This window comes from Rutidosis leptorrhynchoides, chromosome 2 (assembly GCF_046630445.1).
Source record: "Rutidosis leptorrhynchoides isolate AG116_Rl617_1_P2 chromosome 2, CSIRO_AGI_Rlap_v1, whole genome shotgun sequence".
In the NCBI taxonomy this organism is placed as follows: Eukaryota; Viridiplantae; Streptophyta; class Magnoliopsida; order Asterales; family Asteraceae; genus Rutidosis; species Rutidosis leptorrhynchoides.
Window position 1 is genome coordinate 625562544 of NC_092334.1, and position 72089 is coordinate 625634632.

General features: G+C 34.4%; 1 protein-coding gene and 1 pseudogene across 1 annotated transcript; both read left to right on the top strand.

The window, feature by feature from the left end:
* The first annotated feature begins 31931 nt into the window (after positions 1–31931).
* Positions 31932–34003, top strand: LOC139890073 (probable phospholipid hydroperoxide glutathione peroxidase; annotated as a pseudogene).
* A 4434-nt stretch (positions 34004–38437) lies between these two features.
* On the top strand, positions 38438–39379 carry LOC139890074 (uncharacterized). The gene has a single exon (XM_071872976.1). It carries the CDS (start codon positions 38438–38440, stop codon positions 39377–39379), a length of 942 nt encoding a protein of 313 aa, XP_071729077.1.
* Positions 39380–72089: the final 32710 nt, after the last annotated feature.

Below are 72089 nucleotides of genomic sequence, written 5' to 3' on the forward strand. Positions count from 1 at the left end.
TCCATGAGTAATTGTTGATTATTCAAAATCTCCATAATCGATCATGTTATGGGAATAACATGAATTAAGATTAATATGAAGTTTTGGTTTATATTTATTGATGATAAATAGTTAACTTGTAGAGACCAAAATTCATATGTATTCATTGATGATGAATATTGGAATGACCCAACCGAGATATCACTACATGGATGGTTGTCAGTAGTGAATCTTTTAGTGATTATGTTTTTATGTCCTTAGACTTGAGATGCACGCCGGTTTTGATGTGTGAAATATTGTACTTTGATATGGTTAAATGATGTCCTGAATAAGGCTGTAATAAAGGCCATTATTGGGTATAATGTAAAGCTCGTGAGAGACACGTGTATGCAATATAGGATTTGTTCCTCCAAAATGTTTGGAGTTAGATACTTTTGAGCTCCTCGATGAATGAATAAGATATTTGTGTGGCCGCACCCAGATGTAATTAAGATGATACTTAATTAATTTGGTGATCTAATTTATTTCTAAGATCGAGAAATAAAATTGTTAAACAAGTGAGAATGACCGATGATCCATATCTCAAGTTTAACTAAAGTATCTGAAACAAAAGGACGAATGACATTTAACACTTACTATAAGCAGTTCTGAGAAACTACCCTTACGTAAATTTAGGGACAATGACCTGTTGCTAGACGGTATTCATTGTTTGTATAGTTACTTGGTGTTGTGCCATGCACAAGTGGGAGTCTGTAAGATTAATGTGCAAGGTACAACATATAACTATATGGCTAAATTTATTTGAGCATTCGGAGTCACACACATATACACCTAGACGTCAAATGAAATATATATATGATGTATATATATAATCAAGTAACAAAATAAATGCAATTTTGTTTGTCAAAATAAATGTCAATTCGTTGGTGGCAAACAAAAGTTAATGCAAAAGTGAAAAGCAAAAAGGAAAAGCTAAAGATAAGATATGAAATTGTTAGTGACAATTTCTTTTCAACTAATTTTAAAGTTGATTACTTACTCCATAATATAGAAATTAATAATGTTATTTTGCTCCATCAGTTGATTATCAACTGACTAAAAGTATACCACTTTATTACATATATATAGATATATGTGGCCTTTGGTTTTAAAAGAGAGTGTCAAGGAAAGAAAATAATAGGGTGATCTATTTTATGTTGTCTTTGTTCAACGTAAACAAACACAAATAAAACTTCAAGTTTCTTTTGATTCATTTTGAGAAGTCTTAATATATATACGGAGTATCATTATATTAATTGTCTCACACAATTAATCAAGGGTTGATTAATTTATTACTTGAGTTTGGACTAGCATCCATTGGCGATTGTTTGAAGTGTAGTGTGGACTATCCAAAGAGACGGTCATACTATTGATCGTAAGTTTCTCTCCTACAATCCGTTTCTTCAGGAAAGGTATATCGTTTACTCACTTTGTGAATTTATATATTTTGGTAATTATTAGTGGTGTAATTGGATCTAATGGAACCGTTAATCGTGTGTATGTTTTGTAATGTAAAATAAGTTTATTTTAACTATCCGCTGCGTTAATCTCCGTTAATCTTATTGAAAAGTACACACGGTTGTTCATCAGTTTCTTCAAGGGAGTTTTCTTTAGATTGTGCATTCTACGCGGTTAATCTACGATTTCATCTGACACACAATTTGAATGTGATCCGGTGCGTGACTTTTAGTCCCATATGTAATTTAACATGTTGTAAAACAAAAAGGTATACATGTGGTAGAGAATACTAAGGCCCAGAATGCAATAATTAATTAAATTTCCTACCGTCCACTAGACACTCATGCATCATGTATGTATTTTTTTATATGAAAATATTAACCCCACTTGATAAATGGTTCCCGTCGAAACCTTTTGCCACCATTCAAACGTTTATACTTTATTTGTTTGGCATCACACTCATAATTTATTTTGTCTTGTTTTTATCACCAACGTGATATTTGCAACACACTTGACATCTTTACTTCAATATACATTACATTTACCTTTAATTTCCAATCATCATTATTAATAATAAATAATATAATGCATACACTAGAAATATTCTACCATTATGATTTTCATAAAATGTAACTCTTGACTTATAGTGACAGAGTTTGAACGGAATGTTTGAAACATACAGAATTGTTTAATGGGTAAATTGCAAATTAACGTAAAAACATGCATATTTTAATGTAAATATTGATTATAATTGTACTAATAATGCATATTTTTTACATATTTTCAATGACAATATTTGTATATTTGTATATATATACAATAGTCAATGCATGATGAATAGTAAATTATGGCATCTATGTAAATACGTCAATCTTGAATTGTAATAGTTTAATTTTTTATTTTTTTAAACGCATGTAGCATTTGGTAATAGTAGTTCCGTAAATTAGTAGAAGTTTGATATCAGTCCTTTCTTTAACTTTTTTCAAATACAATATACGATAAATTCATAAACGAAATAATATTAGTTTTATACCAAATACGTTGAAATTATTAGAAAGCATTTATTTTATTGACAATCAATTTGTGTATATTGTAATTGTAAACAAATAAATAATGTTTAATTTTACTGCTCCAAACAATTTTTTCCGCCACAACAAGCGGGCAAAACCCGCTCGTTGATTTTAATCGTACATTATCTAAGTTAATATCTTGATCTAGAGAACTCAATCTTGAACTGTAATAGTTTAAAGTTTTTTTTTTTTTTAAACACATGTAGCATTTGGTAATAGTAGTTTGGTAAATTAGTAGAAGTTTGTAGCTCTTTCTTTAACTTTTTTCAAATACAATATACGATAAATTCATAAACTAAATAATATTAGTTTTATACCAAATACGTTGAAATTACTAGAAAGCATTTATTTTATTGATAATCAATTTGTGTATATTGTAATTATAAACAATTAAATAATGTTTAATTTTACTACTTAAAACGATTTTTCCCATCACAACACGTGGGCAAAACCCGCTCGTTGATTTTAATCGTACATTATCTGTTAGAAACCGGGGTTGTAAAACCTTCGTGCCTGAAACGGTAATGACTCCGGATTGATCTTTGAATCGTGTGAACACTTTTCTAATCGAATATTTCGACCCTATTAGCCACGGGTTACACGAAGTTTCGATTGAGATAAGACAAAGACAAGATTGTCGTCTTGGCTAAAAGATAACAATCAAACAATTACAGAGATGTATCTTCTAATTGTTTGAAATTGAAAGTGTGTAAAAGGATCAAAATTCTGGAACTTTTTTCAAATACACAAAGAGTGTATTTATAATGGGTCAAAAGGTTTGATGAAGAGTCACAACCTTTGATTCATACTCACTAATGACTTGGAAGTTAATATTAATGTATTTAGACTTAAAATAGTCTAAAAACACAGAAAAACCGCAAATAAATGCCCTGGAACAACCCCAAAACGTTTGAGGTTCAAATGTGCCTTTTGGGTTGAAAAGGCATTTTCAGCGAATTCAGTGTTAAGCCGCGCCGCGGGTCCAGGAGCCGCGCCGCGGGCTAACAAAGCAAAACACTTCCAAATATGCAAAAACTCTCGACCTTGAAATCATGCCTTAAGTCGTGCCGCGGGTCCAGGAGCCGCGCCGCGGCTTAAAGCTACTACACACCAAAATTTTGTTTAAGCTTATTTTCAAGTGTGTTTAGCCTTTCAAGTCGCGTTTCGCATTCTTTCAAGTTGTGTTTCGCATTCCTTAAGTTCCAATTCGCACTCCTTAAGTTCCAAACATTATTTCCAAGTCCAAAATAATACCTCAAACCACCTCACGTTTTACGAACGTGTACTCCACACTCTCCGAATTCGTGTAACGTATCAATGGTTCAAAAACACTTTCAACTTAGTAATCCAATCAACTAAAATGACGTTGGATCATGCTAAAATCACCAACAATTCCCCCCCCCCCCCATTTTAGTATGATCCTTGATTACTAAAATACCAACAATTAGAAACTAATGCATAAGTGTAAATGTCACATGGATTGAATTTACACATAGTATATTACACGTGCAAGAATTCAAAAATTAGGGTGCTCTAAATGTTTGAACTCATCAATTCATTTGAAAACCTGTCGATAATATACACACTAGTTCCATACTTTCTACAATTACCCCGACACTATTATAAGCCTTGTGTCCCAATCCTCTCATGAACATATCAAAAGCTAAGTCCCAAGCTTTCTTGAGGCGGCTTAACCTCATGTTCACGTAGGTAGTTTCTTATAATCTTGCTCCCGCGATAAAATTTTTCAAGACAACTATTAAGAAGTATTTAACTATAACCTTCTTTATCTCACAGGTCCGAACACATACTTTGGGATCATATATTAAATGTGTTCCAAACTTCAGATAGTAGGCTTTCCTCATTGAATTCAGCTCCTAGCGTTGTACTAGAAGGGAATTGGGTATCCCACTATGGAATATCTAAATGGACTTCAATCCCACAATATTAGCCAACTTTTGCGCGCATCCGGCTAATGCTTTTATCAAGTGATTTAGTCAAACTTTTGTTGTAACACAACAAAATTCACATACATCACTTCATTCGTGATCAACCCACGAAACACAATTTGTCTAAGGCATAAATGTCTAGACTTTTACTTGTATAAGTACATGCCTTAGTCACAAGTCATCCCATCACTATGGGTCACCATGAATATTAATCTCATTCATTATGTCTTCAATCAATTTCCTAAACCAAGGATTTACCAAGTTCTTATTATACCATAAGTAACTTGTGAGATCTCAAATCAATTGATTTATTAGTCCTTGCATATGTCCACCTCTACAAGTCATCAATGTAAACATATAATTTATACACCCTTGATAATGTATCCCCATTATCCTTGTGTACAAATATTACCAATACAATAGAGGTGAGATTATAATTATAAATATACCTTTGTCAAGCCACTTCTAGAACCAAGAAGTAATGACAATAAGTTTATAATTTCCATAATCTCAACATCAACCTTTTTGATCCAAGATACCTCATCTATATCAAGTGTAAATCCGACAACTTGTTGATGCATTATCTCATTAATAAATGATAAACTCAATATAATTTTAATAGGCCTTAGGATCACCATTGTGAACTAAACCATAAACCATGGTTGACCTATACATGTATCAAAACACTTAAGTCCCATCACAATAAATTTCACTAGACCATGCTTAATCTCTCTAACACCATGCTATATTGGTCACTTGATGTAGTCACATACACCATACCACCAATTTACATAGCATATCGGTACTTGAAAACAATTAAGCAACATCTAATCCTTATCCTTATTCGATATTAAAATATACTTGCTTCACTAACCTATACCATTTGAATAGATCATCAAATGGTTATGAACATACCTCACCAATGAATAAAGATTTCATGATTATTTATTGTTACTTCAGAACCATATAATGTTGTCTTGTAACTTCTTCAACGGATTATTACCACCAGTTAAATGGGATAGCAATTGTCATCAATTAATTCATTATCTTACCAACAATCACAATTGTTAATAATAGGGAGTGTTCATATTAATATTCAAAGAATATAACAATATTCTTGTCTTGACATCACAGATTCAACATAATTGTACCAATATATACCAACACTCATGTTCACACTCTTTTTCGAAAGTAAAGGTTTCCTTTATGTCAAGATTTTGAAAAAACGAACACTTAACACAAAACATGTTTCTAACGCAATTTGGATTACTACCAAAATCAGTGTTTTATTGTTGTTAATTGACAACATGAACACAAATGGTATAACCACCCAAAGCATGCGTATTAAACACCTTTAAAAATTTATTTTAATTATTGGTACTATAAATTAACCCAATACACAAGATCTTTTAATAAAATCATAAACATGAAAATAGTACTTCACCATGCAACCAAAAGGACTGGTATTATTTCTTGACCCGTGTGAAAAGTCAAATGCATAATTGTACTTGTTAACTGACAAAACCATAATAACCGTTTTCACTTCTTTGAAATATAGAATCAATTTATTTTGTATTGAAACATGGATAATTCATGTAAACCGACAATTATCAATAAAATACCAACAGTTGATTGCATGAGACATGCCTTGACAAATGATCCATGTCATACATGTCCCTATCATTACTCACTGTGATTAAAATCCATATAAATTACCATGTAAGCAATAATTATTACGAAATCATGATCGTAATAGTATCACACATATCGTACTAGTTTCTATCATAGATCATTAAAGAAGAGAAATAGAAATTGTGTACTTGTTATGAAGATTCAATCAATGTGTAGATCCACCATTAAAATCTTCAACCCATCAACTTGATGATCATGATCTCTTATGCACATCCAAATTTGAATCCCATAAGACCATAAAATTCTTTTCATAAACACAAATCAATTCCTTCACACTTCACACCAAATTGGAAGTCATTTCTCCCACCGTTTCTTCGGGCATAGAAATCACAATATTCGATTAGATTGTTAGAAACCGGGGTTGTAAAACCTTCGTGCCTGAAACGGTAATGACTCCGGATTGATCTTTGAATCGTGTGAACACTTTCCAAATCGAATATTTCGACCCTATTAGCCACGTGTTACACGAAGTTTCGATTGAGATAAGACAAAGACAAGATTGTCGTCTTGGCTAAAAGATAACAATCAAACAATTGCAGAGATGTATCTTCTAATTGTTTGAAATTGAAAGTGTGTAAAAAGATCAAAATTCTGGAGCCTTTTTCAAATACACGAAGAGTATATATATAATGGGTCAAAAGGTTTGATGAAGAGTCACAACCTTTGATTCATACCCACTAATGACTTGGAAGTTAATATTAATGTATTTAGACTTAAAATAGTCTAAAAACACAGAAAAACCGCAAATAAATGCCCTGGAACAACCCCAAAACGTTTGGGGTTTAAATGTGCCTTTTGGGTTGAAAAGACACATTTTCAGCGAATTCAGTGTTAAGCCGCGCCGCGGGTCCAGGAGCCGCGCCGCGGGCTAACAAAGCAAAACACTTCCAAATATGCAAAAACTCTCGACCTTGAAATCATGCCTTAAGCCGCGCCGCTGGTCCAGGAGCCGCGCCGCGGCTTAAAGCTACTGCACACCAAAATTTTGTTTAAGCTTATTTTCAAGTTTGTTTAGCCTTTCAAGCCGCGTTTCGCATTCTTTCAAGTCGCGTTTCGCATTCCTTAAGTTCCAATTCGCATTCCTTAAGTTCTAAACATTATTTCCAAGTCCAAAATAATACCTCAAACCACCTCACGTTTTACGAACGTGTATTCCACACTCTCCGAATTCGTGTAACGTATCAATGGTTCGAAAACATTTTCAACTTAGTAATCCAATCAACTAAAATGACGTTGGATCATGCTAAAATCACCAACATTATCTAAGTTAATATCTTGATCTAGAAAACTTATTTAGTTTGAAAGTGATTTTAGGTCTCGTGAATTGATACGAAAAAGTTAAAGTAAATTGTTGGCATGTAGAAGCATTCATCATTTGATTATATATTTATAAATCCTTCGTCCATGACTAACAGTCTTGTGAACGGACATAAAAGATAACGTATAGTGATTATTTATTAATTGTAAAGTTACGATTTTTAGATAGGCCGGTCTAGAAAACCGTATTTTTATTCGGATTTTAAAATTAGGAGATAGTTAGACTTTTGATCCAGTAACATTCTGCCACGTCAGTCAAAAGCTTTCCAAAACTGTAGCGGATAAGGTGCAGTTTGAATATTAAAAGTACGCTAGCACCTTTCCTTTTAAAGCACATATAGTCACTCACGTGCTTCTCTCCACTTTTAACGTTGTACCGTAAACGAAAATTGTTTAACTTAATGCTTACAATCTTGGTTTATTTCAATTTTAATTTAATTTTTGGATATTTATATCTAAGTTTATCATCATTAATTAACTATTATCTTAATCTAAACATCTAAAGCTTTCTTTGTGTTAGAAAATAGGATTGTGATCTGTGAATGATAATTCGATTGTTTTCTCGATTAAATATTTCGACCCTACAAGCCTCGAGTATCACGAAATTCTAATTCGGGATAAGACAAGAAAAAGATTTGATACCAGTCAAGAAGATTCAAATCCAAGTGTATGTGAGAAATGTGTTTTCTGTATATTTTCGTATATGAAAGCAAGTATGCCAAAAAAAACATATATATTAATTCGGTAGTTAAAATTGAAGGGATACAACCCTTCAATTTGGCGAGAAAAATTGTTATAAAACAGTCATGCCTTTTGGCGGGAAAACCGGTTAGAAGGCAACTTTTAATATAGACTATAGTGCCTTTTCAGTTGAGGTTTCGAGCCCCTGCTAGGGATGGCAATGGACCGGATATGGATCGGGTGATGCCGTATCCATATCCATATCCATTTAGTTTTTGATCATCCATATCCATTTCCATATCCATTTAGATTTAGGTCATCCATCCATATCCATATTCAGTGGATTAAACGGGTTGATGGATATCCAATGGATATTAAAAAAATGTTATAATAATTTCTAATACGCGATTAAAATAAAAACGTACTATAGCAAAAATAAATATAACATGATATAATTAAAATATATTCATAAGAATGTGTAATCTTTGTCGAAAATACTATAAAACGTAGATTATGAAAAATTAAATATGAGATCTGTAAGTTTATTTTGTTAGATATTCGTGTTTTATTGTAATATATTATAGTTATAGTTATTTCATTATATGGTTGAAAACAAAACGTAAATCTAACGGTAAATGAACATGTAATAGTAAATATGTAAGCATATATTTATATTTATATATTCGTATAAGTATTTCGGGTGGTAATGGATATAACCATGGATGAAACTTTTCATCCATGTCCATATCCATATCCATTTAAGTTCATCCATATCTGTATCCATATCCATTTAAGTTCATCCATATCCATCACGAAGCGGGTGGATGTCCGGGTGACCATTGCCATCCCTAGGCCCTGCCCCTTGGACCTCGCAAGGTGGCGCAACCCCCTGGACCCCCCGCTATATTCGCGACAGTGTCTAGCCAACTATTACGGACGTGTACTCCACACTATCCGAGAGTATAACTAGCTCACTCTTGCTTTCAAGTAAATCCCAATTAACCAAAATGATGTTCGATGACATTAAAATCACTAACATTTCAGATGCGGTGAAAAAAAAGTCTATTTCCGCCACTGCTACGTAACGTAATATTTATTTTTTATATATAAAGAAGTTTGTTACAATACCATAAAAATGGTTCATGTACAACACATGGTATACTATGAAATGATTTTGTTTATACCGTAGGGTTTTTTTTTTTTTTTTAAAAAAAATGGGTATTGTGTTGAATTGACATAAAGATTGATAATTTCTTATTTCCACATCTTTGAATTGAACCACTCAGGATCCAAGGACCAACTATGATTCAAGTGGACGGGCTAAAAGGACCATAAACGATAAATTCTGAATAATTGGAGGTGAAATTGAAAGTTTAAAGACAAGAATAACACCAAATCCACAATGTCATCTCCGCCAAACATTATAATCATTAAACTTAACAAATATAGGCCATTCGAGGCTTATCCCTCCACCCATGGAGACACATGTTATAAACCTTTAAACAATCCAATTATTGGTGGGCCCCCAATCTCGTATACATTTGTTTATTGCAACATACGACACTTGTGTTCATTTTTAATTGCAAAAAATTTATGAACTCTTTTTCTATAAAGTACCGTAACATATATGTATATGATAGATCTATATCACTAACATATTTGTTTTTTTAAAGAGAATCACATGTTAAATTAAATATGGTTTTACAATTTGTTTTGATAAATTATTTGTTTACTAGCTAGAGATTTTCAGTGGCGATTCCAAAACTAGAACTCAATGGAGTTTCGAAATTTTTTCCAATATTAATTATATTTGAATGCTATTTTAGATGTAGTTTTTTTTAAAAGAACTACAAATTCAAAAAATGTATGGGTCCGAGTAGTGAAATTTAATAGTATTCTGTACAATTTAAAAGAAAAACTATAAATTTGTAAAATATATGAGATCCTCCAGTTAAATTTAGTGGTGTCCTATACAATTTAACGGGTATTTTCTACTTTGAATTTTAAAACTAGTGATGTCCCGTGACCCTACGTACTTACCACTAGAGTCGCCCTTGAAGATTTTATAGTAATTAATTGGTAATTTTAATTGATACTAACTCTGGAGCTTAAGAATATAAATGGCATAGACCAAAGTTTTTAACAATCAAATCCCGTGCATATTTTGACTCATTCATCACAACAATCAAAACGTATTTTGACTCATTCATCACACCAATCAAAACGTCTTTGATTTAACGGTATTAAAGTAACACAATAACTTTAAAATTTTAAATCGAGTTTCATGATAAACTATTTTTAATTGAATGTATGTGTTTAATCTTAAAGAAAAATGAACTACAACGATGACCTTTAGGATTTACTTCTCAAAAAAGATTAAAGTTTTTACACATTAAAGATTTCTTAATAAATTGTCCTTGTAACAATACTAATCTTAAACCATCTCCATTAAGGTGAGTAATTACCGCCATCCTGAGTGTCTGTGAAGTCTCAAGTTCGAGTCACACCTGAGAATTGCAATTTGTTTTGCAGTTGGTTATAGAGTTCTCTAGAGACATCGATGTCTGGGCATTTTTATGGCAGTTGTTCAGGGGGTGCTTTCTAATAGTGACTACATACAGAGCACGTCCTATGACAATTGTTCGTTAGAACATCATTGACACATAGAACAGATATGATCAGGTGGTGGGAACTCCTTTGATGATCCTCCGTCAGCAACTTCAATCTCGTTGTTCAAAAAAATAATAATAATAAACAATACTAATCTGAAACTCAAAGTTGTGTCACTACAAATTACGACCTTATCTAACAAGACATAAAAAACCTTCAATGTATATAGTCAAGTATCACAATCAACAAAGAAAAGCATCATATTCTTATTTTTATGGTTTATAAATGTTGCGTTTGTATTCCATTTACATATGATGACAAACTATGTGAAAAACAGTTCGAAACAATTCTATTAATGCCTAAACTATAAATATTTAATGAATTCTCTCTCTCACCTTCCCAACAATCACCGATAACGTTTCTTCTCCGGCAATAATCACCGGAAACTGCTTTCACAATCGATTCTTCAAACATGCATCCAATCCTTACATCTCCGTTCACCCCTAAACTTTCTTTTAAACATAAATCACAACACCAGGCTCACAATTCTCACTTTATTAACAACATAAAGTACCAACCCGAAAACGTCGGAGTTCGGATTAACGTAAATCGCAGCAGAAACAAACATCACGGCAACTCACCCAACTACCCCCCAACCGCCGGCAACGCTTCAAATCCAGAAGTTAATGGTTCACACCCAAACCCTATATTCGATGGCCCTCTTTTGTCTGATTTCCCACCTTTAAACCACAATCCACCCAAGAATTACATACCTACTGTTAACCCTCTAAAAGACGCAAACCAAATGATTTACAACCGTTTCAAATATCAAGAGCACGCTAAAAGCCTAATAAAAAATTACGGAATCCACAACCTTTCATCTTCAAACAAACTGCCAGAATCCAAAGCTATCACCTCTTTCTTGTTTTTCAATTTTCCTGACTCATGGAATGCTGTAAATCTTTGGGGTTTATTCAAAAAACACGGCGAAATATCTGAGGTATACATCCCCAAAAAAACCCTAAAAAGTGGTAAGCGTTATGGCTTCGTTCGATTCAAAAACATCCTGCCACACAACATAGATCAGTTTACTAGAAGACTCAATTTAATCGCAATTGACGGTCAGACTCTAACGGTTTACAAGGCTCACGATCGAAACGGTTCATCTCCTGCTGGCAATAAACCAACTACAGGCAGCACCAACGTCACCAACAACTCATCTACCGGTCAACCATTTGATCCCAACAAGCAAACCGATGGAAGGAAATTCACAGAAGCACTTCGCAACGAACCTCCTAATTACCACTGTAAGTCGTTTATTGACCCTTCAAAAGAATTTTCTATTCGTATTCCTAAAGACGATAACGTCACTGAACTTCTTGGACATGCCCTTATCGGCTCTATTAAAAATATTGACCACCTTGAATACCTAGACGAAATATGTAAATCGGAAAACCTAACTGGCTTCGAAACCAAATACCTTGGTGGCAAGGATGTACTGTTAATTTTCGAGGATATCAAGCTCGGTTTTGATGTACTCAACCCTCAAAGCTTCGGTAAAAAACATCCGTTGTGGAACTGGTTCGATAACATAAGACCATGGGAACCGGACATATACACACCTCCGGGTCGCCTAGTCTGGTTAGACATCCGGGGGGTCCCCATATCTTGTTGGTTCGAAACTACCTTTCGTAAAATTGCAAGTTGTTGGGGCGAAATCATCGACATGAAAAACTGTTGTATTGAGGCAAATGGCTCCCAAGATCTATCGATCGGCAAAGTCCTCATATTAACACAATGTTATCCTAACATTTACGGACACGCCCATATTCACTACGATTCAAAACTATTCTCTGCATTTGTAATCGAGAATTCGGTCCAACCTATCGATTTTAACGTTAAAGACAATGTGTCCTCGACTTGGGATGACGATGATCTGTTGTCCGATGAATACTACTCGGATAAAGATAGTTACAAAGACGATGATAATGTTTCACAATCTTCCGAAAATTGCAAACATAACTCACCCGTCACCACACCAAAAGTCTCAGACAATCCAAGTCATCTCCAATCTTCCGAACATTCAAAAAAAGTTGAAACAATCCCCTTCTCGATTAGCAGCCAACACCAATCTCCTTTTAACAACAACGACAAATCGGAACAATCATCCAGTTTAAACTCTTATGATTCGGTCAAACAAAATCGCAATAACACCCCTTCACACAACACGTCGGAACCTATAACTCCCATAAGCCCAACAGAACTCATAAATTCCGTTCAAAACAAAAAATACAAATCAAATGGCAGCCCACCGCCAAGCCCAATAGCCCTAATAAACTCCCTTCAAGACAAAAAGCCCACTAATTTGGACAGCCCATCACCCAAAGTCAACCCAACAACAGCCAATTCTCCACGTAAATCTGTTGAGATAAACACGGCAGTTTCACCTCAACCGAACCTTAACCCATCTACCTCCACCGACCCTAACCAGCGAAACCTAAGTTCCAATCCGACAACAACTGAAACAATCTACTCCAACGAATTTCTTGCTAATCCTGAGATCGCTACCATCAAAAAGAAACAGAAAAATGGCCCAAACAAAAGAAAAAACATGATACCTTACAATCCTAATTTCAAAAAAATTGCTAGAACCCACGCCGAACACGACCCGATTAACTCCAATCATATCCGCAATCCAAAAAACGACTCAAGCACTAAAAAAACCAGGTCTAAATTCCTATATATCAAACACTGTGCACGTAGTGGCCAAAAAATAAAATTTGCTAATCTCAATCGCAAAGCTAGTTCTTCTTCCAAAAACTCAGGCACCTTACCAAAATCGAAATCCAAGGCGCAAGTAGTTCATTCGACCGAGAATACCACTGCTGCCAGCAAATCCACGGACACAAAGGAGTTTGGAAGGGGCATCGGCATCGAGTGGATCCCCGATAACTAAGCTGTTATATCATCCATATCCCCCTCTCGTAATTTTTTCTTTGTAATGGGTTGTATTTCTCTCAATATCCGTAGCCTCGATAACTCGGGCAAAATAAATTGGTTAAAACACATCTGTAACGTAGAAAATCCAATTATCCTTGGGCTTCAAGAAACAAAATGCGGTAACACCCCAGACTCTCTCATCGAATCGTTTTGGCACAATTCAAACTTCAAGTTTGTTCAAAAAGATGCAATCGGTGCCTCGGGTGGTCTCTTACTAATATGGGATACCTCCACTTTTCTGTTTGAGCAAGCTATCGAAGGGGAATTTTTCCTCGCCATTAAGGGCAAATGGACGGGATATGATACCGACCTGGTCATCATCAACGTTTATGGTCCCCACTCACATCAGAAAAAACTTAGATTCTGGTCCGAACTTCATAACCTCGTCGAATCCATTGAGGTCCCTCACATCATCTTTGGTGATTTCAACGAGGTTAGATCTAAGTCCGAACGTTTAAACTGTATCTACAAACAATCCTGGGCCGACAACTTTAATAAATTCATCCAAAATACCAACCTCATCGATCTACCGCTAGGCGGGAAAAAATTCACGCGCATCTGCTTAAACAAACAAAAATTCAGCAAGCTTGATCGTTTCCTTATTTCCGAAAGCATGTTGCAAATATGGCCTGACATCTCCTCGAAAACTCTTGATCGCGACCTATCAGATCACTGCCCCATAATCCTTAAAAATTCATTTGTAAACTTCGGTCCTAAACCCACACGCGTATTCAACACTTGGTTAAAAATTGACAACGTAGATGAAATCATAAAAAACACTTGGCTCCTCCCGGTCAACGGTAACCGGCCCGATTGTATATTCCGAAATAAATTAAAAAACGTTAAGCTTGAACTTAAAAAATGTAGTCTACACCTAAACAACCTTGACAACGAAATTAAGGCCTTACACAACGCTTCAAATGATTTTGAAAGAATAGCGGAATCTAGACCTCTCTCCGAAACTGAAAAAGAAAACTGGATCAATAATAAATCACAACACATCGAAAAAGTCAAAAAGAAGAACAACATGTTAAAACAAAAGGCACGAATTAAATGGAACCTTGAAGGCGATGAAAACTCCAAATATTTCCACAATTACATCAAAAGACGCGCAAACAAAAACAATATTCGAGGTATATCGGTTAACGGCTCATGGTCAGAAGACCCAAACATCATCAAAAGCGAAGCACTCAAATACTTCGACTCTCTGTTCCAATCTAAAAATTGTAAAGGCAATTGCCCTTTTGAAAATGAACCTCATCACTCCTACATCACCCCCGAGGATAATCTCATACTTGAGGCCCGCTTTTCAGAACAGGAAATATGGGATGCCCTACAAGGATGCGACAGCTCTAAAGCTCCCGGCCCCGACGGATTCAACATGAAATTCCTTAAAAAATACTGGTGGCTAGTAAAAGAGGACCTAACTGCGGCTCTTGACTGGTTTTGGTTGCATTCTGAGATATCCAAGGGTTGCAACGCATCTTTCTTCACACTCATTCCTAAAAAATCTAATCCTATAGGATTTAACGAATACCGACCGATATGCCTCATCGGTTGCTATTACAAAATCCTCACAAAGCTTCTCTCTAACCGTCTCGCAAAAATAATCCATAAAATAATAGGTTCCGAACAAACGGCATTCCTAAAAGGTCGCAACATCCTAGATAGTGTACTCATTGCCAACGAAATTATAGACGAACTAAAACGTAAGAAACAAAAAGGTCTTATTTTTAAAGTAGACTTTGAAAAAGCATTTGATTGTATAGAATGGGACTTCCTCTTCAACACTATGAAGAGCTTAGGCTTCGGAATCAAATGGATAAGTTTCATTAAAGCATGTCTCTCCTCCTCCACAATCTCTATTCTAATCAACGGTTCCCCCACACGTGAATTCACCCCCGGTAGGGGCATCCGCCAAGGTGATCCAATCTCCCCATTCTTGTTCATCATTGCAGCCGAAGGGCTTAACATCCTCGTCAAACGTGCCATCACAAAAAACCAATTCCGAGGTATCCGCGTCGGACATGACGAGATTGTTATTTCCCATCTTCAATATGCAGATGACACAATCTTCTTCGGCGAATGGAGCAAACGAAACTCTAAAAACATCGCTAAACTGTTAAAATGCTTCGAAAACATCTCTGGCTTAAAAGTTAACCTAAAAAAAAGTAGCCTCTACGGGATCGGGGTTCCCAAACCGGAAGTGGAAGATATGGCCAAGGCCATCGACTGTTCGGCGGGCTCTACCCCATTCACGTACCTCGGGTTACCTATTGGTGTCCCATCTACTAAAGCATCATCATGGCACCCCATCATTGAAAAATTCGAAAAACGCCTCTCCGATTGGAAAGCCAAAACCATATCCTATGGCGGTCGGCTCACTTTAATAAAATCCGTACTTTCAAGCCTACCACTCTATTATTTCTCCCTATTTCACGCACCTACCAAAGTCATTAACTCTCTAGAAGCAATTAGAAGAAAATTCTTTTGGGGCGGGTCCGAATCAAACAACAAAATTAATTGGATAAAGTGGGAATTAATCTTATCACCATATGACAAAGGAGGGCTTAACATTGGATCCTTATTTTGTAAAAACATTTCTTTACTTTGTAAATGGTGGTGGAGGTTCCACAACGAAAAAACCGCTTTATGGGTAAAAATAATCTCGAGTATTTACGGGGCGGGGGGCGGGGTTTGCACTAACGATTTTTCTAGAAAAGTTTCAGGTAGAACAATTTGGAACGAGATCATTAAAGCAGGGAAAATCGCGGACAACATCGGAATTAGCTTCTCATCCTCGATCAACAAATGCATTGGAAATGGCTCGAACACCAAATTCTGGACCGACATTTGGTGTGGTACGGAACCACTCAACAACCTGTTCCGAAGGCTATACATGCTCGACTCAAACAAAAACGCTTCAGTCGCGGACCGTCTCACACTCTCCAACACAATCACACACGGTTCATGGGCTTGGACTCGTACACCTACCGGACGTGGACTTCGCGAGCTAACTGAACTAAACAATCTCATATCATCCATCTCCCTTACCGAGGCGCCGGATTCATGGAAATGGAACCTCGACCCTTCCGGTTCCTTCTCTACAAAAATGCTATCTCATATCCTTGATAACTTAAAACTCGCAACTTCACACAGTTCGACACCAACACCTAGAAATAAATTCTTACCACAAAAAATCTGCATTTTCATATGGCGTGTCATAAACGGTAGAATACCAACTAGATCCGAACTCGACAAAAGAAATATCGACCTTGACTCAATATTGTGCCCAATTTGCGAAGCGCAAATCGAATCCATAGATCATATCCTCTTTCTATGTCCAAAAACCACTCAAATATGGAGTTCCATTCTACAATGGTGGAAGCTCCCCAACAACTTACTAACTAACTTCTCCGACATTACATCAATCAACCAAAACCTCTCCCCCAATCAAACCGGTACCTCAATTTGGCAAGCCACCAAATGGTCCACCATCTACATCCTATGGAAACACCGCAACTTAAAAGTCTTTAGCAAGAAAGATTGGAACCACGACATCATACTCAACGAAATACAAACACAAAGCTATTCTTGGATCTCAAAAAGAGCAAAAAAATCACCAATCGAGTGGCACCAATGGCTCATAAACCCATCCTCCTACATCTTCTCGGATACACAAAGAACAGGAATCGGCTGAAACTATTCGAATCTCGCATACTCGCATGATCATAGTCATCAAATGTAATCGAGTTGTAATATTCGTTGTATAGTTTATAGGGACTTGTACTTATCCGGTTTATATTAATATAATTTACTTGCTTTTCAAAAAAAAAAAAAAAAAAAAAAAACAATTCTATTATTTTTTCTGTCCACGATAACACGACATATAGTTGTTAGTTGATCAACGATTGTTGTCTGAGTTTAAACCTCACGAGAGACACGAATCATCCACCCAGGGGCGGATCTATATAATACCCAGTGGTGGCAAGGGACACCACTGAAATACGCGATTTAGTGAAATTTTTTTGGGGTTTTTAACTAGTAACACCACTGGATAGTGTGCATTTTTTTGAGTGACAGCATTGAAATAAGACATCTAGTAGAAATTTTTTGAGGGTTTTAACCGATGACACCAGTGACTATCAATCCTAGATCCGCCACTACATCCGATACATCAATACATCCCATATCTATAATAGGACAATTTATCTATTGAAAAATAAAAGGGAATGTACTAAAGAGTGATATTTATCTAAGAACAACATTCTGATTCTCAATAACAAGCATTATTTTGCCTTTCATTCGATAAATAATTAGGTCGATATTCTCAAATTTTAATAGTTCACTGAATCGATCACTATGTGACACATACGATGTGTTAATCCTTAAAATATGCTACCAGTGCACATTTTTTGTTTTGTAGTTTAAAGTGGAATATATTTAATAAATAAAAGTTGTTTTTTTTTTTTTTTTTATAAAAAAACAAACAAGGCGTTAATAAATAAAAGTTGGTTTGCTTTTATAAAAACAAACAAACAATGCGATTGGTACAGTTGATGGTTTTTTTAACGTCAAGCAACTTTTGTTAAAACCTATAGCAAATAACTAGAGGTATAAGAAAAAGATACATCAGTCTATAACGGTTTTAAGAACCAATCGTTTCAAAATAAATTTTCTCTACCTCTATTGGTAACATGATAATAGGAAGTAGATTTAATAAAGTTAAATAACTCTCCTTTTTGAATTTTAACATTCGAGAACACAATATCATTTCAGAAGCTCAAAATAGCCCATAAACATGTTGCAAACTAGTTAGAGAAATTCGTGTTTCACTACGGGGTAATACAAATTGTTTTTTATATTCTAATTAACTATAAATTCGGAAAAATATTGTGTTGTAGCTCATATGATAGTGAGATTGGCTTTCTTAGCGACTGGTCAGGAATTCGACTCCCGTGAGGTGCATCATTGCAAAGGTTGCCCTTAAGCCTTGAATTCAATCCAAGGGTACCTTTCCGCACATCGCGTTGTGTGGGCAGTGGGATAGGGGGTTTAATTTTACCGTCCATGCTCTAGGATTGGATCGAGTTTCATCTTGGGCCGGCAACCGAGGGAGATGAAAGCGTGGGTGGTTTAGTCCCCTAGGTGATCCCGAACTGCTGATAAAAAAAATTGTAAATTGAGAAAAAATAATATTTAATATATAGATCATAGAAAAAAATAATTGTTATAAATAAATATACATTATAAAATGGTAGTTAAAAAAAATTCGTGACATAACTATCATAAGAGACATATATTTTTTTTCAACAAATGAATGATTTTTTTTTTTGGTGAATTACTTTATGAGCAATATAGAATTAATTGATTAAAGTCATGATATATATATTTTTTAAAATTTCTGATGAAGTTGTTCATAACTGAAAATGGCATGAAGAAAAAATTTAGACAAAATTGCTGAAATGGTCTTTGTGGTTTGTATTAAAATGTTGATTTCGTTCCTATGCTTTTTATTTTTTTTTTATGAATTTGGTCCCAGTGGTTTGTCAATGTTGTTGATTTAGTCTCTATTTCTTACGCCCGTAAAAAAATTCTGTTAACTCGAGTCATGTGCCAGACATGTGAGGGTATTTTCGTCTGTTTCTTTCCTTTATTGACAAAATTGCTAAAATCGTCCATGTGATTTGTACCAAAATTGCTGATATAGTCCATGTGATTTGTTCGAAAATTGTTGATTTCATCCCTACAACCATTTCATCGTTTACAGATTCGGTGGTGTTTGGCGGTTAATGGCGACAATGTGTAAAAGTAGCTCAAAACATCAAATGAAATGCATCAAATTGTTAAACTGAGTTTGAGTAACCCACATTCACATGAATATATGTAATTCGAAGCATGATATGCATATACATACATTATATTCGTATAAGTATTAGAAAATGAATGTTAAAAGCGAAAATTTGAGAACGTAGATTGAAGAAGAAGAATCGTATCTAATCGTTGATATGTTTAATTTCGTACGAGATTGTTTTGTTGAAATGTGATACATGGATTTTAATTTCGACCGCAGGCTGAACCGTGAACAGTCTGACATTCTTTGTCTCACTCCTAAAAATGTTGATTTGACAACACCTTACAGCACAATAAAGTTTCAAATGAAAATTAAAGTACTGAGATGCAATCAATGAAAAAACATCTAAGTTAGGTACTCATCACCATTCATATCCACTTTCATGCCCCGTCATAATCCATCTGGACGAATACATTACATTTGGTTACATCGCGAGGTACTTGACCTCTATATGATACATTTTACAAACATTGCATTCGTTTTTAAAAGACAAACTTTCATTACATCGACAGTTGACGGCATGCATGCATACCATTTCAAAATATATCCAACTATAATTGACATAGTAATAATCTTGATGAACTCAACGACTCGAATGCAACGTCTTTCGAAATATGTCATGAATGACTCCAAGTAATATCTCTATTATGATCAAATGCACAGCGGAAGATTTCTTTCATCCCTGAGAATAAACATGCTTTCAAGTGTCAACCAAAAGGTTGGTGAGTTCATTAGTTTATCATAAACATTCATTTCCATCATTTTAATAGACCACAAGATTTTCATCTTTCATTTCTAATAAATGTAATCTCATATCAGGCATTTCGTACGGCATGGAGATAAAAAATCATTCATATGGATTGAACACCTGGTAACCGACGTTAACTTAATGCATAGAATATCCCCAAAACAGAACCTCTCGTATGTATAATAATCTCGAAGTACTAAAGCATTCGTACCCCGAATGGGACTTGTCAAGGTCCATAGATCTATCTTTAGGATTCGCGTCAATCAGGGGTCATTTCCCTAAATTCTTAGGTTACCAGACTTGAAGGGCGATATTCGGTTTAATAATCCAACCATATAATGTAATTTTAAGTACATGTGTCTATTTCATAAAACATTTATAAAAGCAGCGCATGTATTCTCAGTCCCCAAAATATATATAGCTGAAGCATTTAAAAAGGGAGCAAATGAAACTCACTCTACAATATTTTGTAGTAAAAATATTCATACGACGATACTGAACAATGCAGGGTTGGCCTTGGATTCACGAACCTATATCATTCATATATATATTAAAACATATACTTGTAATCGAACAAATATATATATATATATATTATTAGTGATATAACTGTTGTTTTAATACATTATGTGTTCCATTAATAACTTAAATATATTTCTTTCATAGATCTTGAATAATTAATTATTATTATAATAATAGAGTTAGGTTACATGTATTAGATATGGTTTTATATAATTAATAGTTATTTTAATAATAATAATAATACTAGTAATAATAAAATGATAATACTAATTATTATTAATGGTAGTGTTAGTAATAATATTGATGATAATGATAATAATAATCAATAACTTACTTAAATCATAATTTTATCCATAGTTTTTAAATCCATAAATTTATACATATTACTTATTATTATTTGTAGCAAAATATTATTTTCATATTCGAAGTTTTGAATTAATGTCTATAACAATACTTTTTAATCAGGATCTTTACTAAATCTTAATTATATTATACTTAATTCATAACTTAATTATAATATTTTTATTTCATAACACTCTTCCTAATATTCTAATATCCTCTTATTTAAATTAAAAAGAAAATAATAATACAATTAATGCTTAATTCTAAGACTAGTCTTATTAATAATGATAATAATAATATTACATATACCAATGATAATAATATTCATAATATTGACGTTAGTAGTAACAATAATTAACATAACAATAATCTTGATCGTAATGATTAATAATAACAATAATAATACGATACTAATAATAATATTTATAATAATTTGTATTATGTTCATAATAATGATACTAATAATAATAATAATGATCATAATAAAAATAATAATACATATATTAATATTAGTAATAATAATAACAATACTACTAAGTAATGATAATAATATTAGTATTAGTAACAATTTTAACAATAATAATTAATACTAGCAATAATAATAATAATAATAATAATAATAATAATAATAATAATAATAATAATAATAATAATAATAATAATAATAAATAATGGTGAGAAAACTACCTCACAAGAGTTCCAAAAAAATAGCTGCCAACGCCCGCGCTCGAACCCGAGGCCTCCCGCTTACGCACAAACACTCCTTACCATTACTCCGTATCAGTTATCTGTTTTAAATCTCTAACCTAAACTATATATTCTATAAGTTTCAATCTGATTCTTCTTCATCATCACAAACTAATCGATCTGTATTACAATCAACCAAACCACAAATTACCAGTTTGTTTTTAGACTTTGAAATTAAAACAGACAATTTGATGAGGGTTTTTGATTGACAGAAAAAGAAGAATCAAAATAAAATAAAAATAGAATAGCAGGAGTATGTTCTTCACGAACGATTAACACATAATTCAAATTCCATCCATTGGATGCAATTGTTGTATGGAATCAAATGAAATGAGTTTCAATCGTTGCGTCTAACATCTTGTGCATAATCTTAATCCTACTTAATATTAAAATCACAGAATGGTGATGATTACCCACGAAGAACACGATGAAGCTGAAAATTGAATTATAAAATCCGAACACTTATAGCCTATGATTACTTCACAAAATACTTAATAAATCCTTCAAGGAACCTTCTGGCTTTGTCAATTGATCCTGGAACAACATCTACAATTCGATTTTGAATTTTAAAGATTTAGTTGACTTTTTGATTGTAAACTTTGACTCAAAAATTCGAAGGTAATCGGAGGAATTAGATATTGAAAACTTGCAGAAAGTTCAATTAGATGATTTCTAACACTTCTGCATTTTTGGATTTTTACAATTGTTTTGAAATTGAGTGATGGAATAAAAGTTACAATGAGCAGGGGAGTCGGATTATTTTTCTCCAAATTTCGGTGTTCTTCCTTCTACCACAACAGCCCAACGAATTTTACGCTACTATTGAATGATTAATATAGCGATAGTTTGTTTTGTTGTGATGATTGGATATCAAATTGAATTCACGGATTGAATAGAAAAGAGAAAAAAATAAATAAATAAATAAATAAATAAGAAGATATTGACATACAGATATCCGATTCATTTTATTATATAATATATATAATATAATATATAATTAATAATATTAATTATAATTACATTAATAATAATAATACTTTTAATATAGACATACTATTAACAATAATAATATTAATAATTAATAAATATATATTAATGATAATAATAATAATAATAATAATAATAATAATAATAATAATAATAATAATAATAATAATAATAATATTGATACTAGTAATAATAAAAATGATAATAATGATATTATTAATGATAATATTAATAAATTGTATTACTTTCTAATAATATTAATGATTTTTAGAATAATAATAATAACATGAATATTACATGTATTAAATTCTATATCTATATATAATATTAAAAAATAATATTCATATTACTGATATTATTATTAATATTTATTTTAATGAAAGTAATAACAACATTATTAATATAATAACTATATTTTATCTTGTCATTACCTTTAATATATAAATATTACAATTCATTAATTTTATCATATTTATCAAATATTTATTATATAACAACATATATTGAATATTGAATATTTATGAATTTTATATATATTACATTATATATAGTATCACTTATGTACATAATTTATATAAATATATATATTCATTTTACTAACAACTTAATTATTATATTTATTATTTTACATTTTTAATTCTAATTGATTAAAGTATGCTTTTATTAATTCAAAACATTTTATATATATGTATATATATATATATTTATATTTATATTTACACACAATTGTTCGTGAATTGTCGGGCATAGTCAAAGGTTAACTGGATTTATGTAAACAATACCAAAAATTTTGAGACTCAATGTTACTGACTTTGCTTATCGTGACGAAATCGTATAAAGATTAAGTTTAAATTTGGTCGGAAATTTCCGGGTCGTCACAGTGCCTACCCGTTAAAGAAATTTCGTCCCCGAAATTTGCTCGAGGTCGTCATGGCTAACAATTAGAATGTTTTCATGACAATATGAGTTGATAATAGAGTTTTATTACTATAGTGTAATATGAATAAAACAATTCGTTTATATGAAGAGTACGAGTGAAGCTATCACAAAAGAGTGAAATGAGAAAATAAAGTTTTGTCATAACTTTTGACATAGATAGGGCTGATTTCCGGAGTTCAAGGGATTTAAAGACAATCTTTGAAATCTGAATAAGATATGATTTCCTCAGGATTAAGGAAATTAGGATCTCTCTAAATAAATATAGAAATCTGCATTGATTTATTTATAGGTTATTTCACTATAATTTAACTTCTTCCATTCCATTATTTTTTTACCACACCTATACTCAATTCCCAAATTCAAAAGATTGTGAAAATGCTTAATCCAGTTCTGATTCTTGTCCTTATCCTTACTATCGCAACAATCATTCTCCTTTTCCAACTACCACTGGAGGAATCTGTTTTCTTCTACTTCGCCCTTGGGGTTATAATGTTTTTAATTCTCCCGTGTCTTTATGTTGCGATAAACATTGATATACACGGTTTGTAATTTATATGTTGTTATCGAACTTTATATTCTCCCTTATATTTCGGAGTTCTTTGCCTTTTTATTCTCTTATCGACTCTAAGTACAACAAATAATGGTCCAAAATTTGTAGGTATGTGATTTTGAAATGAACATAGTTAATGTTATAAGAAGGAGATTGTAATGGCACGATATTGATTGGTTAAGTTACCAGAATTCAAGAGAAAAGATAGAACTATCAGGAAGATATGTTCTCGATATCTTCGGAGATTAGATAGAATGTAAGAGTCGTGTAACATAGCACATGATGACGTTATAGTCTGTGAATCCTCATGTTTCATTAAAAACTCAGCATGACTTACTGTAATATAATCACGTTGATCAAGTTTCATTATATTATACTAACTCATGCATCAATTTTCAACACTACTTCAAAAACATTCATATTTTAATTTCAAATTTTTCAGAATTTAGAAACTAAAACAGTTTCCTTTCTGACGTAACACTGATATCGCGAAGAGATAAATGATTTCAGATAAGACTAGTTATAAAAATATCTTCAGAAATATCGAGGATATTTATAATGAAAGATTCGATGATATCTTAGAATTTCTAGTATCGATGGATGATGAATAAGATTTGTCTGTAAAGATTTGGAGTCAGGAGAAAGGTATTCGTTAATGACTTAAGCAAATGTTGAGTCATTTGGATTCTTTGAAAGCAGGTTTAGTCTTTGTGATTTATCCACAGCCTCCTTCATGGTTTGCTCAATCCGTTTTCCGATTCCAACTTTTCTGAGCTTTGCCAACATACTATTCTTTATCATCAAACTTTCGGCTGTTAAGGCAGTCTTCAGTTTTTTTTTTTACTGCTTCATCAATTTTTTTAAAACTCAGAAAACTGATTCATAGGCTAAAGCGCTTTTCAGAAATTCAGAATTGAAATTCGTAAATCCAGGAGATAGAAGTTATATATATATATAATTGTTGTCGTAGAATCGCTGAAAAATTCGAGATTATCGATTGATGCCTCACGGTATTTGGTATGGTAATTATCGTTATAAGATGCTGATGAGTTCATGATAAGAATTCAATGAATAAATATAGTGATTTTTTGGAGAGATTTAAACCAACAAGTGACGAAGTTGCTGATACGTTTACTGTTAATGTAATGGGGTGTAAACGGTTCCCCGGTAACAATAAAAGAGCATGCATATATATCAAGGTTATAATAAGGTTGTTTTGAACGAAAAATTCGAAGTTGTCTTACTGGAGCTGTGACAAAATTGGCTAATTTGAAAAAGAATTGAAATGATATTTTCGGTAATAACAATGTCAAAGGAACTAGCACATATACGTGTTAAATGTTTACTCAGGTTCCGAGTGTTTTTAGGTGCATAACTATATGTATCAATCTTTTCTTCCGTAGATGAAGTGCGGTTGGTTCATTCTCTCGATTGAGGTGTTTTCAAGAATCATGAAAAGTTTGAACGCAGATTGTAATCGTCAAGTTACAAATGAGGTTTAAGATGAGATCAAGTGGCAAACTTGAAGAATTATTTAGTTTCATTTGTTAAAATCAATATTTTAATTCATTTTAATTGTCCAATGTTGGTAGTCCACAGTTTGTAGTCCACAGTTAGTAATTCAATAATTCATATACAGTTTAATATATAATATTTGAATTAATTAATACATATTCATGACCCATTGTATACATGTCTCATACTCGATCACAACTCAAAGTATATATATTATTATAGAATCAACCTCAACCCTGTATAGCTAACTCCAGCATTACTGCATATAGAGTGTCTATGGTTATTCCAAATAACATATATAGATCGATATGATATGTCAAAATCTTGTATACGTGTCTTGATATTTAAAGTGCGTAAAATAAATAACAGAAATTAAATGACGATAAATAAAATTGCGAGAATATAAATTGCGATAATTAAATTGCGATAAATAAAATGTAATCAGTTAGCTAGGAACAGTTAGCGTGGATTCTTAACAAAATTTCTCATAGTTAATTTGTTTGTTTCTAACAAATTTTATTTTTTGTCCAATGTTTTCTTCATTATGCCACTTGTTGGATTCTGATAGGTCAAAATCCAAATATGAAATTGAATGAAAATGATTATTCTGCGGTGAACGGATACGTATATCTGTGGGTGTAAGTAGGATAGTAAATGACTGTTGAATCAGATTCGAAGAATGTACAGTGTAACTTATTAATGTGAAATCTAAATATTTCTCGGGTATTACCTACCCGTTAAAATATTTTCACCATTAATCGTTTGTACAAAAGAATTTTTAATTACAATCTTTATGAAAATATACTTACATATATATTTTCTTTAGATGTAATCATGGATTTAACGAGTCAATATGATATTAAACTCATTTGATTTACCGTTAGAACAAGAATATATAATCTCCAGAACATTAGAGATTACATAATAGTAATGTCGTACGAAGATAAATAATGTAGAACGTCATGTAGAACGATGATTATGCTTGAGGTACAGATTGTGATGTTGAGGCGTGTGTTGTTGTGGTTTGTGTTGTTGCTGGTGGTACTGTTGATGCCGTTGATATTGCTGAAGCTGGTACATTTTGCACCATATTTTTCAAGGCTACAACTCGGGCGCGAAGCTCGTTGACTTTATTACTCCAGGATGATTGTCGATAGGAACGAGCGAATGAATAAGGTTTAGAATCTGACTTGTGATATAGTCGTGGCGAGATATTCCGGAAATGAGAGAGAAAATGGTATTACGAATAGGTTCGCCGGTAAGTGCTTTAGGTTCTTCGCCAAGAGGTGATTTCGGTTAATGGAAAGGATCACCTTCTTCTTGTCTCCATTGATTAAGTTGACTACGAACCCATCAGATGAATTGGGGATGGCTGATTGGTTGATTCATTCTGGTGACACTGCTTTCGGAGCTTAGATGAAACTCATGTCGGAATAGCTGTCGAAATCCGAGGAATTCGAACTGGTTTAGGGATTCATCTCGTACGATCAGATGACGGATTTTCGATAAGAAATAGATTATAGGATATAGATTAGTACCCTGCAATACATAATTTACATATGCATATATAATACTAAAATCCCATAAGTTACGGAGGAATCTACGGAAGCTGTCAGGCAAAGGTAACAATAACAGATACGCTAAGATATGAATTTATTTATACACTGTCTATGCAATAGAGGCAGCAAGACGTGTCTAGACTTTAAGGATGATAAGCAAATAATTTTCGACACTAAATGATAATCAAAACTTTTGACATGCAGACATGGTCGAAGTCCAGACTTACTAATGCATCTAAGCAACTATCAGTTAGACACACTAATGCAAAATCTGAGAATAAACATGCTTTCAAGTGTCATCCAAAAGGTTGGTGAGTTCATTAGTTTATCATAAACATTCATTTCCATCATTTTAATAAACCACAAGATTTTCATCTTTCATTTCTAATAAATGTAATCTCTTATCAGGCATTTCGCACGGCATAGAGATAAAAAATCATTCATATGGATTGAACACCTGGTAACCGACGTTAACTTAATGCATAGAATATCCCCAAAACAGAACCTCTCGTCCGTATAATAATCTCAAAGTACTAAAGCATTCGTACCCCGAATGGGACTTGTCAAGGTCCATAGATCTATCTTTAGGATTCGCTTCAATCAGGGGTCATTTCCCTAAATTCTTAGGTTACCAGACTTGAAGGGTGATATTCGATTTAATAATCCAACCATAGAATGTAATTTTAAGTGCTTGTGTCTATTTCGTAAAACATTTATAAAAGCAGCGCATGCATTCTCAGTCCCAAAAATATATATAGCAGAAGCATTTAAAAAGGGAGCAAATGAAACTCACTCTACAATATTTTGTAGTAAAAATATTCATACGACGATACTGAACAATGCAGGGTTGGCCTTGGATTCACGAACCTATATCATTCATATATATATTAAAACATATACTTGTAATCGAACATATATATATATATATATATATATATATATATATATATATATATATATATATATATATATATATATATATATATATATATATATATATATATATATATATATATTATTAGTGATATAACTGTTGTTTTAATACATTATGTGTTCCATTAATAACTTAAATATATTTCTTTCATATATCTTGAATAATTAATTATTATTATAATAATAGAGTTAGGTTACATGTATTAGATATGGTTTTATATAATTAATAGTTATTTTAATAATAATAATAATAATACTAGCAATAATAAAATGATAATACTAATTATTATTAATGGTAGTGTTAGTAATAATATTGATGATAATGATAATAATAATCAATAACTTACTTAAATCATAATTTTATCCATAGTTTTTAAATTCATAAATTTATACATATTACTTATTATTATTTATAGCAAAATATTATTTTCATATTCGAAGTTTTGAATTAATGTCTATAACAATACTTTTTAATCAGGATCTTTACTAAATCTTAATTATATTATACTTAATTCATAACTTAATTATAATATTTTTATTTCATAACACTCTTCCTAATATTCTAATATCCTCTTATTTAAATTTAAAAGAAAATAATAATACAATTAATGCTTAATTCTAAGACTAGTCTTATTAATAATGATAATAATAATATTACATATACCAATGATAATAATATTCACAATATTGACGTTAGTAGTAACAATAATTAACATAACAATAATCTTGATCATAATGATTAATAATAACAATAATAATACGATACTAATAATAATATTTATAATAATTTGTATTATGTTCATAATAATGATACTAATAATAATAATAATGATCATAATAATAATAATAATAATACATATATTAATATTAGTAATAATAATAACAATACTACTAAGTAATGATAATAATATTAGTATTAGTAACAATTTTAACAATAATAATTAATACTAGCAATAATAATAATAATAATAATAATAATAATAATAATAATAATAATAATAATAATAATAATAATAATAATAAATAATGGTGAGAAAACTACCTCACAAGAGTTCCAAAAAAAATAGCTGCCCACGTCCGGGCTCGAACCCGAGGCCTCCTGCTTACGCACAAACACTCCTTACCATTACTCTGTATCAGTTATCTGTTTTAAATCTCTAACCTAAACTATATATTCTATAAGTTTCTATCTGATTCTTCTTCATCATCACAAACCAATCGATCCGTAATACAATCAACCAAACCACGAATTACTAGTTTGTTTTTAGACTTTGAAATTAAAACAGACAATTTGATGAGGGTGTTTGATTGACAGAAAAAGAAGAATCAAAATAAAATAAAAATAGAATAGCAGGAGTATGTTCTTCACTAACGATGAACACAGAATTCAAATTCCATCCATTGGATGCAATTGTTGTATGGAATCAAATGAAATGAGTTTCAATCACTGCGTCTAACATCTTGTGCATAATCTTAATCCTACTTAATATTAAAATCACAGAATGGTGATGATTACCCACGAAGAACACGATGAAGGTGAAAATTGAATTATAAAATCCGAACACTTATAGCCTATGATTACTTCACAAAATACTTAATAAATCCTTCAAGGAACCTTCTGGCTTTGTCAATTGATCCTGGAACAACATCTACAATACGAATTTGAATTTTAAAGATTTAGTTGACTTTTTGATTGTAAACTTTGACTCAAAAATTCGAAGGTAATCGGAGGAATTAGATATTGAAAACTTGCAAAAAGTTCAATTAGATGATTTCTAACACTTCTGCGTTTTTGGATTTTTACAATTGTTTTGAAATTGAGTGATGGAAAAAAAGTTACAATGAGCAGGGGAGTCAGATTGTTTTTCTCCAAATTTTGGTGTCCTTCCTTCTACCATAACAGCCCAACGAATTTTACGCTATTATTGAATGATTAATACAGCGATAGTTTGTTTTGTTGTGATGATTGGATATCAAATTGAATTCACGAATTGAATAGAAAAGAGAAAAATAAATAAATAAATAAATAAATAAATAAGAAGATATTGACATACAGATATCCGATTCGTTTTATTATATAATATATATAATATACTATATAATTAATAATATTAATTATAATTACATTAATAATAATAATACTTTTAATATAAACATACTATTAACAATAATAATATTAATAATTAATAAATATATATTAATGATAATAATAATAATAATAATAATAATAATAATAATAATAATAATAATAATAATAATAATAATAATAATAATAATAATAATAATAATAATAATAATAAAAATAATATTGATACTAGTAATCATAAAAATGATAATAATGATATTATTAATGATAATATTAGTAAATTGTATTATTTTCTAATAATATTAATGATTTTTAGAATAATAATAATAACATGAATATTACATGTATTAAATTCTATATCTATATATAATATTAATTAATAATATTCATATTACTGATATTATTATTAATATTTATTTTAATGAAAGTAATAACAACATTATTAATATAATAACTATATTTTATCTTGTCATTACCTTTAATATATAAATATTACAATTCATTAATTTTATCATATTTATCAAATATTTATTATATAACAACATATATTGAATCACTACAAGAAAAGTGAGTTTATAGGACCCTTTCCCTAGGACCCTCGTAAATCAGGGTCCTAAGGGCCATTTATTGGGACGGTTAAATATTTGAGGTACCAGTATGAGATACGCTTATAATGAGGTGTCCTAATAAGCTATAAGATGTCCTAAAAACCTATACGCTTATAAAGTGATGTTCTAAAAAGCTTTACGCTTTTTCAATGGTGCCCTAAAGAACTATACGGTTTTATAGTGGTGTTCTAAAATGCAATTTAATGTGATACATGAGTTTTTATGGTTAAATTATCTTAGGTTTTAATAGAACACTTATGAGATACGCTTTCACAGTTGTATCATACCTATTTGATATTTGATATGACACATGATTTATAGGGTCCTAAAATAATTCAATATTCACATATGTTGCCTGGATTGGAAAATTGAAATCCCTAAAATAAATCACCAAATTCAAAATAGAGTCAAAATTAATAAGAAAAATTGGGCGGGTAAATTGCCTCCATTTTTCTCAAGAATTTCTAGTATCCCTCCTAAACTATTTCCCCTAAAATTCTTATCCTCCATTTATTTTTTATTTAACCTGCAACACACGCACAGATTCTTCAACAACGCGATTATAACTCTTTGGTTTTGGTAATTAAAACTCTTTGATTTTGGTACATGTAAACTCATTACAACCACAAAAATTATCCTTTTTTGGACATCACCGCAAAAACTCTCTGGTAGCAACAGATTTGAAGAATTCAGCGATAAAAAAAGGTAGCAACAGATTTGAAGTCGGAAAATGGTAGTAGCAGGATATGAGGATTTTTAGATATCTACAACTACACATTTTCAATCAATCGAAGCAATCAGTTTATGATTTCAGTGTTAACGTTTGTTTATTTCATTTTTAGGGTTTTGAAGTGATATTCATTGATTAAAGGTTCTTTCTTTGTCATTATTGGTGATAAAAATCCAAACTTTATTCTGCTATTTAGCTGATATAAGTCTGATTTTATGGTTTGAAATTACTTTTATTGATTAAGGATGTATTTTTACAATCTGGGTATGAACATTTTGGTGTACTTCTTTTTCATCTTATGTATGGTTTAGTTGTATAAACAGATAAACCTGATTTTGGGGTTTTGAGAGTTGGTGTTTGGAACCTTGAATTAGCTTATTATAGCTAAAACTTATGCGAATTCCATTAAGCTCTAAAAAAGATGCCTTAACCTTACATGTTTTTCTCCTCCAATAATTACTATATGTCCCTTGAAATAAGCTTGCCCAGACACCTTGATTGTTGTGGGTTTGTGGAGGTGAAAATTTAGGTTTGTGTATTTTAGTTGAGTTTAGGATTTGATCTGATATTCTGATGTTTATTGATTAATGGACTGATGGTTTAGTTAAATTGTGGGTGTGTGTCTTTTGATGTAAAAATTTAATCTTGATTATGTTATTTGTGTTTTGTTTACTTCATGTTACTTGATAAGTCTTTGAAATGATCTAAATAAGTTGAACTTTTGAACTTTATTGTTTTAGATTATGCATAAACTTTTAAACTTGATCAATTAACTTGTGCGTGTTTATGTATTGCTATCTAGAAAGGCTGTTTCTTGAATCACTTGGTATGAGCATTCATTAACGATGCACAACAATTTTTATAGAAAGTAACTATATCGTTGGTTTGATGTTCGATGTTATTTCAGGATGCAAAGGGCCAAGAAGTGGATCTTAGCAAGTTTAGGGGAAATGTCTTGTTGATTGGTAACGTTGCATCACAATGGTGAGCTTTAAATATTGTTTTATGGTAAAAGTGACGATAATGATATTACGACTGTGATCTAATTCATTGTTTTCGTTTCACAGTGGCTTTACGAACTCTAATTACCCTGAGTTGACTACCCTGTACCAGAGGTACAAAGATCAAGATTCGTTATTTATAGTATTCTTTAGGTGTTTGTGTGTTTATTTAAAAAAATGTCGAAGGGCTTGTTGCAATTTAAAGCTAATTTTTTATAGGTCTTGAGATTCTTGCGTTTCCATCGAATCAATTTAACGAGCAAGAACCAGGAAGTAATGAAGAAATTCAGGAGTTTGTTTGCACTCGCTTCAAAGCTGAGTATCCCGTCTTTGGCAAGGTTTGTATTGTGGGATTGGAAGTTAAAGGTGGCCATTATGACCCATTTAATCTCTCTTCAATGCGATAAATGGTTTGGACGTATTGAAAGTTGATCAAAGTCTATGTCAAGTACATTAAATCTTGAATTAACTCCCTTAAAAGAACCCTATAGTATTTTTGCAATACTATGGCGTTACAATCATAATAATTGCGTTAACCATTTACGAGTTGACCCAAAACATTTTGTGCTGTTTCAACCAATGTAAATCGTGTTGACTTGTCACTCAACCTGACTAGCATACCCATTTTGCCACATCAAATGAAACTGATCAGAAATTGTTAAAATACTTGGTGTAGTGTACTGTCATTCCTTTTTTTTTTTTTTGCTCTTGAAAGACAAGGCCCAAAGTGTACTGTTTTGTTTTATTAATTGTTTTTGTTGTTAAATGGAATTTTCGATGTGTATAGGTTGATGAGAATGGAAAAGCGGCCGACCCGTTATACATATTTTTGAGGTCAAGCAAAGGAGGGCTTCTTGGTGACAGCATAAAGTGGAACTTCACTAAATTTCTAGTTGATAGCAAATGAAAGGTTGTTGATCGTTATGCTCCAACCACTACTCCTTTAAGCATCGAGGTGAAAAGTTAATAACATATGTTTATGTTTTTGTTCATAACGATCGCCTTTTAAAAAACTCATGTTTTTGAGTGTCTTTTTTTTTTTCCTACATTGCAGAAGGATATCAAGAAGCTCCTTGGTGTTGCTTAAGTACTACCGTGTCCGGTGATGTGCTCTTTGCTAGTAATTTTAATTTTTATCAATAAATGAGATATTATATATCTGTATGTGCGTTAAAGTTCTGTTTTCTGTGGTGTCTCTTATATGCAAATGAATATATATTCATGTTAAACTAATCTTATTGGTTTTAATTGGCATGATAATACGAATTTGCTTATTTTAATTTCAAGCTTTCGCAACAGTTAACTATATATATATATATATATATATATATATATATATATATATATATATATATATATATATATATATATATGTTATAGATTCTTAGCTGAACTAATTTGCTTATTTGATTTAACTATGAACTGTTGGTATTTTGTTTTTTACAGTTTGTGGAAGTGTATGTAATTTAATTCGGTATTATGTCTTTATAACTTTTATTATTATTAATTATTAATTTTAACATCGTTGAGGTTTATGCTTGTACATGAATAATTTGTTTGTAGGTAGTGCCTTTCGATTGAGAAGATTTAATGAAGACATCGGACTTATGCTTCATGACTTGATGCTTTTCATTAATTGTCAATTGTTACATTACTGTTATGTTGGATATTATATTGTTTAAGTTACCTATGTTTAGTGCTATTTGCAACAATATTATGTATTAAATCCTTTTTGGTATTTAATGAAATTTTCAATTAATTTGATTTCCAAATTCATTTCTAGAAATTATATATATATATATATATATATATATATATATATATATATATATATATATATATATATATATATATATATATATATATATATATATATATATATATACTTATGACTTGTTAGGACGTTTTTTGTGGTATTAAATTAACATCTAGTTATAATAGGACCCTTTTTTGTGGTCGTAAGTAGTAAATCGATATTTTAGGACCTTTTTATTGGTGCTAACATAGTTTGTCTTTATATTAAAACATTTTTTTGGGTCCTAATATGGTCTATCAATACAGATTTAGTGTCATATATAGTGTTTTAAAGACCCTTTTGTACGTCTCAAAATATTATAAAGTGTCCTAATATGTCACTCTATAAGGACACTTTCGATTTTGTTTATATGACTCAAACAAAAGTCTTATAATCATATACGAGATTTAGGACCCTTTTCACTTTATACAACCGTCTTATAGGAGACGCCATTTCGGTGCGTCCTTTCAAGTGAAAGGTCCTAAAACGGCACATTTTAGGACACTTATAGGGGTCTTATATAATCATTTTTCTTGTAATGAATATTGAATATTTATGAATTTTATATATATTACATTATATATAGTATCACTTATGTACAGAATTTATATAAATATATATATTCATTTTACCAACAACTTAATTATTATATTTATTATTTTACATTTTTAATTCTAATTGATTAAAGTATGCTTTTATTAATTCAAAATATTTTATATATATGTATATATATATATATATATTTATATTTATATTTACACACAATTGTTCGTGAATTGTCGGGCATAGTCAAAGGTTAACTGGATTTATGTAAACAATACCAAAAATTTTGAGACTCAATGTTACTGACTTTGCTTATCGTGTCGAAATTGTATAAAGATCAAGTTTAAATTTGGTCGAAAATTTCCGGGTCGTCACATCCACAACTCTCTATAAGAATCAATCATCAAAGCAAGACAATCATCACCATTTAATTCTAAGAAATGAGATCTATTGTTGAGGGAAGAGAAGTGCTTACCCATCATTTGTCTACCTATTCTCTTGATAATCTATTCAAAATTAAGTGGGATGCCTTCCTTAATCTAAGAGGACCACTTTACCCTCTTCACATCAATGAATTCTACAAAAACTTCAAATTTTCACAAAATGATGCAAAGATGTCATTTTCACTTTATGAAAAAGGATATTCTTTGACACTTGAAGAGTTTGGAAACATCATGGATGTTCTGAATGAAGGACAAACATTCTTCTTAAATCCAAATTCCTTTGATGAATTTCCTGAGTGGGTAAAGAGAGATATTGTTCTTGAAACATTATGCAATGGAACACTTAAAACTGATTCCATCAATGAGGATGGATTCCTTTTTCGTCATCTCGCTCTAACGTATGATCTTTGGTAACAAATCATTACCTCAAACGTCTATGAAAAGGGTGAACAGCTTGGGCGACTCGATGCACATGAGATCACTCTCCTATGGTGTCTTTTGAACTCATTCAAAGTAAATGTTGCATTTCTTATGGCTTCAAGAATGCAACATGCAGCTTAAAATCTTCGTATGTCCCTTCCGTATGGTCTTCATCTGACCAAACTTTTCACATATGTTGGTATGACATCTCCCTTTCACCATCCCACTCAAGCCTCTTCATACCCAATATGTAGAGCTTCAATCAAACAGGTCCATGAACCTTCACTAGACAATCCTCCTAACTTTTATTCTCTCTCACCTCGGGGACAAAATAGTGTAATTCATGGAAACATTCTAAACGTTGATCAAAGGTTAACCAATCTTGAGGATATCATCAGGGAGAATCATCACTCCTCAAATCACTACTCTTAAATCCCTACCAAAATCATGTAAATTTCGTCAAAGATATTACTTGCATGATTCTACTGTGTGTTCTTATTTTAGGTTTATGTGTGTATTTCTTGTGAGAAATGAATAAAATTGTGTGTTTTTATGTGTTGTGGTTGTTATTTTCCACCATGTACGATTCAAGGGGGAGCATTTGTCTTAGGGTGAGCTTAGTTTCAGGGGGAGCTAACCTTTTTGCTTCTACAAAAGGGGGAGAAAGTTGGATAAGTGATGTTAACACTTGTATGTATTTATAGATAAATGTACACCATCACTTATGTGTTTGTCATCATCAAAAAGGGGGAGAATGTGGGTTAACATGGGATTATGCTTAATGACTATACTAATCCTAACTCCTAACAATAAGTGTTTTGATGATTACATATGCACATAACTAAAGGTGATGGTAGACATCTTGACATAAATAAACAAGTTCACTAATGCACACTTGCTCTAGCAAAAGACCAAAACTATAGAAAGCTTAAAATGAAAAATAAGGTGAGTCCGTGGAAACTTGCACATAGATTTATGAAATCAGGGTTGCACGGTCGACTCCACGGATGACCGTGGATCGACCGCATAATCCTATTGTCCAGATTTTGATCAAAAAATGTTTGACCACTTCGGGCATCTATAATTTATGAAACCTGTTCATACATGCTTAGGATAGTTGCTTCCTTCATTCCCAAATGAGCTTTGGTCATTAAAACACTAATTTGGTCACTAAAACACTAATATTGATTAAGCCTTGTGTTAAAATTATCAATCTCAAGCCTGAATGTTTTTACTCTTTTCTCATTGTATGATTAGCATTTTGTAGGTTTTGTGGTCTGGGTCTATTGGGCTTAATGTTGGTTGATCCATTGGAGTGCTAAAGCTGTTGGGCTCCTCTTTGCTGTTGGGCTTGTTGCTGTCCAGCTGTCCAGTACCGCCTCCTCTTGTCTGGCATATTTATCCACGAGTGAAGGGATTAGGGCAAGACACAAAAAAATACAGACACGCTCCTCTCTAATATTATCATCATCATCTCGTTTTCATCTGCTATTTATTCTGGGTCGATTGTTATATAGGCTTATATATCCAATTTTGTAATTGATACAATCTGATTCCTATAAGTGTACTTAGCTATATTTATTTTTTTCATCAATTATAATTGAGTCTGCATTCATCGATCTTCATTAGAATAATCTTGGCACTGTGTTGAGTGAAATTGATTCAAGCTTCATCTTCTATAATTGTTTCTCTATTTTTATCATGGCATCAGAGCAGTTTGGCTGATTGTGGTGGTTGTGATCTGTTACTAGTTCATCAGTATCGATTTTGTTGATTTTGGTCATTGTGATCTGTTCTGATTGTGGTGGTTGTGATCTGTGCCGATTGTGGTGTTGATTTTGTTTTGTTGGATTTCTTGTGATCGTATTGGTGGTGGATTCTCAGATCCATCGGTCTTTTTACTGTAAACCCTAATTTGTAAAAATTAGGGTTAGGTTTTTAATCAAGGGCTGCCCTAAAGAAGCTGTTCTTCAATCTGCTGCTACTTCTTCTTTATCTTTTTTTTCCTAGCCGATCACCACTGTATTGTATTCTTTTATCCCTTTGTTTATCTCTTGTGTGTGATTCATTTTATATTGCTTGTAGAAGAAAAGGACTCTGAGTAAGACCTGGAACAGAATCCTCTTGAGATTTTGTTTATCTGGACCACTGCTCAGACCATCCTATAGGCTGCATTTGCATTTGTGTGCTTGCATCCATTTACTCAGTCCTTTATCCCTACAGATTTGCTTAGCTTTTGCCATCAGGTTACTTTCAATCTTATAATTGTGCATGTGTTTTCCTTTGTCTTGCTTGTGTTGATTCTTGCCTGTCTTCTACTATGGGTGATCAAACTGCTATTACATTGATTAGTAAGATTGACTTTGGTAACCCTCTCTATCTGCATGCTAGTGACACAACCAATACACCTTTAATATTCATTAAATTAAAAGGGACTGAAAACTACAATGTTTGGAGTAGAGCTATGTTACTTGCATTATCCACTAAAAATAAAGTAGGGTTTGTCAATGGAACATGTAGGAAAAGTACTGATAATGAAGTCCTTGCTGCTCAATGGGATAGGTGTAATTCTATTGTACTATCTTGGTTGTTAAGTTCTATATCTGAAGAATTATACTCTGGTCAAATATTTTCTGCTACTGCTTCTGTTGTTTGGACTGAACTTAAGGAAACCTATGATAAAGTTGATGGGTCTATAACATTCAATTTACATCAAAAAATCAGCTCTGTTAAACAAAGCGGTAGTAGTTTGTCCGAATATTATCATAAACTTAACACATTATGGAAACAATATGATGAAATGGTTAACTTACCTGCTTGTACTTGTGCTGCTGCTCCTGAATTTCAAAGACATAACAAAGTTTTAAAGTTGATGCAATTTCTAATGGGATTAGATGATACTTACATGTCAACCAGAAGTAATCTTTTACTTAGAGACCCATTACCTGATGTTAAGTCTGCATATGCTATTCTATCAAGGGAAGAATCACACAGGGGGGTTTCTGGGGTTGGGTCATCTAAAACTCAAAACTATGCTTTTGTTGCTCAAATTAATAACAACTCTTGGACAAACAGAAATAATAATAATGGCAGTTTTGGAAGAGAAAGAGGATTCAATAGGGGTCCTAACCTAAATCTTAAATGTACTAAGTGCAATAAACTAGGACACACCATTGATAGGTGTTATGAAATTGTTGGATACCCCTCTAATTATAAGAAACCTGTCAATGGACCTATAATGATACGCATATCCGCAGGATAATGCGGATGGGCATACAAAGCCCTAAACCGCACACAAAACTGTCATGTCAGAGATATGGCATGGGTATAGCCGCACTCTATGCGCCTATACCATCTGATGCGAGTTTTGTATACTTGCATAAGGGTCCAATACATTCTAGAAAAATGTACGGTATAATCAATTCGGATTCTTTTCCTTAAATAACAAAAGTTAGTTGGGATAAGATTGCATTTAATTAGGGAAGAGATTTTTACCGAAACCCTAATTCATGAGCCTGTAAATACATAGCTCATAAAACCTAATACATTCATTCGTTTACTCATACGTAAACCACATCATACAAATCTTCATCGTACGAACAAAGCTTCTTACAATCTTAAAGACTTTCAGGTATGTCTCGAACTATAAAACCTTCATGTCTTTAGGCCACTCAACCTCGTATGCTAGGTTGTTGGTGGACTCTCGACTGGCCACCCTGTCGGAATCGAAACGCTGCCGATGTGGGTTATTCACGACTACGCGTCGGAGGTCCGAATGTTGTTAGTCCTTAAACCCCATTATGCACGCAAGCGTAGGTTCACCTTGACCTCGTGAAAATATGCTTGATCATTTAGCGCCATCCGTGAGACCATTTATATGAAACAAACAAGATAGGAATTTATGTTGTATATAATTTATACGTATCTTTTTCCGTAAAGCTTCTTTGTTTAATTAATCGGTCACTTTCAGGTTTTTAATTGTCAGCAAAAATGGGTGGAGGAAGTAAGAGTGCAAAAAACCATGGGCGATCGGACTCTCCAGTAAGTCAAGGGTTTCAAACACCTACGACGACTGTTACGAATACACCGTCGACGCCACCAGCACCAACCAAGGGCGCATCAAAGCCTCCATCGACACCAAGTGTTGGAACAGGGCTGGTTACATCAGAAACTGTCCTGAATGAATCACCTAAGGGATGGTGGCACACTCTCGATGGAAGTTTACTGGAAACAGGAACTAGCTTTAAACCATTCGAGGATCTGTCACCAAAGATTCTGAGCTTCGGTTCTCCATGTGAAACGGTTCCACTAGGCTTTAAAGTTAAAACTACCTGTGTGGGTACAATACCAATTATCACCTCGGTTGAACCCGAAACACCGATTGAAAGGGTCACTACCGAGAAAGCTCAGGAAAGAATCAGGCAGATGGGTTTGAGAAATCCAGATGGTTCATACATCATGCTGACACCACAACAAGGGCCAACGGCGTGTACGTCTTCGCAACCAGTCCATACTGTTGCAAGCAATCAATATAGTGGGGCGCACTATGCCGCAACCCAGTCAAATAGCTTCATATCTCAATTACAACAAGTCGCGCCACCACACTTGGCACCCGCTTTCAATGATCCAGCGCGGGTACAAGAATTTATGAGCAATTGGTTCGCGGTGATGCAAGGGCAAAAAGCTAACCAAAGCCTTGAGTTAGCTCCCACAACAGAAAGGTTTGTGCCATACATCGCCAATCATCTCTTCACAGTCCCACCGGTGTTGCCTCTAACACTCGGAAGTTATGATGGGTTATCAGATCCGGATGACTTTTTACAAAAATTTGAAGGAACTGCAAGAACACACAGCTGGGGTGATGCAGTAGCATGCCATATGATACCGATAGTGCTGCAAGGAGTAGCAAGGGAATGGTTCAATAATTTGCCGGCCCAAAGTATTACAGGTTTTGGGGATTTGCGCGCAAGATTTTTATTAAACTTTCACAATTTGCGCGCACGCAAAAGAACACATATCGAATGTCACGACATTAAGCAGAAATCGAAAGAGAGCTTGGGAGAAATAATAGACATATATACCAAGGAGGTGGCTAAAATACAAGACTTGCCAGAAAGCCAGAAGGTATCCGGCTTTATACATTGTATAGATACCGATAGACACCTGTCTTTATGGCAACAGTTATGGAGAAGAGTGCCAGAAACCTTCGCGGAAGCCGTAAAAGAAACGCATGATTACATGCGGGCACAAGAAGATATAAAGCAGAATCGCGGAAGTACCTCTTCAAATATGGACATCGACGATGATTATTATCGAGTGCAGGGAAGAGGGTCAGAGTCTGGCAAACGTTATGGTGGTAATGGCCAACCTAGGAGTGGTAACTATCATAATGATAAGTATCGCAAATTCAACAACAATAAAGGGGGAGGAAGTCAGAGGTTCAAAAGCAGCCACACTGAAAATGTTGCGTTATTAAAAGACCTCACAAAAACACCAAAAGAAATTTTAGCTACAGAGGCAGTGTGCAAAAGCTTCAACCCCCCAGTACCTTTGTCAAAGTATGGAAACAGAGACAAAAGAAAATTTTGTGATTTTCACCATGATTACAGTCATGAGACCAATGAATGTCGGCACTTAATTGAAAAGGTAGTTTCTGAACTCAAAAGAGGAAGATTGCAACACCTGAAGAAAGATGCATGAGCACCAACCGATAAGTCAGAAGGAGAAAAAAAATATCTATGGCAAAAGAAGAATGAGGGAAACGAAATGGATAAAACCATAAGTATGGTAACCATCGCAGGTTGTAAGTATCTGAAGAATGTTAAAACACTCCCATCATATTCCCGGCCATAGCGCAGGAACCCTCGGATGCACCCATCACAATTAAGGGACGTGTTAAGAGCTACGGGTACATCATCAAGCGACTGCACATAGACACCGGTTGCGGTGTTGATATAATGTACGCGCACTGTTTCCGCTTGCTGCCAGGAGCTGTGCGAGCCAAGCTAGTGGCTCCTAACACTGCGTTATCAGGATTTTCTGGGGAGCCCGTATGACCAATCGGGATCATCGAATTAGAGCTGGAGCTGGTGGATGATGATAATAAGGAGTTAGTGAGAAGCACGACAGTAGAATTTGCCGTCGTAAGGTCTTACTCAAAATATAACGCGCTTTTAGGGCGCACGAATTTGCAAAAATTGGCAGCCATCCCTTCCACGTTACATGGCCTTATCAAGTTCCCAACACCGTTAGGAATTGCAACGATAAGGTCAGAAAAGCAAGATGCAAGCATTGTGGCCGTAGAACCAGTAGAACAACAGCCGAGTGAGGGAGAGTAAATTCGAAGCTGCATGATCATCGCAAACCCGCGACATCCAGAACAGAAAATTAAAATTGGCGGAGGATTGTCCGATGAGACAAAGTTTAAGCTTCGTAATATATTAGCTTCTAATACGGACTTCTTCGCATGGAAAGAAGCGGACATGACGGGCGTACCAAGGGAAATTGCTGAGCACAAGCTTAACGCAAATCCTAGTCTGACGCCAGTGCGATAAAAGAAACGCGGCATGGCTCCTGAAAGAAGCGAATGGTTGAAGGCAGAAGTCGATAAGTTGGTCAAAGCAAGCATCTTGCGAGAAGTAAGGTACCAAACGTGGGTAGCAAACCCATTGCTGGTAAAAAATCCCTATGGGTCTTGGCGCATGTGTGTTGACTTAACGGATATCAATAAAGCTTGCCCCAAGGACAATTATCCTCTATCAGAAATAGACTGGAAAGTTGAATCGTTAGCTGGCTTCCGATACAAATGTTTTTTGGATGCGTACAAAGGATACCATCAAATACAGATGGCAGCGGACGATGAGGATAAGACTGCTTTTCACACAAGCTAGGGCATATACTGCTATACCAAGATGCCATTTGGTTTAAAAAATGCTGGAGAACCATACCAACGGGTAATAGACGAAGCTTTCAAAGGTCAGATTGGGAGAAATTTGGAAGCATACATTGACAACCTAGTTATAAAAAGCACAACAGAACAAGGTCTGTTGGAAGACATATTAGAAAGGAAAGTTTTGAAGAGGAAGAAGGAAAGTTTCTTGGTCATATAATAACTGAGCGCGGGATACGTGCAAACCCAAAGAAAATAGAGTCAATCGAGAATATGCCGTCACCAAGAAATAAAAAAGAAGTACAAAGTTTAACGGGTAAGTTGGCGGCATTAACGAGGTTCTTATCAAAATCCGCAGAGCGATCACTCCCCTTTTTCGGGACATTGAAGAATTCCTTAAAGAAAACGGATTTCAAGTGGACGGAGGAAGCAGAAGTGGCATTTCAAGAAATGAAAAAGTTGCTGAAAGAGCTGCCAACAATGACTGCGCCGATTGCGGGAGAAACATTGATACTATACTTAGCAGCATCGAAGGAAGCAATAAGTTCAGTATTAATAGCCGACAGACGATAGGTACGCACTATAAAATTAAAAATAGCTAATTTTCAATCAATAGGCATTTGAAGTTATATAATTTTGCTGTGCGAACAGGTACAAATGCCTGTATATTTTGTTAGCAAAGCTTTGACAGGAAGCGAATTAAACTATCCTGCAATCGAAAAACTGGTTTATGCACTCGTGCATACGGCTAGACGCTTACGAAGATATTTCCAAGCGTACCCAATAAGGGTCCTAACAGATCAGCCGATAAAGCAGGTACGACAAACAACAATTTGTCGTCAAACAAATATAAAATTGCTTGATAAATCCTAGCAAATTTACATTCGCTGATACTTGTTGAGTAGGTGCTATATAAACCAGAAAATTCTGGTCGCATGGCCAAATGGGCTATTGAATTGGGAGAGCATGAAATAAGCTTCTCACCACGAAGTGTGGTAAAAGGGCAAGTCCTAGAATATTATCTGGCTAAAACAGCCGGAGATATCGAAGTCTCGCATGAATCAAAAGAAATACCACCTCCGCCCGAACAGCTGTGGGAAATGCACACAGCCGAGGCTTGTGGCCCAGAAGGCGCAGGGGCAGGAATAGTCCTAAAAAGTCCATAAGGAGAGGAATATACCTTCGCACTGCGATTCAGCTTCCCTATCACAAATAATGAAGCTGAATATGAAGCATTGTTATCTGGGATGCGGGTAGCAAAATATTTGGAGATTAAAGAACTGTCAGTATATGTTGATTCGCAGTTAGTTGTAAACCAATTTAATGGAATATTCGAAGCACACGATGAATCAATGTAAAAATACTTAAAGCTTGTGCAAGAGCTAGCAGTTGACTTCGATTTATTCCAGATAACTCAGGTTTCGAGGACGCTAAATAAAAAGGCGGATGCGCTAAGTAAGTTAGCCGCATTAACATTCAGTCATTTTAAGAAAGAAATTTGGGTTGAGGAAGTTAAAGTAAAATCTATTGAAGAAGACAGTGTTTCGGCTACAGTCGAAGAAGAGGAGCAGAGTTGGATGACACCAATAATAGAATTCCTAACCAAAGGTACATTGCTGATAGATTTAAGTGAAGCAAGAAAGATTAAGATAAAAGCACCAAAGTATCTGTTAGACAAGGGAATTCTATATAGAAAGTCTTTTCTGGGACCTCATTTGCGGTGCCTTAATCCAAAGTATCTGTCAGTCATACGGGAAGTACACGAGAGAATGTGAGCCCTGCATTCGGGACACAAAAGAGTTGCATCCAAAATAATGCGGCTTGGATATTACTGGCCGTCAATGTATAGAGATGCTGCAGAGGTAATACGCAAGTGTCAATCGTGTCAACTTCATGCACCGGTAAGCAAGGCTCCGCGACATCCTATGATACCAGTCGCGTCTCCATGGCCGTTCTACAAATGGGCAATTGAAATAGTGGGGCCATTCCCTGCAGGACCAGGGGGTGTAAAATTTCTGGTGGTGGCCATTGATTATTTCACGAAATGGGTAGAGGCCAAACCACTAAAAACAATTTCGGGTAAGAAAATTCAAAATTTTGTGTGGGAAAACATCGTCTGTCGGTTTGGAACACCAAATGAAATAGTAAGCAGCAATGGTACGCAGTTCGAAGGTAATCCATTTAGTGACTGGTGCCAAGAATTGAATATAAAACAAACATTTACATCAGTCGCACACCCTCAGGTGAATGGTCAGTGCGAGGTTACGAATAGGGATATCGTTTTAGGAATCAAAGCAAGGCTGGGATTGTGTCGAAGGGGTTGGATAGATGAACTGCCTAACATTTTGTGGGCACACCGCACAACTCCAAAGGGCGCAACTAATGAAACACCTTTTTGTTTGGTCTACGGGTCCGAGGCTGTAATACCCGCCGAAATAAATGTGCCAACTATGTGCATAGCTTCCTTCGATGAAAGTAGCAACAACGAAGAACTACGTGAAAATCTAAACTTAGTTGAAGAACGCAGAGAAATGGCGGCCATAAAAGAAGCAATCAACAAACAAAGAATCGCAAGCTACTATAATAAGCGCGTACAACCATTATCTTTCCAATTGGATGACTTGGTGTGGCAAAAAAACGAAGCAAGCAGGGTAGAGGATACGGGTAAGCTTGGACCTAAATGGGAAGGACCTTACAAGGTTATTGGTGTAAGCGATACAGGGGCGTATCGTCTAGCAAGTTTGGATGGAAGAGCAATAAAGCGCACCTGGCATCTTCAGACACTGAAACGGTGCTACATATGAAAAACTGCAGCGGGACTGATCACCCCAAACAACTTCTTAAAGTTTTTATCATGTGAATTTTTATTTTCCATTGTAAACATGACAGCTAAGTGCTGGTCAAAAGATATGTTTGAAATAAATTGAATTATGCAATTTAAGCCAATAACTTGTGCATTTTTTTTACATTTGTTGATTGCATGCCCCTTAAGCTGCATAGGGACACACTCCGAGTCTCAAGTGGCATAGTTTAGTTTGGTTACTAATACTATTTTTAATGGTGACAGTAGTAAAACATTGGTTTGTTTCAAACGCTCGTACACCGTGTAAGACGGAGACTTGCACAATCTAGACTATAAAATACAAGTTTGGTTACTTGTTTAAATAACTCGGACATTGGCATGGCCGGAAGACTCTTGAGTATAGATGATATTGCTCAATTACATCATATATATCTATCGCAATATCACTAAAAATACTCTATATTCGAAGATAATGAAGATGATCTACAAGGGATATGTCAAGATGCGCGAATTTGTATCGGAAGAGTAGTTTGCAAAGAATTTCGATGATTTATGACATCGGTTGATCCCGATACGAGTTAGTATCAAGATAGCGCTTTAAAATGATATAACAAAGCCTCCGATATGTGAGAGTTCGTCCAAATGAGCTAATATTAAAGAGAAAACGAAACAGTGCCTTAAAACCCACCAGGACGCCGTCTAGATATCCGGGACGCCGTCCTGGCCTTCGCAAAGGGACGCCGTCTAGGGTCCAGGGACGCCGTCCTGGCTTGCTAACTGGGACGCCGTTTTGAATTTCGGGACGCCGTCTTGTTCATTTAACCGGGACGCCGTCCTCCCTTTTAGGACGACGTCCCAAAGTAGGTGTGACCGAACTTTCTGCTTTTTACCTAATTTCTCCACCTTAAAATGTCAGTTTTGGGGACTGTTTTCAAGAGAGTTACGTACAGAGAAGTTTAGAGACGATTTTCAGGAGCATCTTGGAGAATTCCATCCTCTTTGAAGAGGCCAAAGATCAAAGCATCATCCATCAACATCTTCTTCATCCAAGAACTCTTGTTCTTGTAGGTTATATACTTGTTCTCAGAAATGATTTCAGTTTATAATTTGAGTGAATTGTTGTCTGTTACAATGATTATTGGCTAGTTTCATTAATGTTTGTCTAGATTAATAACCAAGGTATTGGATGTAATCTTATTGATTGAATGTATTATGTGTGTTAGATTGAAGCTTGAATAGAGAACCATGCTTATTGTTGTTAGAACCATTTGTATCTAGTTAATTGATATGTTGTTGATAAAGAGAACTCTTGTTAATGTATCATATTGATTTACAATCAACTTGTCTTAGATTGATTGTTTGCTAAACCGGACCAAGGGGGTAAACTAGATTAAAACGGTTAGACAAAATAGGAATGAATTGTGTAGAGCGAACGCAAAGGCAATTGTTATTCAAGTCTTTAATCTTGTTGATCAACTAGTCACAAACGAAAAGGTCTAAGTTATAGGGAACCCTCGCTTAGTAATTCTAGTTTGAGTACTTGCTAAAGAGAACTCTTGGCGAGTCGATTTAGGTGATTAGCATGCTTATAGTTATTTGATTACAAATACAAGAACTATAGTGAAAAGGGAACCCTTGAGCTTGTTATTGTATTTGAGTGTTTATCCGAGAGAACTCTTAGTAAAACCTATTAGATAACTACACACATAATTATTCAATCAGGGCTTAATATCTAATTTACATCCAATACCGAGGGTAAAATATCTAGATGAACATTTCCTCTCTTTGATTTAATTCAAAACCTATCTTACTTGCTTTATTTGCATTTATTTGCATCTTATAAAACAAAAGACTAAAAATATTGTTTTTACATTTAACCTTCTTTGATTTGGCTAAATCGTTAAAACAGCCACAAAATATAAAACTTGTACTTTTAACTTTAATTACTTAGTTAATCATAATATAGTTGCTAATTCTAGTTTGACTGATATAACTGTCCTTGGAACGATACACGGATTTTACCATTATCTATACTACTACACGATCGGGTACACTGCCCGTTAGTGTGTAGCAATCTTTAAAACCGGTATTTTCCTTAAGATAAATTATAGACACGATTTCGCACATCAAGTTTTTGGCGCCGCTGCCGGGGACAGTTTTGTGTCAAAATAGGATTATTAACTAATTTGTGATTAAGTAGTTTCTTAATTATTTTAAATTATTAATAGTTTTTGATTTTTAATTTTGTAGAATCGGTATGTGTGATAGTTTTTGTTAGTTGTGTGATTGGCAGATTATAGGTTGCATATGCCACATACCCGAAGTTCAGAATCTCCATTATTTACACCATTGACAGAACCGGATAGAAAGCTTGGTAGAATTCCAAAAGAAGTGCTTGATATTTTTGAATCTTCATCAAAGCAGGAAACTTTTGATTCAGAATCAAGTACCACCAAGCCTAGATATTCAGACTTTGGTAAACCAGTTCAACCACCAAATTTTGAAATGGAAGGAGAAAGACCGTTGGTACCAAGACAATCAATGGCAGACAGGATGAAAGCGACGCGAACCGGACAAGGTAGTGCTATTACTCCGCTCACGGGTGAGGTAAATTTTGAAATTAAAGGACCTATTCTTCAAATGATTAATAATAGGTGTCAATTTAGTGGCGGTCCTAATGAAGACGCAAACGAACATATTCGTCTCTTTGAAGAGATATGTCTTCTTTTCAAATTAAAACCAGAAACTGACCAGGCTATATTTCTAAGACTTTTCCCGTGGACACTCCACGGGGAAGCAAGAAGTTGGTTAGATTCATTAGCCGAGGCTACGATAAGAACATGGGATAGTATGATGGAAAAATTTCTTAAGAAATATTTTCCAGCATCTAAATCAGCGAGACTCCAACAGGAGATTACCCAGTTCTGTCAAAAGCCTATGGAAACCTTGTACGAAGCATGGAATAGATTTTCCAAAATGCTTAGAGGTTGTCCAAACCATGGTTTGGATACCTTTCAACAGGTTCAAATCTTCTATAAGGGTTGCGAAGTTGCAACCCGAATTTCCATTGATCAAGCATCCGAAGGTTCAATTATGGACAAAACCGAGCAAGAGGCTTATGAGATAATCGAGAAATTAGCCGATTATTCTCATGAGTGGCATCAAGAACGCCCAATTACTCGAAATGCTCAAGTCCAAAGCGCCGGTGCTTATGATGACTTCAGCTCCCTAGGTGTAAAAATAGACGGTGTTGTCCGAAACATGGACAAAATCACAAAAGAAATCCACAGTATGAAAGTAGGTTGTGAATACTGTGGTGGTCTACACTTAGGTAAAGATTGTGATGCCGGGTTAACCATGGCTCAAAAAGAAGAGGTGGCTTTTATAAGCCAAAGAAATAATAACCAGTTTCAGGGAAGAGCCCAATTTAACCGTAACTTTAACAACCCCTACAACCCTCAAGGTCAAAATTCTAATTTTCAACAAGGGTCAAGTAGTGGGTTCCAACAACAAACTCCGGGTTATTATCAAAAACCCCAACAGGAAGAGAAAAAGTCAAATTTAGAGAGTATGTTGGAAAAGTTAATAGCATCACAAACTCAGCTGGTCACAAACATTAATCAAACCAACGAGAAAAACGAACATCAGTTTCGTAACCAACAAGCATCAATCCAAAACTTGGAAAAACAAATGAGTGGTTTAGCCAATTTACTGAGTGAGAGAAAACCCGGTAGTTTACCGGGCGATACCAGCAAGAACCCCAGAAATGAGCACGCCAATGTTATCACCACACGAAGTGGTTTGGCGTATGATGCTCCACAAATGCCCGAAAAATCTGATTTTAGCGTTCCGTTGAACCAAAACGATGAACCGGTTAAGGAGCCGGAAAAAGTGGTTGAAAAGGAAGTACTGGAAAAACCCGTAGAGAAACCATATCAACCACCGCTCCCATTCCCCAGAAAACAACAACAAGAAAGGTTGGAAGCCGAAAGGCTAAAATTTCTAGATATGTTTAAACAGATAAACATAAACATGCCTTTTATTGATGTTATCTCAGGAATGCCAAAGTATGCTAAGTTCCTAAAAGACTTACTTACTAACCGAAAGAAGATGGAAAGCGTTTCATCAGTAACCTTAAATGCTAGATGTTCCGCGCTTGTGTCTAACACACTTCCTGAAAAGCTTCAAGATCCGGGTAGTTTTACTATTCCATGTCTAATGGGTGACCTTGATTGCATGAGGGCATTAGCCGATTTGGGGGCTAGTATCAATTTAATGCCCTATTCAATTTACCTTAAATTAAACCCTGGAGAACTCAAAACCACACGAATGGCTATTCAACTAGCCGATCGCTCTATAAAATTCCCTCGAGGAATAATAGAGAATTTGTTAGTTAAGACCGGGAATCTGATTTTCCCGGCTGACTTTGTGGTTTTAGACATGGAAGTTGATGAGAGAATACCAATTATTTTGGGTAGGCCATTTTTAAATACTGCTCGATGTGTCATTGATGTTTATGACCAGCAGTTGACCCTTAGAATTGGTGAAGCTAGTGCGACTTTTGCAATTGACAAGTCATTGAAATATCCCGAATCTTCGGATGATACTTGTTATTTTATGCAAGGCATAGATTCGCATTATGAGTTCTTGCAGGAATCTCCCGAATCGGATGAAACAGGTGTATACGATTTGGCAAATGGAGATGATGAATTCACCGAAGAAGAAATGGATGTGATGGCCACATTTTTGATGGCCAATGAGTGTGAACCAACTGAAGAGGAAATAGAAACCCTGAGTAAGGATAGCGAGTACCGGAGTCGATCCTCAATTGAGGAACCTCCCATTTTGGAGCTTAAACCGCTCCCTGATCATCTTGAGTACGCTTTCCTTCAGGAAGATTCAAAACTTCCGGTAATTATTTCCTCACTTCTCTCTCAAAATGAGAAAGAACGTCTTGTTTCCTTGTTACAGGCCCACAAACCGGCCATTGCATGGAAAATCCATGATATAAAAGGAATTAGTCCTTCTTATTGCACGCACAAGATCTTAATGGAAGAGAATTCCAAACCAGTGGTGCAACGTCAAAGGAGACTAAATCCTCATATGCAAGACGTTGTAAAGAAGGAAATCATTAAATTGCTAGATGCGGGTCTAATCTACCCGATTTCAGACAGTCCGTGGATAAGCCCGATTCATTGTGTTCCTAAAAAGGGTGGTATAACTGTTACCACCAATGATAAGGACGAGCTTATCACGACACGAACTGTTACGGGGTGGCGGGTTTGTATAGATTATCGAAAGTTAAACGAAGCCACAAGAAAAGACCATTTTCCTCTACCATTTATTGATCAAATGTTAGAGAGACTTGCAGGAAATAGCTTTTATTGTTTCCTAGATGGTTTTTCGGGGTACTTTCAAATTCCCATCTCCCCCGAAGACCAAGAAAAGACTACCTTCACGTGTCCCTATGGCACATTCTCATATCGCCGAATGCCCTTTGGTCTTTGTAACGCTCCTGCGACATTCCAAAGGTGTATGATGGCCATTTTCCACGATATGATTGAGGATTGCATGGAAGTGTTCATGGACGACTTTTCAGTCTTCGGTGACACTTTTGATTCATGCCTTCTAAATTTGGAGAAAATGCTAATCAGGTGTGAGAAGTCGAACTTAGTGCTGAATTGGGAGAAATGCCACTTTATGGTTAAAGAGGGCATTGTCTTAGGGCACAAAATCTCAAGTGTTGGTATTCAGGTGGATCCAGCAAAGGTTGATGTCATTGCCAACCTTCCACCTCCTTCAAACGTAAAGGGTGTTAGAAGTTTTCTTGGGCATGCCGGGTTTTACCGGCGGTTTGTTAAGGATTTTTCAAAAATCGCAACGCCATTGAATAAACTTCTTGAAAAAGATGCACCCTTTGTTTTCACAAGTGAATGCACTAAGGCATTCAAAATTTTAAAGGAAAAACTTGTTAACGCACCAATAATTATAGCTCCAAATTGGTCTTTACCATTCGAGCTAATGTGCGATGCATCGGATTTTGCGGTTGGTTCAGTCTTGGGCCAACGGGTTGAGAAACGTTTTCAACCCATTTATTATGCAAGCAAGACTTTACAAGGAGCCCAATTAAATTACACAACAACAGAAAAAGAGCTCCTTGCGATAGTCTTTTCCTTTGACAAATTCCGATCTTATCTTGTCCTATCAAAGACAGTTGTCTTTACTGATCATTCGGCATTAAAATATCTTTTCTCTAAGCCGGATGCCAAACCTCGATTGTTAAGGTGGGTCTTGATTTTGCAAGAATTTGATATCGAGATAAAGGACAAGAAAGGTGCAGAAAATCTTGCAGCGGACCATCTTTCTAGACTCGAAAATCCCAATCTGGAAATACTCCATGAATCGAGTATTACAGATGATTTTCCCGGAGAATTCCTAATGAGAGTAGAGAAGGTGGAGGATCCGTGGTTTGTTGACTTCGCCAATTATATTGTTGGAGGGTACCTAGAAACTGGTTGGTCACATCAGAAAAGGAAGAAATTCTTTAGTGACCTAAAATACTATTTTTGGGAAGACCCTTATCTATTCAGGCGATGCGCGGATGGAATTATTCGCAGGTGTGTTTCAGGGAAGGAATGCACCGAAATTCTGCTTGACTGTCACCGTGGTCCAACAGGTGGGCACTTTGGTCCCCAAATTACGGGGAAGAAAGTTTACGAGGCCGGTTTCTATTGGCCTACTATATTCAAAGATGCCTACGCTGTTTGCAAGGCTTGTGACGCGTGCCAACGGGCGGGTCAAATAACCAAACAGGATGAAATGCCTCAACAAAGCATCCAAGTATGCGAGGTGTTCGATGTTTGGGGAATTGACTTTATGGGCCCCTTTCCAAAATCTCACTCTTATCTCTACATACTTGTCGCCATCGATTATGTGTCTAAATGGGCGGAGGCAAAGCCTCTACCAACAAATGATGGCCGAGTAGTAGTAAATTTTTTGATGGAGCTTTTCTCTAGATTTGGCACGCCTAAAGCTCTAATAAGTGACCGAGGCACCCACTTTTGCAATAAGCAAATGGAAAAGGTGTTGAAAAGATATGGAGTAATCCATAAAATTTCGACATCCTATCATCCTCAGACGAGTGGGCAAGTAGAGAACACCAACAGGTCGTTAAAACGCATACTAGAAAAGACCGTTGGTGCTAATCCAAAAGAGTGGTCCAACAAGTTATATGATGCATTGTGGGCATTTCGCACGGCCTACAAAACACCGATTGGAACTACTCCTTTCCGTATGGTATACGGAAAAGCATGCCATCTTCCGTTGGAGATTGAACATAAAGCTCATTGGGCATTAAGGGCATGCAACTTGGATTACAAAGAAGCGGGTCGGTTACGTTTGACCCAATTGAATGAATTAGACGAGTTGAGGCTTGAAGCCTATGACAACTCTCTAATTTACAAGGAAAAGACGAAACAATGGCACGACAAACGGTTGAAACACCCGAAAGAATTCATGGAAGGAGACCGTGTCCTTGTTTATAACTCTCGTTTTAAGTTATCGCCAGGAAAGCTAAAGTCCCGATGGACGGGACCATATGTGGTTAAAAGAGTGTACCCTTATGGTACAATTGAAATAGTGAACTGGAAAGGCGATACTTTTAAAGTGAATGGCCACCGGGTCAAACACTACGTTGATGGTCCCTTGAAAATTGAGGATGAGGTTAGCCTCAACTTCAACAAAAACGCTTAAATCAAAACGGGGACGAGTTGGGTGAACGACTCGTAAAAACTGGTTCACCATTGTAATTAGGTTTGTTTTGTGTGTATTATAAATTTTTGTTTGGTACAAAACGATTACCGTATGACCCTAAACGCGAAAAACTCAAAAATTCTGATCAGTGCACTTTAGTTATACGGGACGCCGTCCCAAGAAGCCTAGACGCCGTCCCGTTTTTAAGAACAAGACGCCGTCTTAATCGGCTAGACGCCGTCCCACTTTGAAAGTCAAGACGCCGTCTTGATACCCAAGACGCCGTCTCAGTCCCCTGTTACAGAAAATTTTTACGCGTTTTATACCCTTTCTATCTCATTTCATCCACAAAAACACACTCTTATCTCTTTCTCTCTGCCCTAACCCGAACCAAACCTCAAGAACCCTAATTTTTACATCAAATTCGTGATTTCCTCTTCAATTTCAAGCCTCTAATCATGAACTTCTGGGTATGGATTCTACATTTCTTCACTTTTCTTTATCAATTACTTACATTGTATGTTTATATATATCAATTGGTTAAAGAATAGTGTGGGGTGTTTGATTTGCTTGATTATTGTAAAGATTAACATGCCTTAGATTGTTTAAATTGCCCTAATGTGTTTATTTTGCAAAGATTACATGTTCTTTAGGGTTTGTTCATGATGCTAGGGTTTGTAAAATTTAAATCCGAATTTGAGATGTTCAATTCATGATGTTGGGTTTATGTTTGATGTTTATGATTATTGTGAAGTATATGATTGTGTTGGTGATATTGATGACAATTTGGCCGGGTCAATTTTGAATGATAGTAAAATTCTAAGCATATTATTGATTTGTAATGAACTTTTGAAGTATGTATGCTTGTTTTTCACATGTATGGGCCTGTTGAATCAATTTAATAGAATGGAATGCCATAATGTATGTTGTTGTAAGGTCATTTGAGCTAAAAATTGTGAAAAATTGTATTATGATTTGTGTTGAATATGTTTAGAATACAAAGTTAAATGCTATGACCTATGACACAACATACTTTAATCTTTTAAGTCCTATGTTTGTGTTACATTGTGATGTTATGATTTTCATTTTTGAAAGTGTGTTAATGAATTCAAGTTGACTTTGGTTGACTCTGGTATAAACTTGTGAACGTGCACTTTTGTGAAAATGAATCATACTACTTTTGAACTAGGAATTGAGTGATTGATCTCTCCTGCTATTCGGTTATATTTTGGCTAACATTAACACAACGGTTTCTATGTTCTTTTGGTTTTGTGTTTAATGTTTTGCAGGGACAAACAAGCAGGGGAGGACCGGCACCTAAAAGGGGAAGACCATCAGGTTTAGCTCCACCAAGACAACCACCACCACCACAAGAACAACCTCATTCATCATCTTCTTCGGGAGAAGAAGAAGGGGAGGATCTCAATGATCCTAGGGTTTGGTTAAATCAGGTACAGAATGACGATGACTACACCGAAACCTTTGAAAGAATAAACCGCAGGCCCATTAATGCTACTTGGTATTTCATTTGGGGGCCATTAGAGGAGGCGGGCATGCGCCGACATGTTACTAATCTACTCGCCATTCCATACAATAGAGTAGTAGCCCACGCCTGGGAACATCTTTTTAGCATCAATGAACCAATCTACCCGGTGCTTCTTAAAGAATTCTACTCTACAATGCGGTTTAGCAATATAGCCGATTATTTATCCGCTGAGTTTCTACGGTTTCGTCTTGGAGGCCAAGACAGGGGTTTGAGCAGTTTTCAAGTGTGTAGAATTTTGGGTATTTTTGAGGAACTCACCGACACACAGTTAGGTGAGTACTTGAGGGCTTCGGATTACGTTGGCCGACATCAGTTTGACGATACCTCTTATTGGCGCCGAATCTGTAAGCCAAATATTGCGCCGGCCCATTTTCGATCGAGCAAACACCGGTACAATGAAATCGCAGCCCGAGATGATAAGCTGCTTCACCGACTCATTGCATGTACTTTTAATGCAAGGATAGAGGGTAATGAGAAGGTGAAAACCTTAGATTTGTGGATTATGGATCAGATCAAGCGGGGGGCCTATACCGATATTCCTGGGTTAATCGGTAACTATTTTCTTTCCATTGCTACCGAGACGCGGGTACGGAAGCCACTTTTGGGGGGGCACTACATAACCCGATTTGCCCGACACTTTAACATTGATTTCGACAGATTACAGGAATTACCGAGTATAATGAAACCTTTGAAAAAGGTTTTTTATATTAATGCCGAAATCCTTATGAAAGACGCAAATGTTCATTTGGTCCCCTTTGTGGCAGCCGGTGCAGGTGGCGCGAGTGGCAGTGGTGTTCAACAGGAACAGGAGCAGGAAGAGGAGGCAGAAATGGAGGCCCAAACTAATGTTAATTTGCAGGTTCCGTGGCAACCGTCCCAAGCGAATTGGGACAGTTTAGTTGGTAGTGTCAACAACATGCGATTGAGCCCGAATGAACAAAGGACGCACAACCAACAAATGTGGGATAGTCAGGAAAGAATGGAGCAACGACAGATTGCTCAAGTGCACGATCAGGGATGGATGAGTTATGGTATTGATTGGAATAACCATAACTCAGAGTTGTTTTATTCCAACCCCGAGCAGTACTATGGGACGACACGTCTGACACCCCAATATTACACGGATCCTCAAAACCCACCTCCGCCTCACCCGATTTATGATAATACCGCTGCGTTGCAGGATGCTCGGAACAGATTTGAGCAGCAATATCCACAGGGACGCCCGTACCGCGATGGTTCGGGTAATTATTTTTGGCCGTTTGATAACTAGGCCTGCGTGCCTATTTGATCTTTTTGTACCTTGTTTAAGACTATCTTATTTGTGTGATGTATTTGGATACATTTATGGTTTGTAATAATTATACTAATGTGTGGTTTGATTAAACGGATGTGGTTGAATAAACACCGTTATTTTTATATGCTTTGTGTGGTTTGTTTATTTTTTGCAGCATGATTGAACTTCCAAGACTGGCATTAAGTTCAGCGACATTTGATATTATGATGTGTGTATGATGATAATCGCGGACTAGACGATGTTCTTATGCTGGCAGTAAGTTCAGCGGCATCCGTCTACTTGTTCCACGATTTACAGGTTAAAAATTGGAAATTTCTACAATCACCCTATCACTTTGCCCTCTAAATTTAAACCTTTTTCTGATTTCATGCAATGAGGGCCTTGCATGATCTCAAGTGTGGGGTGGGGAGTAGAAATTTATCGGGAACTCGTTTTACTAAAAATAAGGCGTTAAAGGCAAAATAACTTATAAAAGGTTAAATTTTATAAAATTTATTTTAAAATTTATAGACGGATTAAGATCAGGTTTAACAACCGAATTTCCATCATAAATATAAATTTTTAAAAGATATTTTATAAATTTAATTGATTATAAGCTTATATAAAAATTTTTAAAATTTTCAAGCAGCCTTAAAAACGATTAAAAGCCCGAAAAACATTTTATACACATTGTGGTCTTAAAATTTAAAAAAAAACAAATGTTGTTTTGCATTTTAAATTATTAATAGTCTTTGAAGTTGCTCCATCATTCAATTATTTGAATGAAAATCCTACTAGTTTAGTAAGCTAACGAGTAGGTCACTTGTACCAAAACGAGTGTAAACCGTGAGAGAGCGGTGATTGTATAGCGTGGTCGGAAACCGGATCTCGCGCCAGATCGAAAACCTTAAGGACGATCCTCATTGTTTCTCCTAACAAGGACAATGTTGCGTCCGACCACCTCTTATGACCAATAGGATGTATCTATTCCATCCTAAAGGGAGTCAAGTCTCCCGAACGACACACTTGCTGATTTATTTCAGAAGTTGTAGTCCAGACCAGTTGTAGGGTGACAAAAAGTCTTGAAAAGTCATTGCTAAAATCAACTGGAAATCTACCAGGCCTCAACATCAAACAGGGAAACTGGTAGTCAAAGCTTATCTCAATGAGGGAGATTTGCTAGCCAAATGGGAAGCGCACCATGATACACAAATTGTCAGTGATTGATCAGATTTCCAGTGGATAACCTCCGGAAAGGTAATATATCAGCTTTTAAGCCTGATAAACTTCAATCTTTATGATTGACTTAACGGATTAGATGATTACCTCATAATTGTCAATGATATCCGGATGTGATGTGTATCCTCCTAAGCACATTATTTTCTACCGACATCTTGTAATGTTAGGTACCGTGGGAGGGATTGGCTTGACCAATAGCGGGAAACCCGCACTCATTTTTCAAAAATTTAAAAAATCCGACAAAATCGGAAAACGTGTCTAGTATTTAAAAACTAGCATGATATTTTCAAAACCATAAAACGTTTTCATCAAGGTCCTGATTTCCCTAGGATCAAATTTTTCGGATACTTGGCTCTAATCTCCCAAAAATGTGTGTGTGTGTTTCCATTGTGTATAAAGCGTGCGTGTGATTTCAATAAATGTGTGATATACTTAAAGCGTGTGTTTCTATAGTGTATATAGCGTGAGTGTGTTACTTAAAGCGTGCGTTTCATATAGTGTGAATTGTGTTTTCATATCAACGTGTGTGTTTCGTGTGTTTCGAGTAATTCATGTAATGTTTGTAATCTATATTGTGTGATTATGATTGATAGTGTTCTACTTTGTAACGAAAGAATTGCTTGAGGACAAGCAAGGTTTAAGTGTGGGGTGTTTTGATATTGCTCAATTACATCATATATATCTATCGCAATATCACTAAAAATACTCTATATTCGAAGATAATGAAGATGATCTACAAGGGATATGTCAAGATGCGCGAATTTGTATCGGAAGAGTAGTTTGCAAAGAATTTCGATGATTTATGACATCGGTTGATCCCGATACGAGTTAGTATCAAGATAGCGCTTTAAAATGATATAACAAAGCCTCCGATATGTGAGAGTTCGTCCAAATGAGCTAATATTAAAGAGAAAACGAAACAGTGCCTTAAAACCCACCAGGACGCCGTCTAGATATCCGGGACGCCGTCCTGGCCTTCGCAAAGGGACGCCGTCTAGGGTCCAGGGACGCCGTCCTGGCTTGCTAACTGGGACGCCGTTTTGAATTTCGGGACGCCGTCTTGTTCATTTAACCAGGACGCCGTCCTCCCTTTTAGGACGACGTCCCAAAGTAGGTGTGACCGAACTTTCTGCTTTTTACCTAATTTCTCCACCTTAAAATGTCAGTTTTGGGGACTGTTTTCAAGAGAGTTACGTACAGAGAAGTTTAGAGACGATTTTCAGGAGCATCTTGGAGAATTCCATCCTCTTTGAAGAGGCCAAAGATCAAAGCATCATCCATCAACATCTTCTTCATCCAAGAACTCTTGTTCTTGTAGGTTATATACTTGTTCTCAGAAATGATTTCAGTTTATAATTTGAGTGAATTGTTGTCTGTTACAATGATTATTGGCTAGTTTCATTAATGTTTGTCTAGATTAATAACCAAGGTATTGGATGTAATCTTATTGATTGAATGTATTATGTGTGTTAGATTGAAGCTTGAATAGAGAACCATGCTTATTGTTGTTAGAACCATTTGTATCTAGTTAATTGATATGTTGTTGATAAAGAGAACTCTTGTTAATGTATCATATTGATTTACAATCAACTTGTCTTAGATTGATTGTTTGCTAAACCGGACCAAGGGGGTAAACTAGATTAAAACGGTTAGACAAAATAGGAATGAATTGTGTAGAGCGAACGCAAAGGCAATTGTTATTCAAGTCTTTAATCTTGTTGATCAACTAGTCACAAACGAAAAGGTCTAAGTTATAGGGAACCCTCGCTTAGTAATTCTAGTTTGAGTACTTGCTAAAGAGAACTCTTGGCGAGTCGATTTAGGTGATTAGCATGCTTATAGTTATTTGATTACAAATACAAGAACTATAGTGAAAAGGGAACCCTTGAGCTTGTTATTGTATTTGAGTGTTTATCCGAGAGAACTCTTAGTAAAACCTATTAGATAACTACACACATAATTATTCAATCAGGGCTTAATATCTAATTTACATCCAATACCGAGGGTAAAATATCTAGATGAACATTTCCTCTCTTTGATTTAATTCAAAACCTATCTTACTTGCTTTATTTGCATTTATTTGCATCTTATAAACCAAAAGACTAAAAATATTGTTTTTACATTTAACCTTCTTTGATTTGGCTAAATCGTTAAAACAGCCACAAAATATAAAACTTGTACTTTTAACTTTAATTACTTAGTTAATCATAATATAGTTGCTAATTCTAGTTTGACTGATATAACTGTCCTTGGAACGATACACGGATTTTACCATTATCTATACTACTACACGATCGGGTACACTGCCCGTTAGTGTGTAGCAATCTTTAAAACCGGTATTTTCCTTAAGATAAATTATAGACACGATTTCGCACATCAATAGACATTGGTTTGTCTATAGTACGGGTAATTTACATTGGATTGTATACACGTACGTACTTATAAATTTTTTTATAAAAGTCTTGAGTATAAACTTATAAGCATTGGTTTGCTTACATTTGCGTACAACATTGGATTGTTGGCGCAAGAATAAAAAGATCATGAAACGATTAAAGGGTCGCTCCCGTCATGAAGTCATGGCATTTATTCTAGATAAGAGTTATTAAATGCATAATGTTGTAACAAATCATTATAACCGCCGTAGTGATTTCATAAAGATACAATAAATGCACTTTAACCAAAAAAGATGTGGAATTATATCCAGTCAAAAGATAATAAATTACAGTCATAAAATATAACGTCAACCGCTTAGCATAAAAGCTGGACACATACCAAAATTTGACCTAATACAAGCTAATATAAAAATAAAAAAGGGGGTGGCATTGGCTGGAATGTTTGCCCTACACTAAGGAGAGTATGCCATCCTCGCACGCAGCGATCAGACGCATACTCCGCTGTCAACATAAAAGAAAAATATAATATAGGGATGCGAAACCTCTAAGACTGCAAGGCCCATCCCTCATTGGCAAAAACAAGCCACCCATGGATGGCTTAACAAACTCAATTGAGTTTGTCAGTAATTATCTCCTGCGCGGAGATGGAAGGATCGTTAATGAGAAATTGAAGACGGGGGATCGAGATTTGTTGATGTTGGGAACAAGCTTCCTCACATTTTTCCTTGGCTCCATCAACAAGCAACTCAAAAATATGGGGGGAATCACGGGGGCACATACAGTTCCTGGCGAATAACATTCCAGAACAGGGTTCGTTCATACGCACATACAGCAACCATGTCTGCACCAAATTGCTGCTCGACGGCTTTGCAGTCGAGAGCACGCTGAACAAGGTTAGGTAAACCCTTGAGGAAAATGTCATACTCCGCCTTTAAAGTGTCATTTTTTGCGACCCAAGACTCCTGTGACGCAATCCAGTCACTAAAGCTTTCGTTTAAAAAGATGACATTGTTCTCTGACTCTTTGAGCTTTGCAGCCAGCGATGTAATCTCTTCGACTCCATAAACCGTTTCTCATCAATATGCCGATCCTCCTCCTGTTGCCTTTTATACATCATAACATTGATTCGCTCTTCTGCCTGCTTGTACGCAGTTACCGCAACCGCAAGCTGAGCAGATAGTTTTGCGTTTTCTTGCTGCAAGGAAGTCTCTGTGGATGACGACGGTGGTGGATGAGCGAGCGTAGAAGATTTGAGTTGCAAACGATTGAGGTCCTTGGCAAAGTTGAACAACGTTGCTTCCGTGTCCATGTACAGTTCCTCAGTAGGAGAAAGTGTAGAAAGCTTCTGAATCAATTGCTGAGGGGCGCATGATTGTAGGAAAGAAAATTGTTGGGAAAATGCTGGTAGAGAAACCTTCAGGAGTTCATCGATATTTGGAATCAGTAGAGACAAATCTTCTGGGTTTGGACACACGCGCTTTGAAGGATGAACTGCACCGCTTGGACCTGCAAAAGCAATAAACATGGTGTATAAATATCTTAACATCAAAATTCAAATGAAAGGTCGTCGGATGAAATTCATACCTTCATCGTGTAACCTTTTTTAGTTACCTAACCCTCTTGAACTGAGAGTCTGGTACAATGAAGGTAGTGAATCTGAACGACTAGCTGGTGAACTTGTCTGGTTACCAGAATCGATGGTCGAATTCGGTGTGTAAGATTCCAACTTCATCTGCAATGATAAAACAACAAATATGTGATACATAAAACTTGTAACTAGGGTTACATCGTGTAAGGGAAAAGTATAAGAGTATGAGATATACCTTTTTAGGCTTTTTTCAGAGAAGATGTTAAGGGTAGAGTGATTTAAAAAGGAAAAAGATTGTGAGATATGAAAAAGCCAAAAGGCTATTTATAGAGAAAATATGGGAGTCAAAAGGTAACGCGGGTATAATGATAGCCGTACACGTGTATCAATATCAAGTTAAGTACCTTGTTAAGAAGTCCGGTGCACGTTAGCATTAACAGGTGGTTGCATAATTACAATCATTATCTTTCCGGTAAACAGTGACAGTTGTCACCTCGGGTGCAGGAATTGCAGCCGAAAAGACAGTTTGGTGACTGCACGCATACATTGCATTTAATGCTAATACAGTATCCGGTTACGCATAAATATTTAAATAACCTTGCACACTGTCCGGTTATATTTGGAATCCAACTAGGATTTTTTAGCAAAATCATTAAGCATGCTAATTTGGATTAAAGGTGTTTGTGATGACCCGAAAATTTCTGATCAAATTTAAACTTAATCTTTAACATTTCTGACACAATAAGCAAAGTCTATGAAGTTGAATCTCAAAATCTTGAACTATTCAATTACCCCTCGATTGTTATCAACGATTCGCGAACAATTATATGTAAATAGGTACATATACTATAACTTGAAAACGTAACAAAGTGTTAAGTAAACGATACTGTGCATTAAACATATTGGTTTGATTATCTGATTGATATATTTAACTATGAAGTTAAAATATTATGCTAAACGATTGAATTAAAAGATATTTACTGAGTCCCTTAAGGATTATGATATTATTACGGGTCTCTGTTGTAAGGTCCACGTTGATTTAGGAAATCATTCATGTTTAACGGTATTCAGAATTAATGGTAAAGTGTTTGTTTAAATAACGTAATTTGGACAAATACAATTATAAGGAATATTAACTGTTAGAATTGAATGTATGAACAACTTGCAACGTATATTTAGAATGTGTTTAAGTATATTGAATATATATTTATGAACATATAGCTTCAGGTTATTTGAAAATAATAATAACATTCGGTTATTGATTCAATTGATACTTAGTTATGTTAATTAGAACGTTTGAGAAATAAACGATGACACATAAATGAATTACATGAATTTAAGTTTAAATGTATAAACAATATGCGATATAACAATTTCAAATGATTTTAAAATGTATTTTAATAAATTGCGAGACAATGATTTATAGAAGTAAATGACCAAAACACTCGAAAGTTTAAGATACACTCTGAGTGATATAATTTAGGGATAATTTAAGGCTATATTTTGACAAAGGTACGTGTCCCAAAATATAAATTACAAGTTTTCTCAGTGTACGAAGGGACACTCGAAAAACCGAAACCGGGACATAAGTCGAGTGACGACGTACGACTTATCGGAACAAAAATTTCAAGTCAACTATGCACGAGAATATAATATAATATATAATTAATTAATATAAATTATATATATTATATATTAATAAATAAATATGTCGACAAACAAGAAAACAAAAGTTTGTGAGCTGGATCAGAGGGCCATGCGATCGCATGGCCTTGAAGCACAAATACCATGCGATCGCATGGGGTACTTTTTCAGGCCAATTCTTTATAAAGCGATCGAATTCAGTTTTTGTGATATATATTTCTTTCATCTTACACTCCGTATAACTTATTTATATTATTATTATTATTATTATTATTATTATTATTATTATTATTATTATTATTATTATTATTATTATTATTATTATTATTATTATTATTAAGATTAATATTATTATTAATCTTATTATTATTAGTATTATTAATATTAATTAGTATTATACATAAAATACTACGACGAGATTATGAGCGTGTCACTTTCAAAATGGTTTTCAAGCGGGATAGAGCTAAGGAAATTATGGGTTATTGCTAAGGAGGTTATGGGTAATATTCGGGGGTATATTTGTGAATCAAACCTAGTGTTTATCATCTCCTTTACGTCTACGTACTTTCCTACAATATTGAATCTCAATACTGATACGTAAGCACTCATAATTTATCTTTTATATATTAATTGTGTATCTATGTCTAGTGCTCGAGTATATATATTTATACATGCTTGTATGCTAAATTTCGTCGCTAAATAGTTTATAATGAATCACAAATTAAATACATATATTACTGGTAAAAGGTATATGATATACATGTTTTTGGAAAGCTGGCGAAAAATCAATGACTTTTCATTTAGATATCGAATAGTTTCGATGATCAGATTAAAAGATATGATCAACTGAATTATGATTGATGATAATTGAAATTGCTTTTGAATCTGCAATTAAGATTTAAACAACTTGTTTACAAGATTGATAAAATGGATTTTTAAATATTACCAGCCGAGTAAATGAATCCTTATATAAGGTACGTCTCGTTTGTTGAACTATTGTCAAAATTAACTTTTTGAAACAACTTTGGATAACTTTTGTATGTCGATATCGAGCATTAGGATTATGATACACTATGACCTAACCTAGCTTGATAGTCATTTATTGACCAACATATGTTCTCTAGGTTGAGATCTACGATTATTTGATATTCCGAGTTTCAGTCACATTTTGGTGAACGACTTTATATGCTGCTGAGGTGAGTTTCATTTGCTCCCTTTTTAAATGCTTTTGCAATCTATATATTTGGGCTGAGAATACATGCACTTTATTTTAAACGCAATGGATACAAGTACATACTAAATTCTACACCGAGTTTGAACCGAAAATCCCTTAGCTTTGGTAACTAGTAACTGCCGGTTATAAGAACTGGTGGGCGTGAGTAGTTATATATGGATCCATAGGGCTTGACATCCCCGTCTGTTCCAGGTATAGAAACCCTAGCCTGAACTATAAAATAGACGTATGCTATTTGAGTTTAGTACACGTTGGTTTGCGTGTATTGTACATGTTGGTTGCATGTATGTTAAAACAGGGGTATTTATTATAACGTTAAAGCTTAGTTACCAGGGTGCTCTGTTATGTAGAATTTATTGATAAACGTTTCTGGATGAAACAACTGAAATCTTGTGATCCACTTTTATATACAGATTATGCGAAACACTAAAACCATAAACTCACCAACCTTTGTGTTGACACTTGTTAGCATGTTTATTCTCAGGTTCCCTAGAAGTCTTCCGCTGTTTGCTTATATGCTAGACAAGCTATGTGCATGGAGTCTTACATGACATATTTTTCAAGGAAACGTTGCATTCACCAAATCATCACTATGTATCTTATTTTGACTGCATTGTCAACGGAAGTACTATTGTAAACTATTATTTACGGTGATTGTCTATATGTAGAAATCATCAGATGTCAAAAACCTTTGATTTAAATATTCATTTATGGTGTGCCTTTCCAAAAGAATGCAATGTTTACAAAACGTATCATATAGAGGTCAAATACCTCGCAATGAAATCAATGAATGACGTATTGTCCATATGGATTTGGAGCGATCGTCACAGTTGGTATCAGAGCGTTGGTCCTAATGAATTAGGTCTTGCATGAGTGTGTCTAATTGATAGTTGTTAGGATGCATTAGTAAGTCTGGACTTCGACCGTGTCTGCATGTCAAAAGTTTTGCTTATCATTTTTTGTCAGAAATTACATACTTATCATTCCTAGTCTAGACACATTTTACTGCATTGATTGCATGAATAGTGTATAGATAAAATTCATATCTTAGCGTATCTGTTACTGTAAACTTTTCCTGACATCTTCCGAAAATTTCTCCGTGATTTATGGAATTTGGTATTATATATACATATGTAAATTATGTATTGAAGAATACCAAACTAAATTCTATAATCTAATTCATATCAAAAATCATCTCCCTAATTATACAAGATGGATCCCGTATCTAGTTCAAATCCCTTAAACTCTGACTGCTATTCCGATATGGATATTCACCTGAATTTCGAAGACAATGTAACCGGAATGGATCAACCAATTAGCCATCATCTATTCTGGATGAATTGGGGATGGGTTCGTAATCTACTTAATCATTGGAGACAAGAAGAAGGTGATCCCTTCCATCCACCACATTCACCTCTTGGCGAAGAACCTGAAGCACTTACCGGCGAACCCGTTCGTAACACCATTTTCACCCTCATTTCCAGAACAGCTCGCAACGACTATGTAATATCCAATATTGTAAATCTTATTCATATGCTTGTCCGAACCGTCAATCATCCCAGTATAATAGAAGAAGTCAACGAGCTTCATGCTCGGGTAGTGGCTTTGGAGAATATGGTGCAAGGATTACAAACACCAGTAGCAGCACCAGCAGCATAAACAGTACCACCAATAACAACACCAACAGTACCATTACTACCACCAACAATAACATCCCCATCACATGCCTCAACATCACAATCTATACCTCGGATATCAACATCATACGCACCATAGGTACCAAGGAGTACCAACAACAATAACCGATGAAGTATTGATTCATAATTTCATTGAAGAAATATTCTGCGGCGATTATGTAATCTCTAAAGTCTTAGAGATAATCTATTCCAGCCGTAACCGTAAATCAGATGAGTGGACTGAAATGATAGAAGGAAGAGTAGAAACCCTGACCGGAATAGTGCACGATTTACAAGCTAGACTTGTTTTTACCAGCAGCATCAACAGTATCGTCAGTATCACCAACACCGGCAAAACCTGTAGCACTACAAGTTCCGCCAATTTCATAATCACCAACATCATCACAAATCAACAACACGTATATTGTATCAACGAGTTATGAAGTATTAACTCATTTTCCCTGAAGAAATTATATGTATATTTTATATATATATATATATATATATATATATATATATATATATGTGAAATTTGAAAACAAAATAAATCTTTTCGTACTAAGCTATTACATGTGAATCATAACTGGTATGTACTACTCGGTTAGTTCATGTTACTAATATGCTATACATCCTTCGTTAATGACTTAACAATCGTTAACTACAATCTCTTAACAATCGTTAACTACAATCTCTGTTTCAACTCAATGAATTCCATTTCCTAATAAACCAAGTGTATTATTCAATTACATAATTGATTTTACATTTTCATTTTCCATGTACTCGAAACTTTCCAGAAAACATCATCTGTGCCTTGTAAGGTTTACAAAAATTCCACGAGCATCAACATCCTTCACCGAGGAATATCAATAAGAATAAATAATGAAGTATTAATTTCATTAGTGAAATACTCCGCGAAGATTAGGTAATCTCTAATGTTTTGGAGATTATTCATTTCTAATTCAAGCCAAAAATCAAATGAGCTTAATATGATATTAATTCATTAAATCTGTATTACATCTGAAGAAAATATACATACAGATATTTTCATAAAGACTGTAACGAAAATTCTTTGTACAAAGTATTAATTGTGAAATTTTTTTAACGGGTAGGTAATACCCGGGAAATATTTAAGTTTGTAATTAATATGTTACACTGTACATTCTTCAACTTTGATTCAAAAATTATTAACAATACTCACAACGATATACAATCGTTTTCTACAAATTCAATTACATATTCTGATATTGACGGATCAGAATCCAAGTCATAACTCTGAACCGGTGACATCATTCTTAGATCTCTACATCTTTCAAAGCTATACTTTGACTTTAAATCTGTGCAAGATCCATTATCATTGTTTTTACCGAAAATAACCTTGCAATTCCTTTTCAAAGTATCCAGTATTATCAACCGTTCAACCAGTCAACGACGACCTTTCAGACTTGTAACTTTGGCATATACGTTTTTGTTACTGGGGAACCTTTCATGTTCCACCACATTAACAGTAAATGTACCAGCAAATTCATTAATCTGTGACTTAAAGTCTCTCCGAAAAACCATTATAATTGTTCATTGAAACCCTATCATGTACTCATCCACATCTTGTAACGGTAATTACCATACCAACTACCGGGAATTAGCAATCAGTATTTCGAATTTCGCAGCAATTCTATGCCAACAGTTATATATATACATATAATCTCTATCTCCTAGACTTACTTACTTCGAATGTGAAGTTTCTGAAAAACACCTTAAACCGCGAACTAGTTCTCGAAATTTTGAAAAGTACTAATGAAGCAGCAAAAACTGTAAACAACCTTAACAGTAAAAAGTTTGATGATAAAGAATAGTGTGTTGGCAAAGCTCAGAAAAAGAAAAGGTTTGGAACTGGAAAACGGATTGAGCAAAGTATGAAGGAGGCTGTGGATAAATCACAAAGACGACACCTGCCTTCCAAGAATCCAAATGATTCAGTATTTGCTGAAGCCATTAACGAATACCTTGCTTCCGAATCTAAACCCTTGCAGACAATATTCTTCATCATCCTCTGATATTAGAAATTCTAAGATATTATCATATCTTTCATTATAAATATCTTCGATATTTCTGAAGATATCTTCATAGCTATTATCATCCGAAATTATTTATCTCTTCACACTATCTGTGTTACATCATAAAAGAAACTATTTTAGTTTCTAATTTCTGAAAATTTTGAAAAATGGATGTTTTTGAAGTAGTGTTGGGAATTGAAGCATGAGTTAGTATAATATAATGACATTTGATCAACGTGATTATATTACAGTAAGTCATGCTGAGTTTCTAATGGAACGTGATAAAGGTTCACAGATCATACCCTCATCATGAACCATGTTACATAACTCTTTCATTCTATTTAACCTCTAAACATATCAAGAAAATATTTTTCTTAATGATTCGGTCTTTTTCGAGGTATTCTGGTAATTTGACAAGACAGATTGCGCCATTACCATTTCTTTCTTAGAATATTAATTATGTTCATTCTGAAATTCATACCTATGAATTCTGGACCATTATTCGCTTGACTTAAAGTCGGGAAGAGAAAACGAAAGTATGAAGCTCCGAAATATAATGAAAAAAATAAAGCCCGAAAGCAACCACGAAATTACAAACCGTGTATATCAATGCGTATAGCAATATAAAGACACGGGAGAATGAAAAACAATATAACCCCAAGGTAATAGTAGAAGAAAATAACCTCCTCTGGTGGCAGATGAAAAAAAAAGAATGAATGATATGATAGCCAAGAAAATATCAAAAATCAGAACTGGATGAAGCATTTTCACAAATCTTTTGTAAGTATGAAATAAGGAAGAAGATTATAGGAGTGGTAAAAATAAATGAAACTGAAGAGGTGAATTTATAGCGAAATATCAGACATAACAATCGAGGCAGATTACGCATTTAATCAAAGGAAATCTTAATTTCCTTAAATTTCTAAGAATCAAATCTTATTTAGATTATGAAGATTTTTTATTCCTTAAATTCTGGAAATCAATCATTACTACGTCAAGAGATAAGACGCATCTCTATTCTCCATTACGATAACTTCCCTCATACGCTTCGAGTAATTAGATTGTTTTATCCATATTATTCAACGGTGATAAAAATTCTATTTATCAACTCATATTCATCATGAAAACATTTTTATTGTTAGCCATGACGACCTCACTCAAATTTCGGGACGAAATTTCTTTAACGGGGAGGTACTGTGATGACCCGGAAATTTCTGATCAAATTTAAACTTAATCTTTAATGTTTCTGACACGAAAAGCAAAGTCTATGAAGTTGAATCTCAAAATCTTGAACTATTCAATTACCCCTCGATTGTTCTCAACGATTCGCGAATAATTATATGTAAATAGATACATATACTATAACTTGAAAACTTAACAAAGTGTTAAGTAAACGATACTGTGCATTAAACATATTGGTTTGATTATCTGATTGATATATTTAACTATGAAGTTAAAAGATTATGCTAAAAGATTGAATTAAAAGATATTTACTGAGTCCCTTAAGGATTATGATATTATTACGGGTCTCTGTTGTAAGGTCCACGTTGATTTAGGAAATCATTCATGTTTAACGGTATTTAGAATTAATGGTAAAGTGTTTGTTTAAATAACGTAATTTGGACACATACAATTATAAGGAATATTGACTGTTAGAATTGAATCTATGAATAACTTGCAACGTATATTTAGAACGTGTTTAAATATATTGAATATATATTTATGAATATATAGCTTTAGGTTATTTGAAAACAATAATAACATTCGGTTATTGATTCAATTGATACTTAGTTATGTTAATTAGAATGTTTGAGAAATAAACGATGACACATAAATGAATTACATGAATTTAAGTTTAAATGTATAAACAATATGCGATATAACAATTTCAAATGATTTTAAAATGTATTTTAATAAATAGCGAGACAATGATTTATAGAAGTAAATGACCAAAACACTCGAAAGTTTAAGATACACTCTGAGTGATATAATTTAGGGATAATTTAAGGCTATATTTTGACAAAGGTACGTGTCCCAAAATATAAATTACAAGTTTTCTCAGCGTACGAAGGGATACTCGAAAAACTGGAACCGGGACATAAGTCGAGTGACGACGTACGACTTATCGGAACAAAAATTTCAAGTCAACTGATGTGCGTAGAGGTGTATACGAAATAGTTATATATTTACTACGAAATACTATTAAATACGATACAATTTTACACAAGTTATTTATTTATTTATAGAGTGGATATACCTAAACCTTGCTACAACACTTATAGGCAGTGTACCTAATCGTACAGTAGTGTAGTTTTTAGTAAGTCTGATTCGTTCCACAGGGATCTAGCCAAGTTTAACGCTATATATTTTATATTTGTAAAAATACAAAAATATATAAGTAATATTATTATTATAAAAGGGGGTTTTTACCGTTTAATGACCGGTTTGTCGATTTTAAAACTTTAGTCGCAGTTAAGACCTAATGTAAAATATTAAAAATAAATATAACTTAATTTTAAGCGTAAAGTAAATAATGATAATGAAATTGCGATAAATAAAAATGCGATAATAAAAAGTACGACAATTAAAGAGTACGATAACTAAAAGTGCAATTAAATACAATGACAAAAAGTGCGATAATTAAAAGTGCAATTAAATATAAAATAAAGGAAATTAAATATGAAATAAAGGAATTATGCTTATTTAAACTTCCGTAATCATGATGTTCAACGTGTTGTTTTTAGTTTATTCTCATGGGTTAATTGTCCTTTGTCCTGGATTATTCGATATGTCCATACGGATTTGTCCATAATAGTCCATCAGTCATAATCATAAAGTGCAAAAGTCTTCGTCAAATTATTCTTATTCCGGAAGTCAAATATTCCAACTAATTGGGGATTCGAATTATAACAAGGTCTTAATACTTTGTTTAATGAATACACCAGGTTATCGACTGCGTGTAAACCAAGGTTTTACTACTTTGTTAACAATTACACCAATTACCCTTGAATGTAATCCACCCCTGTTTCAACAAGTCTATTAACTATTAATCCAGTTCCGTGTCCGGTTAAATGAACAATTATTGGTATCTATAGATATCCCGCCCACCGTACCCGATTAAGCGTATGTGGTTATTTATAGATACGTCAAATTATAACCTTTATATTAAATTAACGAGGTATTTTTAAGTTAATATAAAACCCATTAATAGCCCATAGTCTAATTTCCACAAGTGTCGTTCTTTTATCCAAACCCCAATTATGGTACAAAGCCCAATTACCCAAATTTTAATATTTAGTCTAACATCACGATTACTTCGGCTTAAATAAGCATAATAATAACTTTGTTACGAGACATTAATGAAAATAATTTAAACATAACTTACAGTGATTTATTAATAGCGTAGTGTTACAAGGACAGAATTTCGACTTACACCCTTACAACATTCGTTAACATACCCTTATTATTAGAATTAAAATTAAAATTAAAATAATATATATATATATATATATATCTTTACGTATGATGAAAAGAAAAAGAAGTGTAAAATATCGATCGAATGCGTTGCCTTTTATAGGCCCCATTTCAGGTTTGGTGTGCTCCGCGATCTCGAAGGGTTTCTCCTTCACAGCTCCGCGATCACGGAGTAGTGGATTACAGCTCATCCAAGTTGGCTCCTAGCTTGCCGACGGATTTTTTAATAAATAAATATAATATATATATATATATATATATATATATATATATATATATATATAATTTTAAGAATTTTTTATATATTATATTATATTTATATGCATAGTTGACTTGTAATTTTCGCTCCGTTGCGTCGTGCGTTGAAAGTTGACTTAGGTCCCGGTTCCGGATTTTCGAACGTCTTTACG

Excerpts from the sequence above, each read along its gene's own strand:
- LOC139890074 (XM_071872976.1), top strand. The coding sequence starts at position 38,438 with ATGGGTGATCAAACTGCTATTACATTGATTAGTAAGATTGACTTTGGT.